Below are 72089 nucleotides of genomic sequence, written 5' to 3'. Positions count from 1 at the left end.
AATTCACAACCACTAGGTCGACGAAGCCCAAGTTATAGTACCCATTCTTCCGGCACCTTTGAATCTCCATTCTACATGATACAAAAGAAACAAGGAATAGATTGAGGTCGTGTAATAAGATTCATTAATTATGCTATTGAAAATTAAAGAACACCATTTACAGCTGTCAGGTATTGACGAAAGAGATGCCGAGGGTGTCTTGATGGTATAGTTGGTACAATTCGTCGAATCTCAACCATATCACATCCTCTCCATGAAAGTAATCTTGTTTTGTAATCTTTGCACCCTCCATGATCTGCTCTTTGTTGGTCGACGCATCCAAGTACCATTCTTGTAGCCTGCGCATTTGCTTTGGAAGCATCTTCAAGTACTCGGGGGGGGGGGGGGGGGGGGAGCAAGGCTTCAGCCCATTACAATTGGCCAGGCAGCAACTACGGGAGCCATTGGTACTTCCTTATACCCTGCAACCTTAGCCGCCAAGAGACGAGTTTCTTTCATAAATGTAATCAGCTCTTGTTGTTTTGTTGATAGCACTACAAGCAGTTCAATTGATTGCTTCTTTTGGGCTCCGAGCTGTGGAACATTAGATGACGACCCCGCAGATTTCTTTTTCTCATATGACTTGGTAATCGAGCAGTCGTAGTCTGAAGGAATTTCTTCCTATTTGCTTCAGACATTCCAATAAAAAAGGCCAAATCCTTTGGATCCATGGGTTGCTTCTTCTCTAGCTCTTTCGGTTCGAAGTGCTATTTAACCTCAACCTAACTTTGCTTCTTGCATTCATCATAAGAAAGGTTCCATGGTTTCATAGGAGCTTCCTTAGCTTTCTTCTTTGGCTGCTGCTTCTTCGGTGGCTCTTTAGATGATGGTTCCTTCTTCGCGGTTGCTTTTGCTTCTTGGCCAGCGGTGGATGAGGTGAGGCTCCCTAGGAGCGGTGGATGATGTGGCGCTTCTCCCACAGGATCCAACCATGAATGGCCTCTGCTAATGTCGCCTCCACGTCACCTCTAGGAATGTTGAGCTCGAGCATCTCATAAGCCTAGCACAGCTCCTCCATACCTACTCTAGCGTATCCAGCCAGAATCGGTTGTCTATGGTAGACCTCACCTGGTTGGGTTGGCATAACGCTAGCGTAGGCAACCGTGTTGATTAAGTTCTTATATTGAATTTGCAGCTCACAAGGTGTCCGTTGAGTGATATCATCCACAGGATAGCACTGTTGGCCAGTTTCAACTGCGGGAATTGTGTTGTTGACAGGGAGATCCATGGAAGCGCAGCTGCTTCTTCGCTGAGACACATTAGCTTCATTGACATTAGGCACTAGAGCCGGTTGTGATTGCTGCTGCCGGCTCATTGCTATGGCAACTTTTCATTTCACTTCATCCATCATTCTTGCATTGTTAGATAACAACTGTTCATCAAGCCTTCTCAAGTGCGCTTGCTCCTCGTTCTTCCTTCTTTTTCGACTTCTGTAAGAGTCGATATACTCCCTGAACCCATATTTCCACAGAATCAAGCCTTTGCCTCATGTTCGACCTGGATGTTCAAGATTATGAAGGGCATAAGTCAACTCATCTTTTTCTCTATCAGGCAAGAATATTCTATGGGCCTCGTTTGCCTCTTTTAGGCTTCTCCAAGCCGATGGCTACAAACAAAATACATATTATGCATGCTCAATAATATATTGTTTGATATATATACATATAGAAGAATGAAATGTTAGATATATACATTCTCAGTTTATTGATCAGCACCATCCTCGGATTGCTCAATTTCATCACCGGATATATTAAGGTATATGTCGGTATTCCTGGCATCATCACCAGCTTCTTCTTCTTCGACATGATGAGCACATCCACCGGCTTCTTCTTCATCGACACGATGAGCATCACCACCGGCAACCATGTCCATTAGGAACTAATTAGCATCTTCATCACCTCTCAGATCCATCTTAACTAGTAATATAATACAAATAAAAAATCAAGAATTGAAATAAATTTTAAATACAAATTATGTTAAATAACACTAAGTATTTATTTAAAATAACGCTAAGTAGTTGTAGCCCTATACAATTTTTAAGGACTTATACATAATTAACTATAGACTTCAGGGTTAGTTATGTAACATAACGCTAAGTATTAGCCCTATACAAGTTCTAAGGACTTATACGTAATTAACAATAGACTTTAGGGTTAGTTATGTAAAATAACGCTAAGGATCAGCCATATACAATTTCTAAGGACTTAGAGGTAATTAACAATAGACTTTAAGGTTAGTTATGTAAAATAAAGCTAAGAATTAGCCCTATAAAATTTCTAAGGACTTATACATGAAATTTCTAGAAATATGCACTAAAGTAAATATACATGAAATTTTCAATAATTTAATCTAGTCATTAAAGTCACTAGCAATTCTACAAATTAATCTAGTCATAATAGCCACTATACAAATTTTCTAGAAATTTTTCTAGTCATTAAAGTAAATATACAACTTTCTAGAATTTTTTCTAGTCACTAAAGTTACAATGCAATATACATTAAATATTCAAAAGCTATGTCTAGTCACTAAAGTCATTAAATTTTTAATATAAAAATATCTAGAAATTTTCCATAAATGTACATTTTCTTAGACGTCAGCGTGCGAGGCCGAGCAAGGGGGGCCAAAGTGGCGGTGCCGGTCGGACGTCGGCGCACGAGGCCAAGGATGGGGGCGAAGGCAACGGTGCCGGTGAGGATCGGACGTCTGCGTGCGAGAGACTACATAAATGAAAATTTACTAGTAAGTTAAATTATCATACACAAACATACACATAGACACATACATACACACACATACACACACGTGCGCATACCACACATGCATACACAGACCTCAATTTAAAACACACACATACACACAAACACACATCACACTGCACACACGGGCCCACCACTCACGCACACACTACACGGGCCCACTCACACACCCACTGCACACACGGGCCACTCACATAAATGGCCCACACGGGCCCACCCACGGCCACGCACACTCGCACGCGCCACGCCGGCGCGGCGGCCGGTGATGATGGCCGGTGCTTGCGCGCGGCACGTACGGCGACAACAGTGGCGCGGCAGGGAGGTGTGCGATGAGGAGTTGGCCGGGGCGCACGAGGACAAGGAGGCAGCGGCGGGGGAGGATACGCGAGAGCTCGAGGGCACCGGGCGCGAGGTCAAGGCCCGAATAGGGACGGCAGTGGCTGGCGTGAGGTTGTGTCTTGACGGGGACGGCAGTGGCCGGCGCGATGTCGAGGTGCGAGATGTCGAGGTGCGACTAGGCGGGTTGGCGCATGGGGGATAGCGACGGCACGGCGCATAGGGACAACGATCCAGGGGATGACGGCATAGGTGGACGCACAGCGAGACGACAACGGCGGAGAGGCGGTGGCAGCGGAGATCAGGAAATGCTAACTATTGGAGGAGAAGAGAAGAGGAGAGGATGGCCGGGATATATAGGTGGGAGGCCTTTGGTCCCGGGTGGTGGCTTCACCCAGGACTAAGGGGGAGCCTTTAGCCCTGGGTGGTGACTTCACCTAGGACTAAGGGGGAGCCTTTCGTCCGGGGTGATGGCTTCACCGGGGACTAAAACGGGTGGCTTCACCCGGGACTAAAGGCTCCCCAACCGGGACCCGGGTGGTGCCTTCACCAGGGACCAAAGGCCTTCTGAGGCGAGCTGTGGTGAAAATGTGGCCCACCTTTAATCCCGGGTGGTGGTACGGGTGGTGGAACCACCGGGATAAATAGGGCTCCCTCCCGCCAAACATTTGGCGATTTCCATTTTTTTTTCTTTTATAAATGAGCTTGTTTGATTTATTTCTTTTAGAAATGAGCTGGCACTTGTTAAATGCGTAAAAAAATTATGAGTCCAAAAAATACCAAACAAAGTATTTAGCTTTGTTTAGATTTGATATACACAAGAAAAAACTTTAATTTATATTCATATGTTTTGATCCATGACATACATAACTTGATACACATTATATTTTTTATTTTGACCATGCAAATATGTATTAGCTAAATAAAATTTTTGAAATATTGCTTTTCGACAGGAAATGAGTTTTCTTACCATATTAACGTTAAAAATGAGTCTTGCTATAACCTTATTGCCAATAATAAGCTTTCTTATGGAATCCATGAGTTTTTGCGTTGTTTTAATCAGTATAATAAATAATAAATATATGTTTGATGAAATAAATCTAAACAATTGAGTGCTAACCATATAAAATTATCTAAAAATTATATATAACACAACGAATAATAATGAAGTGTGTGTGTTAGTGAGTGTGTGTGTGTGTGTTAGAGTGTGAGTGGGAGTGTGAGTGTGAGTGTGTGTATGTAGTGAGTGTGTGTGGTAATATATGTTTGATGAAATAAATCTAGATAATTGAATATTAATTCAAAAAATTATCTAAAAATTATATTTCAACATGAAAATTAAGTAGCAAACTAAAAAATTACAAACACGAAGTACATATAATCAAAATATACAAATTGTCATCATATATTTATAAAATAATATATAATGATTCTAATACATTAAAGATCATCATCTACTGGTACGATAATAGACTTACTATTTATATATTTATATATGTCCCTTGATTATGGTCGCGTCGTAAGTATCGAGCATCCCTATTAGTTAACTGGATGCATGGACCAGCATTCACCGCAAAAGACGGAATCTGAGCAAATTTATTATAATCCTCTGACACGTTTATCTTACTCGAAATGATATATTTTGATATATTTCCACGTGCATGCGGTCGTAATATTGTTGCCGTACTAAAAGAGACCTCTAACTGCAATATAATAATCGCATTATTGTAGCACGATGGAGACCGGTTCAGAAAAGTAGCGACGACAGATTAACACTGAATCTCATAGATATGCACCCCGAACTATACGTACAGGACATTGGGCAAGCAATTAATGACGATTATTAGCCCTAGCTGTGGAATTAATAGTCGACCTTTTCATCATCATCATCCCAAGGCACATCTAAATGGTTTTTTGATCAAATGCACGTTGTCCAGCTTTATTGCAATTAAACCTTAACGTATAGCAGTTGTTACAATTGGTCGATGCATGCCTTGCTGGGACGCCAGGTGTCCATTACAGCTAGGTTCAAATAAAATGCACATGCGACACTAAAAACATCCAGGAAAACAACTCAGTTCTACTCATCAACTAACTCTCATCTACTTATCTCCAGGTTCATGGCTGCAAGCTATCACGGTGGGGCAACGGCGGAACCAGGGGGCTAGCAAGGGCCACGGCACCCCCCAACATCGCAAAAAAATTTTAATCCCTCTCTTCTTTGCAGCAGATAACTTAGACAAGTAGCGCTACAATAAGCCTAATATCCAGCAGCTCACGTTGCATCCCTAGTTAAAGCCAAGCAGATAGTCGCAGCGTTCTGAATCGTTTCTCCGATGGTATAGAAAGCAGACTCGCCGACGCCGCAGCGGACTGCAGACGTGCAGACGTCGCAGCGGCGCAGCCGGCCGCCGCCATGGCCCCCTTCAAATATTTTCTGGTTCCGCCGTTGCGGTGGAGTAGCTGAGGCCGGTTTCGCCACATTGAAAAAAAAGATAGCTCCAGGTTCACACCCTCGGAGTCCAAATTGTTATCATGATACACTTATCGTCTTATACGATGGCCTATTTTTTACCAACGTGCGCCCAACATTCCACCGATTAAGCAAATAATAATAGCCACGTAGTTATACGAAAAATCTATAGATTACATTCACTGAATCCAGGGCTCATCAGTTGCCTCAGTCGCGGATGGAGAAGCGACGAAAATAAAGAATTTGGAGGGGAATTAATAAGCATAAGGGCCGATAGATTAACCACGCAATCCGTAAAGAATCTGGTCGCTAAATAGCCAATTGCTTCGGTAGCTTAAGGGTTTGTTTGGTTAGAATATGGATATAGAAAAACAGATGTGAGTCGTGAAAAATCTGTTGTGAGCTGTGACAAAGCGGAAAGCTGTTTGACTGAAACGGCGGCGAAATTGTAGATTTGGTATGAAATATTTGTAATACCTATGAAAACCTATAGCATCATTTATATGCAAATTGATCGTAAAAGTTTGTGTTGTTCACTGATTCATATATAAATGATCATATTTTGAAGGAAAAATTAATTATTTTAAGTTTTGCATCCACCATTAACATATGGTCTATAAGTACAAATAGTAGAAGAAAAGGCATATAATTCATATAGGATCCTTCTAGTGCGATTGTTATTCATGATAGAGAAAATTCCATATGACACTATGAAAGTTGCTTATTCCTTTCTTAGCCCTCAAAACTTTTTTCTTCCCTATTTGACCTCAAATCAAAATTTAATTTCCTATATGGCACTACCGTGTGTTTTTGCAGCTAAAGGTGTTAAATCGGGCGTGAAAAGACCATATTGCTCTTTTGAAGTGTATAGCACAGATCCTTATTGCCCTTTTGAAGTGTGTAGCCTAGACCATTATTGCTCTTTTCAAATGTGTAGCGTAGACCCTTATTACTCTTTTCAAGTGTGTAGCACAGATCCTTATTGTCCTTTTAAAATGCGTAGCACAGATCCTTCTCACTTCTCACCCATATGTCCGTCTCCTCCCGCGATTCCCCGTCGAAACCTTAGATCGATTCGGGGGCTACGCGGCACGGCACCCCTGCTGGGAGTTTTTTTTAAAAAAGAGCTTAAAAAATAAAATTCGAAAAAAGGGTGCCGGTTGGGAAAAATTGAAAAAATGGGTACCTCCCGCCCGTTGATCGGGCGGGAGGCGTGGGGCCGGGGACCTCCCGCCCATCCAGCGGGCAGGAGGTTCCAAAAATTTTTCCAAGCCCCTCCCGAGGGTCTCTTCACGAATAATAAAAGTTTTTTATTCGTGAAGAGGTCCCTGAGGCAGGCATCCCGCCCGGCCAGTGGGCGGGAGGCATCCAGCCCGGCCAGTGGGCGGGAGGTACCCCTGCTTATCTTTTTTGTTATTTTTTGTTGGAATTTATGTTTTACAAACTATTTGAAATTCAGAATTTTTTCAAATACAATATTTATTCGCCATACTTTTCTGTATACGTATAAAATTTTAATTCAATTTTATGAAGAAGATTACTGTATGTATCTAAAACTCATATGAAGATGGTTAAACGATAACATTTTGCAACGTAGAATCCAAATATTACGATAGTACGATACATCAACCAATTAAAAAGAAAATAGTAGCATACAAAAACAATTTAAATATAAAAAGTCCACCGAATCAGCAGTATCAACCCCACTTGTCCCGAACCTCGCGCTCTCTTCGTCCTCCCCCCTAGTCCTAGCCCGTCGGCGTATGTGGTCCTCCGAGTACGTAAATGCATCTGGAGCATGGTGAAGACGAGGCGGAGGAGGTGCAGGCGTGAACAAGTCATCCTGGGACTGTGCACCTGGAGCGTCATACGTCTGGGAGGGACTAATGATGTCAGGCCCGGCACCGCCGCCCACCAACTCCGACAAAGTGGCGGAGCCGCCCTCCCAGTCGTCCCAGTCCGGCACACCGAATGGACCACCGTGTGCAGAAGCTCCCATTGACCATGCGTGCTGAGTATAGCCCTGAGAGTACGGAGCAGCTGGCGTCGAACCCGACGGGAGAGATGTTCCTGGAGTATAGGCGCCAAACGTCTGAGGCTCCATTCTTGCAAGAGGAGGTCCCATTGGCGTCGAGTGCATGACTATAAAAAAAACAAAATTAGTCGTGTAAATCAAAGTTGATCGAAATAGCAATTATAAAGGAATTACAGCTGGAACTAGCGGCAGTACCGCTGGACGCTGCGTGCGGTGCTGCAGAGGTCGACGGGCCAGCTGTGTACACGTGGGCGGACGCATGAGATGAACTGGAGGTTCCCACATCGTCTCTGCCGCGATACGTTAGTGCACGTAACGCTCGCGTCAAGTTGTCTTGAATCTTACGAAAGCTGTCTTTGTACTGTGCGTCCGGTACACGTACTCCACAATCAAGCAACGTGATCTGAGATGTAGCTTCGACCTCCACGCAGTTGATCAGATCGATCTGCATACGTAATGGGAAGCAGAGTAATATTGTTATCGATGTTTTATAAAAAAAAATTTAATAATTCAAGTTGCGAAAGACGTACCGCGCCACGCTGCGCCTGATCACGGTATGAGGGATACGTGTCCGAGATGGTCGGCTGGTGCTGATGCTCCGCGTCATCAATATGTGAAAGAGTGACGTACGGACGCGTGCGAGGGAGGTACCAGCGGAGGTATGCGCCGTAAGACGCCTCCGTGTGTGGCTGTGGCTCGTCCCACACATCGTCACGTGCGTCTAGCCACCCTCCTACGTACTCCTGCAGCTTGACCACCCAGTTGACCTCGTTGGCATGATATCCCCTGCGCGAATATCTGTTGCAAACATTTGAAAGACAGCATTATTTTATGATAACGATTATATAATTAATACAAAGCGAGTTATCACAAACTTACTCGTGTACGTTGCACGGCACGGCCTGGAACGCTCGAGGTAAGAGAGGAAAGTGCTGTCATCGTTCGAACTGCCTCATCACTCGCTCGACGCAGTACGGCTCGATGATAATATCGAACACTAGGTTCCCCTTTATGAGCCAGTACGCCTCATCACGCGTGCAGAGGGAGGACAACCCGTGCGGCGCACGTGTCTGGATAGCCGCAGCGGTGTACGGGGTCCAGATGACATCCTGTGGCCGCATCCGATCAAATTCGGACACGAACTGCGGGTATGCTTTTCGGACCTGCCGATGTGCCTAGCTCATCTGCAAAATTACACAACTGCATCGGTACTTTGCATATACAGAAACGTACAACATTAAATTAAAGAGCTTACCCGTGATGGGTCCAAAGCGAGCCCATCGTGGGGCTATCCTCGTGCCACATCCCATACATCTCGGGCCGATAAGGCTCCTCGCTGATTAGGGGGCGTGCAATGGCAAATCACTCGTACGACCATAGCTGCAGCAGAAGTGGACAGCTTATGATGATGGCAGTCCTCTCCATCTTCAAACAGGCCTGGCAAAGGCCTCGGTACGTGGCAGCAAGCACTGCCGATCCCCAGCTCCACCCAGGTACCTGGCCCGGCTCCGCATCCGCAATCGCGCGCGTACTGCATAAGAACCTTGTCCACATAATTGCCGCTAGAGTTGCAGAAAAGAGTCCAGCCGAACAACCACAAAAGATATGCCTTCAGACATCGCGACACCTCGTACTGCCCAGCCAGATGGTGGAGATCCTGAGCCTGAAATATATTTGTTCAATGCTTAGAGGTAGTCACATATGATTCAATTAAATTAATTAAAAAATAATTGTACGTACCCTAAATTGTATTACCTAACTCTTGGCGGGGCCGGGCACGTCAGGTACATTCATAAAAAGTGGCGGGTTCACTGGAGCAAACCGCTCCTGAAGCTCCGCCCTCCAGGTAGGTGGTACGGCAACCGGGCCAACAGCTTCACCCGTAATGGGAAGCCCGAGCAGGTACGACACGTCCTGCAACGTGGGGGCCATCTCCCCACACGGCAAGTGGAACGTGTGCGTCTCCGGACGCCACCTGTCCGCCAACGCCGCAAGTAGAGAGCGGTCCAGCTGCATCCACTTCTTGGTGCCACCGTCTTGGCCGTCACCGGCCTGAAGCATACGTGCGAGTGGCAGCAAACCAGCCTCACGTAACCTGTATATTTTGCATTGTGGTTACAATTGTCGTACAAGCCATACATTAGTTCCGTAAAAAAATACAAAGTATCACCTGTCAAGCCAGCGGTCGTCCAGGTGCAACAACTTCTTTGCTACACGAGGGCGCAACTCGTGAAGCTGCTGCCCCTCCACCGCTGCTAGGTACGACCTGTGCCGTTCGTCGGTGTTCGCGTCAAGGAGCTCCGGTGTCTGCGGCATATCTGCATGAAAAATATAAATACCGTAAGACATATTCCTACAAATAATTAAAAATACTAAAAACTATTCAAAATATAACTACCCAAAGAAATATTTCTAACAACTATTGAAAATACTAAAAACTCCTTAAAATATAACTACCCTAAGAAATATTCCTAAAAACTATTGAAAATACTAAAAACTATTCAAAATATAACTACCCTAAGAAATATATCTAAAAACTATTGAATTACTAAAAACTATTCAAAATATAACTACCCTAAGGAATATTACTAAAAACTATTGAAAATACTAAAAACTATTCAAAATATAACTACCCTAAGAACTATATCTAAAAACTATTTAAAATACTAAAAACTATTTATAATAGAACTATCCTAATAAATATTTCTAAAAGCTATTGAAAATACTGAAAACTATTCAAAATATAACTACCCTAAGAAATATATCTAAAAACTATTGAAATTGTAAAAACTATTCAAAATATAACTACCCTAAGAAATATATCTAAAAACAATTGAAAATACTAAAAACTATTTAAAATAGAACTACCCTAACAAATATTTCTAAAATCTATTGAAAATACTGAAAACTATTCTATGTATAACTACCCTAACAAATATTCATAAAAACAATTAATAATTATACGATTATAACGAGAATATACCTCCAAACCGACGTGTGGACAGGGCTTCGCCGCTTCCTCTCCTCTCCTCTCTTCCTCTCCTCCGTTTTTTTTGTTGATTTTTGCTTAATATTATGAGAATTAGGGGTGTGTGGGGGGCTTAAATAGTGGGGGTGACGTCCCGCCCGTTGGGAGGCCAGGATGCCCCTCGGGAGAACCTCCCGCCCGTTGGGAGGGCGGGATGCCCCTCCGGAGACCTCCCGCCCGTTGGACGGGCGGGATGCCACGTCAGAGGCCTCTTCGTGAATAAGAAAAGTTTTATTTCGCGAAGAGGCGCCTTCCGGGGCCTGAGAAAAATTTTTCGACCCCCGCCGTTGGATGGACGGAATGTCGCCTCCCGCCCGTTGAATTGTTCCAAACCGGCACTTTTTTCGAATTTAAATTTTTTTAATCCTTTTTTAAAAAAAATCCCCTGCTGGCCCCCGCGCGACCTGGGCGGCACACACGCGACACCCCCGCGCGGCAGCCGGCGGCGCAAGTGCGGCTCCCCCCGGCACGGGCCAAGCGGCGCAGCAGCCCTGCACGGCCCACGCGGCACGGGCTGGACCTGCGGACAGGCAGCCAAAAAACAAGAGCCCAAAACATGATTATACGTAAACCAACCACCTGATTTTTTCTTTAAATTTATTGGATGAAAAAAATCTTCTACACACGTCAGGAGCAAAATGATCTTTTCATGCCCAATTTAACACCATAAAACATGAACCGTTAAAACAGACGGTGGTGCCAGATAGGAAATCAAATTTGAATTTGGAATCAAATACGGAAGAAATAAGTTTTGAGGGCTTTCCTAGTGTCATATAAGAAATTTTCTCTTTATGATATGCTGTTCTCACCATTTGGATTCTCGTCTTCATCTTCTTGTGTTACCGCACATGCATCTCCCTCTCCCACGCACTTAATTGAGACCTCAGTTGACCTTGCGGATGTATCCCCAAATCAATTCCTCTAAATTATCGATTGAGACCTCAGTTGCCAAATTAAATAGGATTCAGAAGAAGCCAAAAGGGAGGTGGACAGAACAGATCGATGGATTGGTAAAAAAAAACAGATCGATGCAGGCCCTGGTTCGATGGGATTGTTAATTCGATTCCAGGAAAGTTGGTTTGGATTAGCATCATGGGAAACTCGATTTGAGAACCTGCGACGCCATTGGAGGTGCCGTCCACCCCACGGAGCTTGACCTCCACTTGTGTGCGAGCTCCGCACAGGCCGCGTGCGTGCGGAGCTCCGCCGCTGCGCGCGCAAGAGCTCCGCTGTCGCCGCGTGGGGAGCGCTGCCGACCGCGCGCTTGGGAGCTCCAGGCCAGCCGGGGAGCGGGCGGAGAGGCAGCTGCGCCCCTGCCGCCGCCGGAGGAAGCCTACGCCCCGAGCGGTGAGGAATCGAGCGGGCGGAGGAGATCGAGCGAGGAAGAGAGCGGCGAAAAAAAAATAGGAAAACAACTGGTACGCAAGTATAACCAGTGCCTGGTCGGTAATTAACCAGAGACGAAGTTGCTATGAAATTTGTACCAGCTAAAAGCATCTCCAAGAATGTCTAAAATTTAGAATCCTAAAATTCTAATTTTGGGATTTTACCAAAAAACTATTGGAAGGAAAAAAAATAACTCATTCACAGACAGTTCCCAAAAATTAGTTCCCAAAAAGATTTGGTTGCTGCCACATCGTCCATCCATAGGTCCATCATTTTATATTTTTGTTATAATTGCCCCTCGCCTTTCCCCCTCTCCGTTCCAGCAGGCCACCTCTACTCTTCTATCTTTCTTTGTTGTTTGTTTTTCATCAAGCAAATCAGCAACGGCTCGATCTTCCTGTCCTCCGAGCTTGGCCAAATATCACCATACTTCTTTCTTTCAACCGAAACACCCAATCGGCAGCTAGCAGCTCTCCTCTTCCTCTCTAATCCGAGGTCCACAGCTACAAGAGCCCAGCATGCCTGCTCCTTATCGATCTCAGTTCCTTTTTGCACTACTTCCAAATCAAAGCAGCTAGCCAAGCACTAAAACCACCCACACCATCTTCCTCGTCTGGATTACTTCCAACCAAAGCAGCTCGCGCTTCTCTCTCCCTCTATTCTTCTATACACCGAAGCAATCAGTGGTTTTAGATCGGAAGTCAAACCGCATCTTTCAGACCGAGCACCCTACGCCACATCTTTTATCCCTTCTCTCTGCATAAGCAAAACAGACAGCCAGCCGCAGAGCAAGTCAAGGCGATCTCTCTTCCGCACCAGTCATCCTCCACCTGCAAGCCATGGCGGCCTCAGCAACGCGACGCCAGCATTGCCCGTAGAGGACGGATGGCCCTTTTGCCGGCGTCGCCCCTAGAGCCTTGCGTGCCTGCAGGAGGAGGACGGAAGGGGAGAAGGGAAAATGGCGCGTAGGGAAGACATCACGCAGAGTCACAGACGGGAGAAAAACTGATGGAATCGGCCGATTGGGAGAACAAACTAGCGGCGTAAAAATAGCTCGGTTGGCCGCTACTATTGTGCGCGCAAGAATATTGGACACCATTTTTAGCACCTATTGGAGCTAATATTTTTGTGTTTGTTTCCAAAATTGATTTTTAGTAATGCATTTTGGGCAATGTTGGAGATGCTCTAACAGGTGCTTTTAGCTGTGGCTTGGATGGGACCCAACCGAGGGTTGGTTGACTTTTGACTTTTGATAAGCCAAAGCAGGTTGTAAGTCCAACCAAACAAACTCCACGGGTAGAAAAATAAGCATTCGTCACGCACGTTAGTACCGGTACTAAAGTGGCCACTGAGCCATTTTAGTACCGGGTCTAAATTAAAAAGCTCCCGGAGCCATTTTAGTATCGGACCAAAACATCATCAGGTCACTCTTTAGTACCGGGTGGTGTTTTGGTCTGGTAGTGGTCATTTAGTAGCGGTTAATAACACCACCCTGTACTAAAGGGTGACTACCGGGTGGTGTTTTAGTCCAGTACTAAATGGTTCTTTATGGGTTATTTTAAAAGGAAAGCATCTCCCACCTAGTTACGTGTGATATATAGGTGGGATGGAAAAGAAGCTACGCATGAGGCCCGAGGTTGTGGGTTGAAATCCTCACAGCCGCGCACGCGCATTTACACGTGAAAAATTCGCTTCGTTTTTTCTAGGTGGCGCGTTTAGTACCGGTTAGATATTAAAAAAAAGTGATAACCAAGAAAGAAATCACTCAAATTTTGAGATCCCATCCGGTTGGATGTTATAGAACGTTTCTTCTCACGTGACCCAGCCTTGACCTCAACCAAAAAAAATTTCTGAATGATTAGGTCCTTGCGCAGATAGCGGTGGTACCGCTGAAGTTGGAGTCGGGTGGATCTAGAGACTTTTATCAGGGTGAACTGACCCTGATAAAATCCTGGAATTTCTTACCTAAGCATTGTTTATTTATAATTTTAATATCTTTTTATCTATTTTTAAAGCATATAATATTTCCATCAGAAATTTTAATTTGATCCAACGTGTATTATCGATGGACAGATCCGAAGTGTATATAATAAAAAATAAACAACAACACTAAATTATAACCTAGATGGATTCTAATACAATAAAAATGTGAAAATTTGTATCGAAAAAACCCATCGCAGAAAAAGAATCAACCGCGACTTTAGGAGCTTTCGACGGTGGCAACGTACAACATATTTTCTTATAAATTTGACACCATCGCTCTATTAGAGCTGACCCCGGCGCCGTTCCCAGCTGGCTTCGCCCCCCTTGCAGTCCAAGTAAGCTTGGAGCTTGAACTCCGTGTCTATGGACTAAAACTATTTGGCAAGGGCGTCCCGCCACTCCGATCCGTCTGGCAGCTGCACCGGTGACGACGGTGACGAGCGGCCGCCGCTGCCAACGACAACAACGTGCTGCTGAAGCGCGTTCGTGATCGCAGGAGCGCGCTTAGGAAGAGCACGTTCTAGTGCTGACATTCATGAAGGGGAGGTGCTCCCTCAACATCTTGCCGACAAGCTGCCCAATCCAGCCATAGCCGTCAAAGAAACCACATGTCGCTGAAGAAGAAAAGGTAAAAAGAACATCAGAATTATATAGAATGATGCTGTTCAGATTTATTTGGCATCGCCAACAATTATAGTATACTCCTGCCCTAAAAAGACTGTTGTTTTAGCCTTTAAAATTTTATCCTATAAAGAGTGTTAGTTTAGATTGCAGTAAGATCCATCTAATTAAAGCAATGCTAAGAAAAATTTTAGAAAAACGAATAGAGCCCGTCAAATGCTCAGTAGATTCTACTTTTCAAGTTCCAATGCATATATATTTATTGAGAATCTAGGAAACCAAATAAACAACATAGTTTGCGATCATAATTGCTATAGTAATTAGACGGAACAAGGTCATTTCTTAGGATAAGTAATGTGTCTAAATTTTTTTAAAAACAATCTTTTTGGAACGGAAAGGGATTAAGAGATTATCAGTGCATGAAAAAAAGATAAGAAAAAGTTTATAAGATTAAGGGGCAAAATGGAATCAAGCATCATTCTGAGTTTGCGACTCTTATGTGATGTAATAAACCATAAACTCTAACACATCAAAAACCGTCGGGAACCCAAAATGACCAGGAACGATCCCCACCGAAAGGAACATCGAAACACACGGACGGACGGCCCGACGGCCTATTTAAACAGAACATAACATCTCACACAACCCAATGCACAGATCTTAGCTAAATCACAGCCAAAGAAATCTGAGTGAAAAAGAAACAAGAAAATACCCAAGAGATGCTGTTTTTTTTACAACAATTGTGAAGCTAACACTATATATAGCTTGCGCTCATGCGGTACATAAATGAAACCGGATCCTTTTTAAGACCGGATATTATACAATTTTTATAATTGGTACTTTTCTAAAATGGTTTCTTACAATGAACCCTTAAAAAAATAATTTCAAAAAATAAATCCTTGAACACAAGAATTTGGAGCTCTCTACACAATGTAGGATCTTCTATGTTGAAACGATCATGGTAGGCTGCAAGAGAGGTGCCAAATGCCATGGGCGTGCAAGAGATTCTAGATTCGATAAAATTGTCTCTAGTGGTCCTTTGCCAAAAATGGGCACTTTCACGATGATCAATGTGACATGATCCGCGTGATGGTGGCCTGTCTTGTTGAATTACCAATGCAAACTACCCTCGAGTGAGGGCTTCCCTGCTGCTCCCTTGTATATATAAATATATGGCACCCAACAATAGGTAGCCCCCGATCAATGAGCTCTGAATTCTTGTGCGCCTCTGCAGCTGTCAGAGGTTGCAGGCCATGGCGGCCATCGTCCGCGAGGAGGCTCCTCCATTGACGCACGCGGAGAACGAAGAGTTCCTTCGCGTGCTTAGGGACGTCAGGCAATGGTACTGTGGTGGCCACGCATCTTTCTGAACGGAGTTATGAGCTAGTTACAGAGCTCTCCCACGGCCATGGGCGTGCAGGGTGGGGCGAGGACCTCCGGAGAAGGTGGAGGTCGTGTTCGACGGGTGAGCATCGAAGCCGAGGAGCGCGTCGGCCGGAGGGCGCTGCCAACGCTGCCGAACGCCGTCTTCAACGGCGTCAAGGTATGTGAGACGACACTCCGTCATAGAGTATGCACGCACTTGCCAACGACACAGAGAGCGTCCATTTCAAAAACAAAACATAATCCATTTGTAGGTGTACGTCATCCTGCAAAAATTCTCCCAAAAAAACCGTCCAGATTATTCAGACTTGGCCGAATTTTAAGAGACAGACAAACTCGATCAACTAACAAAAGCTTTAGTTGAAATTAGCAAACAAAATTAGGATAAAATATATCAATGGGCTAAGGCATCGGAACATCCTTTTACTGCTGTTACAAGAATCCAGAACAACATCTGCAACAAATTTGATTGGAAAACCAAAGATTCTGCAGAAGGAGCGGAAAAACCTTCGGCTATTTTCTATGTTCATAATTTACCACCGTGATGTGATTATGTGAACAAGAAGCGGGATAGCCGGGAACGAAAACGAGCGCATATGGTTATAGGAAATAAACAGCAAATACGGATAGAAATGCGATGGAAACGGACTGCCAATGGTAAGAGCAGAGTTGTTGGGGAAGCAGGAGCAAGCTGGATCGACAGCAAGAGCAGAGAAGAAGGTTTGGAGGAAGGCAGAGGAAGTGGTCGGATGTGGAAAGCACCATTCACTTGGACAAAGGAAAATTTTCATGTCAGGCCGGAGCGTCCAATTCCCTATTTTATTTGGTCCGGACGTATGAGGAAAATTTTCACGTCAGACCGGAGCTATCAGAATTTTGAATGCTTGCATCAGTTTGAGACTCCGAGTACATGAAAGAATCGAACGGCAGTATATGGAAGGTTAAAAGTTGCAGCTGTTTGTAACGGTAGCTGTTCTAAATTTGGATACCTCTTAGGATTAGTGAAAAAAAGGCAGATAAAATAAATTGAAAAAAATAGATTTTTGTGATCTTGCCCCCATTTTGAAGTGCAATTGTGGTTTTGCCCTTATTTTTTAACTTCATGATTTTGCCTTTTATTATTCACAGTCAACGTGATTTAGCTCTTGGTCTGCAGATTTGCCCACATTTTGACTGTTGAATACGGATAAAATAGCGTTGATGACTTGTGAATAGTAAGAGTAAAATCACAAAGTTAAAAAAATGAGAGCAAAATCATAATAACATTTTAAAGTATAGGAAAAATCACAAATATCTCAAAATAATAATGAAGACAAGAGCTATTTACTCACAACAAAGCTTTATGTATGCATGACAGTTCAATAGAAATGCATTCGCATCTTTAATTAGTTTAGAAGTTCAAATAACTAATTAATCACCAGGGCATTTAGAAACATATGTATTTGTGGAAAACTAAGGGCCTGTTTAGATTCCAAATTTGTATTAACTTTTGGCACTTTTTGCTACTGTAACGATTTCGTTTGTATTTGACAAATTTTATCTAATCATGGACTAACTAGGCTTAAAAGATTCGTCTCGTGATGTACAATTAAACTGTGCAGTTAGTTATTTTTTTTACATACATTTACTGCTCCATGCATATGTTCCAAAATTGATGTGATGGAGAGAGAGTGTAAAAAATTAGAATTTTGAAGGGATCTAAACAAAGCCTAAAAGCTATTTTCTTGTGCAGGCTATAGTAGATTCTGTGAACACGTGTGCAGGGCAAAAAAGGACATTCAAGATAAGAAATAAAGTGAGTGGAACAATAAGACCATCCAGGTACATTTACATGACCCACTATCAAAATTTATTTTCAAATATAATATACGCTGTGTTTAAACATTAAAATGGCATATAGCAGGAAATATTTCTGCACAGGCAAGCATAGATGTGGGTTTTATCGAAATTGATAGCAGTGAGTTCTTTCTCCTGTTCTGACCAGAATGACACTTGTTCTTGCAGCACCTGGATCTGGAAAGACGACCTTCTTAAGGGCACTGGCAGGAAAATTAGACTCTTCTTTGAAGGTAAATCGAATTTTGCGCAGCAACTCCAGTCCTGAAAATCAGTGTAAATAGCAGAGCAAGTAACAGATGGTGACACGTATATATAACATTAACAATGAAAACCATGTGTGCATATCATTGGTATGGTGTTATATCTTGCTTACAGTTGCAGGGAAAGTTATTCTACAATGGGAAATCAAGCCCTTCTACACCACACTACCTTTGTTCTTATGTCAGTCAACATGATCTCCATCACGCTGAGATGACAGTGAGAGAGATAATTAATTTCTCTTCCGACCTGCTTGGATCAAACAATGAGTTTGGTATGATATTATGCTTCTTGTATTTTTTTGGTAAGATAAAATGCGTACTTCCTATTTTCTAAAGTGGATGGCATTACTGCCTTCTGAAGAAGTTTAAAGTATAAAAGGGACACATAGGCCCAAACCTCAGTATTCATCCTCAAACAATTGATGAATCCATGTGTACTAACGCAATCTTATTTTTTGATGCGTAGAGATGCTGGGAGATGCAACAAAAATAAATACAGAAACTAGTGAAGTGTATCAGAAACTATTTTCCAAGGTGCTACTTAGTCATATAAACTTAAGCTTGTTTAGGTTTAACGATGTCTAAGATGCCTTTCTTGTGGGCACCTTACGTCTTTGGTGGAATGGAATCCCCACCGAATCCTAATCCTCATCCTCATACCTTCAACTATACCTTCCCTCGACCGCGAGCCCTTATACGCTAGAGAAATGCTATTCCTAGACCTATCGCTATCCCCTTTAGGAGGGCTATCCCTTTTACGAGCGATAAGGATAGAGGGAAGGGGCGAGACCTTGATTTTAACCTATTGAGACGAGGTAGCCCATTATGATATATAAGGTGAGTCATTGATTTAGTTACACACCCTCTTCTCTGACAAGAGAGAGTCTTCGCTTCGGCAGCAGCAGTACTTTAGTACGATCGAACAACGGGGAGATTTCTCTCTTGCTTGGGTTCCGTACGGTCTAACGAAGCAAGCGTGATGCTTATCTGATGTCGACAGATCTTTCGACTCTTCAATTGCAGCGACAATATACTCGTACTTCTCGGGCAAACGTTTTCTAATTTTATCACTTTCTTCTCATCAAAAAGCCACGTCAGAAGGGACTCTTCAAAAAGGATTAAAAAAGAGAGTAAATGCTCGTCAATTACCAACTCAATAAGTGGTTCTTTTTCAAAGAGCAGTTGGGTTAGTCGAGTTACATTTCAGGATTTCGGGCAAGTGGTGGAATTGAGAGATCGATTTTTCAATGATCAGCAAAGAGGAAAATCGAACTTTTCAGGAATTAGCTCAAATGATTTATTATGTGTGGAAAACTATTCCTTTCAAGACCTTATTGATTCAGGGAAAATTGAGACAATGGAAGCAACCTAAAAACTAATTATATTATCAAGGTATCATATAAAAAATAATTCGACATAATTGTTCATTATTGCATAAATATTTCCATGATCCTTAAAGATTAGTTGACTCGATACAGATTCTTGGCTTGTCTGACTGAGCTGACCCTATAGTACGGGCCAAAAAAAGAGAACAACAATCGGTAAGTAACTTCCTTTCAGGAAAAAGAAGTACTAATATTTCACCTACCCAATTAATGTCACTTTATTATCAAATATTTAAATGAGTTTATTAAGGCTGGGATTAATTTTCTTATACACATGTAGTACAAAAGTGCACTGATTGAAGAATTCATTTATTTCTGTGTTCCCAATACTTACTTTCTGCTCCATTGTTCAAAAAATTCAGGGGAGATGCTAGTTGGTCGTGCAAAATGTTTCTTTATGGATGATGTATCAACAGGCCTGGGCAGCTCTACAACATTTGAGATTATCACATTTCTCCGACAAATGACGAGATTATCACATTTCTCCGACAAATGACCTATCTTATGGATCTTACAATGGTTATTTCATTGCTCCAACCAGCTCCAGAAACGTTTGAATTATTTGATGACATTATTCTTCTATGTGAGGGTTGGATTATTTATTACGGTCCTCGGGACAATGCTGTTAGTTTCTTGAACACCATTAGCTTTACATGTCCTAGCAGGAAAAATGTAGCTGACTTCCTCCAAGAGGTGAGCCATTTAAACTTAAATTAGATATCATATAAATCAATACTCTTTAAATCTCACATTTTCAGAATTATTCTAATTTCTGGAAGCAATTCATGAAATTTACTGAGTAGAACACTGAAATGTTGAGAAATATGAAAAGGCAACTCATTTTTGGAATATTGATCTCTATATTGTTAAGATTTGAAGTAAACCATGTCAATATAACTGCAAGACATTTGCAAGTAGGCCAACACTCATGTAGTGTAGTGGTAAGCTACTCATGTAGTGTAGTGATAAAGCTTCCCAGTTAAAGAAGACACCAACTAGGTTCAAATCCTGGTGGCAGAAAAAAATCCCTCGCTGGCAATCCAAAAAATAGTCGTTGAGATTTCTTCTCAGTGCAATGCCATGGAGGCGGTCTTTCCCCATCAGTCGAGTTTTTTCTTTTTTTGACATTTGCAAATAGATCCTTGTTGTAAAGTTTAGTTAAAAAAGAGACTTCATCCATTCACTAAGAAATTGAAGTGTCTTAAAAGGGTAGAATACATATTATAAGACTCACTTGACTTAAATCTTGAATCAAAGTGAGATCTTATAGCATGGATCCCAATTTGCCGATATATTAGGAGAAGTTGCCTTGCTTCCTTCTTGAGGTATCTTCTCCACAAGCATTAACATCCTCATGATCCTCGTGGACTTGATTTTGAACTCCTAATGCACTGTAGAGACTTTGGGAAATATCTGGAAGTCTGAACTTTATTGCTCACCATAGGTTATACATATACACAACACATGGGGCTGGGCCTAGTGATATATGTAAACATAGCCCAAGCCCAACACTCCCCCTCAAGATGGATGATAGATATCTATCATTCCCATCTTGCTACATGCTATATTACACTCTTTTACACCTAAGCCTTTAGTTAAACAATCTGCTATTTGACCTCCTGAGTTTACATGACTCAACTGCAAGGTACCATTATCTACCTTCTCTTTAATAAAGAAGCGATCTATCTCCACATGTTTCGTTCGGTTATGCTGAACTGGATTATTAGCTATGTTAATAGCTGACTTGTTATCACACCAAAGCTTTAGAGGGCCTTTTCTCAACACATTTAACTCTGACAGGAGGCTTCTTACCCACAACATCTCACTCACAGCAAGTGACAAAGCTCTGTGCTCTGCTTCAGTGGTTGAACGAGATATAACTTACTGTTTTTTGCTCCTCCATGATATCAAGTTTCCTCCGACAAAAACACAATAGCCTGACATCGATCTCCTATCGTCAATACAGCTTGCCCAATCAGCATCACAGTAACCTTTCACATTTAGATGGCCGAAGCTCTTAAACATAAGTCCCTTTCCAGGACTGCTCTTCAAATATCGTAGTATTCGGTAAACTGCATCTAAATATCCACTCCTAGGATCATGCATATATCTGCTTACAACGCTCACTGCATAAGAAATATCAGGTCTCGTACGACATAAGTATATGAGTCTTCCCACAAGTCTCTGGTATCTCTCTTTATTCACTGGATCACCAGATTCAGCACATACTTGTGATTTGTATCAATAGGGGTTGATGCTGGCCGACATCCAAGCATGCCAGTCTCGTTGAGCAAATCTAATACATACTTTCTTTGCGTGAGAAGTATACCTTTTTGAGATTGAGCAACCTCAGTGCCAAGGAAATATCTAAGTTGACCAAGGTCCTTCACCTCAAACTCCTTGCTCAGATTTTCTTTTAGACGTTTAACTTCTACTTCATCGTCACCTGTGATGATGATATCCACATAAACAACCAAGACAACGATTTGCCTCCCTGAGTGTTGATAGAATACTGTGTGTCCATTGCACTGCTTATAACCCATACCACATAATGCACGTCTAAATCTATCAAACCATGCTCGTGGAGACTGCTTGAGGCCATACAAAGATTTTTTCAACCTACACACCTTTTCTGCAACACCATCTTTAGAAAAACCAGGTGGAATCTTCATGTACACCTCCTCTTGGAGATCACCATGCAAAATGCATTTTTGACATCCAATTGATGCAAGGGCCAACCAAAGTTTGCTACACAAGAGATTAATGTTCTTACTGTACCCATATTTGCCAGGTGCAAACGTTTCGTCATAGTCAATGCCATATGTTTGACTATACCCCCGTGCAACAAGTCTGGTTTTATACCTTTCCACCTTACTTCAGGATTTTGCTTATTGGTAAAAACCCATTTGCAACTAATGGTCTTCTTTCCCACAGGTAGTTTCACAAGTTCCCAAGTCTTATTCTCCTCGAGAGCTCTTAGCTCTTCCACCATGGCCTCGTGCCATTTGGGATCCTGCTTTGCTTGTTTCCAATCTCTAGGGATTGTCACATATTGTAGTGATGCAACAAATGCTCTATATGCATGAGACAAGGAAGCATAAGATACATAGTTGCTAATATCATGCTCAAATCCGTACCTTGTTGGAGGCACACCAGCATTTTCTCGGGCTCCCTTTCGTAATGCAATAGGCATATCATTTTGAGCAGAGTCATCATTCTCAATCTCAGAAGTAGAGGACACATCAACAATATCTAAAGGAGTAGGTAAAGAATTTTTAGTTGTTGTTGTTGAAGCCTCTTCCTGAGATCTAGGCTTCCTTCTCACGTATACTTTCAAGGGGCCCTTATAGCGTGGATCAACTACATGACTGTCCCCGTGACCAGGATTTGGATTCAAGTCATTAGTTACTGCCTCCACTCTTGCTGGAGGATTAGAGCCACTAATCATTGCTTCCATTCTCCTTTAGATTTTGCTCAACTGGATCACTTGCCGCAACATTGTTCTCCCCCTCTCGACTAACCTCATTTGATTCGGTCGGGCCAAATTCAAACATAAAATTCAAATCAGTCTTGTTTCCATAGAAGGGCACAGATTCCCTGAATGTTACATCCATGCTTACAAATAAACACCTTTCACTTAGACTCCAACACTTATAGCCCTTCTGTGCCGAAGAATACCCCACAAAAATGCATTTGATAGCACGTGGATCTAGCTTTCCCACCAAGGGCCTATGATCCCTCACAAAGCATGTGCACCCAAAAACTTTAGGTGGAACCACAAACTTATTTTCACCTAGCAACACCTCACAAGTTGTTCTCATCCCAAGAACTCTTGATGGAGAACGATTGATGAGATATGTGGCAGTCAACACAGCTTCACTTCATAGAAACTTGGGTACATTCATAGTAAACATTAATGAGCGAGCGACTTCCAAAATATGACGATCTTTCCTTTCAGCCACACCATTTTGTGGAGGTGTATCTGGGCATGTAGTCTGATGCAATGTACCATTTGTCAATACAAAAGTACTGAATTCCTTGTTCACATACTCAGTCCCATTATCCGTTCTTAACATTTTAACCAAAGTATGGAATTGAGTCTTCACAAGAGCACAAAAATCTTGAAAGCATTTCAACACCTCATCCTTGTGCTTCATAAGATATACTCATGTCATCCGAGAAAAGCAATAAAAAAAAGTAACAAAATATTTCATCCCACTAATGGAAACCACAGGACATGTCCAAACATCTGAATGAACTAGCACAAAAGGGGACACACTCTTCATGCCCTTACTGACATAAGATGTCCTTGTGTGTTTTGCAAACTCACATGCATCACAAAATAATTTTTCCTTATCCACCCCACACGTTACATCAGGAAAGACTTTGAACATTTTATTAAAAGAACGATGCCCCATTCTACAATGCAAAAGCATCACCATAGATTCTTTCTCTCCCACTGTCGCTGCTAGGACAGTACATGGAGCATCATTTGTTTCTTCGCGATCCATGTACCACAACCCACTACGCCTGGTTGCACTCCCAAGATGCCTCCCTGTTCGTCTTTCCTGAATTAAACAATTTTCCCGGTCAAGGATAACTCGACAATCCAATTGATCAACTAAAGCACTCAATGATACAAGGTTAACAGGAAGGCTGGCACATGCAGAACTGATGGCAGTTTAATTGAGGGAGTGCATTGTACTATGCCAACACCTCGAATAGATTGTGATGTACCATCGGCAGTTTGTATGGTCTCTTTACGTGTGGGGGGATATTGTATATATCAGACAAACTCACTTGATGTGCCTGTGACATGCTTTGATGCCCCTGAGTCTAGGATCCAGTTCAGTTTTGATATTTTTGTTGGTATGGATGCATGGGCATAATTACCTTCATCTGTGTAGGCAAAGTTGATAAAATCACCACTACATGCCTCTCTATCTTGATCTTCAGAGCTTTCCCATTTCCCTTTCATATGCCTTGGTTCTTCAAGTTCCACTAATGAAGCATCATTTGCTTTAGAATATTCATCTTGTGTTCCTACTACATTAGCCCTGTAGCCACCTCTACCTCCATGGCCTCTGCCACCCCTTAGAGCACCTCTATTACTTCCTCTTCCTCTGTTGGGTCTGAATGGCATAGAACAAATCACGAATCAAGTGCCCAGTATCACCACAATTGAAACACTCCCTGTCATCTTTAACTCTTGTTATTGCAAAAATAGGACGAGATGGAGACAAATCAATTCCTCCCCTCATCACCTTTAATCTGGACTCCTCTTGTGATATGGCAGCTATGGCCTCCTCTAGGCTAGGGAGAGTGGACTGATGAAAAATAGCAGAACGTCTTGTTTCAAATTCTGGGTTTAAGCCCCTTAAAAATTGAATCACTCTTTTTTCTTCCATCCACTTCTTCACCCAAGCTACACACTCTGACTGTGGCAACTCAATAGGTTTATAGTGATCTGCATCAGCCCACAAACTCTTTAGCTCAGCAGCATAGTCCATCACAGACCGCTCCCCCTGTTTTAGGTCATGGAGACAGTCTTCTACTTCAACCATCAACATCACATTTCCAGCCCCTGAATACTTCTTTTCCAGTGCCTTCCATATATCAGCTGCACTTACAAGTGTGTCAACAGTGCTAGCAATTGCTGGAGTCACAGAACTCAACAACCATGCAGCTACCAAATTGTTTGTAGCATCCCATGTACTCCATTCAGGACTTGACTTGTCCACCGGCTCTGATGACTCCCCATTGATAAATCCTTCAAGCTTCTTTGCCTTCAGCAACCGAAGAGCCCTTCTAGACCAAGCCAAATAATTCTTTATACCCTCCAATTTGACATCATTTGGCATCAATTCAATCTTCTAGACTGGTTCAGTGTGAACCACAATTTCCCTGCTTGAAGATGCAGCCTCATCCTTCTTTGCAGTAAGTAGCTCCACTAATTTTCCAAGAACCTGCTCTATCCTTTGTCTTTCCCCAATCTTCCAGTGCAAATGATCAGCATACAAACAACAGAGACCTCTATTCCTTCACGTCCCCTTGCAAACTTGCAGCTACCTCCAAAACCACTATCCCCACTCCAAGTACCCTTCAACTAATAGCAGAGAAAACAGTAGCTAGTACCTTCACCAGGAGAACAGCCTCTGAACCTTTCGATTAAAGGGATTAAAGGCTCACTCACTGTAGCAGCAACCTGCCCAACACCAGAAATCACCTCCAGGTGCCGCTCCTTCTCATGTATGTCCACCACACGCAGCTCCACGCCTTGCTATGCTGGATCCGCCTGAAGATCTCCTTCCCTTCCACTTCTGGCAGCTGCTGTCTTCTCTGCACTGCAGCCCTACAGCACCACCACGCCAAGGCTCAACTCGAGCTCCAGCTCCACGACGGCCGGCGGCCCGGCACAACCTTGCTGCTCCGATTTCACCCGAGAAATCGACTTCACCACTATCAGGCAACCTCACTGCAGATCGCCTCCCTCATCGCTTCCGGCCTCTGACACCATGTAGAGATTTTGGGAAATATCTGAAAGTCCGAACTCTATTGCTCACCATAGGTTATACATATACTCAACACATGGGCTGGGCCTAGTGATATATATAAACATGGCCCAACATGCATACACTCTAATAAGGATTTTTTTTAAAAAGATAAAAAAATTAAATTTGAAAAAGGGTACCGTTTTGAAAATTTTCGAAAAATAGGTGCCTCCCGCCCGATCAACAGGCGGGAGGTCCGAGAATTCTTCCCAGGCCCCTCCCGAGGGCCTCCCGAGAGTCTCTTCGCAAATAAGAAAAGTTTCTTATTCGCGAAAAGTCCCTGAGGCATCCTGCCCGCCCGTCGGGCGGGACGCATCTCTCCCGCCCAATGGGAAGTTGTCATTTTTTGAATTTCTTATTTTCTGTTCGAATTCTTGTTTTACGTACTATTTTGAATTCATGCTTTTTTCAAATACAATATTTATTCACCATACTCTTTTGTATGCATATAAAATTTGAATTCAATTTTACGAAGAAGATTACTGTATCTAAAACTCGTATGAAGATGGTTAAACGATAACGTTTTGCAACGTAGAATCCAAATATTACGACAGTACGATACATCAACCCATTAAAAATAAAATAGTATCATACAAAAATAGTTTAAATATAAAAAGTCTACCGAATCAGGAGTATCTACTCCGCCTGTCCTGGACCTCGCGCTCTCTTCGTCCTCCCCCCTAGTCCTAGGCTGTTAGCGTATGTGGTCCTCCGAGTACGTGAATGCATCTGGAGCATGGTGAGGACGAGGCGGAGGAGGTGCTGGCGTGAACGGGTCATCCTGGGACTGTGCACCTGGAGCGTCATACGTCTGGGAGGAACCAATGATGCCAGGCCCGGCGCCGCCGCCCACCAACTCCAACCAAGTGACGGAGCCGCTCTCCCAGTCGTCCCAATCCGGTACACCGAATAGACCACCGTGTGCAGAAGCTCCCATCGACCATGCATGCTAAGTATAGCCCTGAGAGTACGGAGCAGCTGGCGTCGAACCCGACTGGAGCATAGGCGCCAAACGTATGAGGCTCCATTCTTGCAGGAGGAGGTCCCATTGCCGTCGAGTGCATGACTATAAAAACAAAAGAAATTAGTCATGTAAATCAAAGTTGATTGAAATGGCCATTATAAAGGACTTACAGCTGGAACTAGCGGCAGTACCGCTGGACGCTGTGTGCGGTGCTGCAGAGGTCGACGGGCCAACTGTGTACATATGGGCGGACGCATGAGATGAACTGGAGGCCCCACGTCGTCTCTGCTGCGACACGTCAGTGCACGTAATGCTCGCGTCAAGTTGTCTTGAATCTTACGAAAGCTGTCTTTGTACTGTACGTCCGGTACACGTACTCCACGTTCAAGCAAGGTGATTTGAGATGTAGCTTCGACCTCCGCGCAGTTGATCAGATCGATCTGCATACATAATGGGAAGCAGAGTAATATTGTTATTAATTTTTTATAAAAAAGATTTAATAATTGAAGTTGCGAAAGACGTACGGCGCCACGCTGCGCCTGATCACGGTAGAAGGGATACGTGTCCAAGATGGTCGGCTGGTGCTGATGCTCCGCGTTATCAATACGTGAAAGAGTGACGTACGGACGCGTGCGAGTGTGGTACCAGCGGAGTTATGCGCCGTAAGACGCCTCCGTGTGTGGGTGCGGCTCGTCCCACACATCGTCAGGTGCGTCTAGCCACCCTCCTACGTACTCCTGCAGCTTGACAACCCAGTTGACCTCGTTGGCATGATATCCCCTGCGTGAATATCTATTGCAAACATTTAAAAGACAACATTATTTCATGATAACGATTATATAATTAATACAAAATGAGTTATCACAAACTTACTCGTGTCGCGCAGCGACACGGCCTGGAACGCTCGAGGTAGGAGAGGAAAGTGCTGCCGTCGCCCGAACTGCCTCATCACTCGCTTGATGCAGTACGGGGCTCGACGATAATATCAAACACTAGGTTTGCCTTTGTGAGCCAGTACACCTCGTCACGCGTGCAGAGGGAGGACACCCGTGTGGCGCACATGTCTGGACAGCCGTAGCGGTGTACAGGGTCCAGATGACATCCTGTGGCCGCATCCGATCAAATTCGGACACGAACTGCGGGTATGCTTTTCGGACCTGCCGATGTGCCCAGCTCATCTGCAAAATTACACAACTGCGTGGGTACTTTGCATATACAGAAACGTACAACAGTAAATTAAAGAGCTTACCCGTCGATCGGTCCAAAGCGAACCCATCGTGGGGCTATCCTCGTGCCACATCCCATACATCTAGGGCGGATAAGGCTCCTCGCTGATTAGGGGGCGTGCTATGGCGAATCGCTCGTACGACCATAGCTGCAGCAGAAGTGGATAGCCTGATGACGGCGATCCTCTTCGTCTTGAAACATGCCTGGCAAAGGCCTCGGTATGTGGCAGCAAGCACTGCCGATCCCCAGCTCCACCCAGGTACCTGGCCCGGCTCTACATCCGCAATCGCGTGCGCGTACTGGATGAGAACCTTGTCCACATAATTACCGCTAGAGTTGCAGAAAAAAGTCCAGCCGAACAACCACAACAGATATGCCTTCAGGCAGCGCGACACCTCGTACTGCCCAGCCAGAGGGTGTAGATCAAATATATTTGTTCAATGCTTAGAGGTAGTCACGTATGATTCAATTAAATTAATTAAAAAATAATTGTACGTACCCTAAATTGTATTACTCAACTCTTGGCGGGGCCGAGCGCGTCAGGTACGTTCACAAAAAGTGGCGGGTTCACTGGAGCAAACCGCTCCTGAAGCTCCGCCCTCCAGGTAGGTGCCACGGCAACCGGGCCAACAGCTTCACCCGTAATGGGAAGCCCGAGCAGGTACGTCACGTCCTGCAACGTGGGGGCCATCTCCCCGCATGGCAAGTGGAATGTGTGCGTCTCCGGACGCCACCTGTCCGCCAACGCCGCAAGTAGAGAGCGGTCCAGCTGCATCCGCTTCTTGGCGCCACCATCTTGGCCGTCGCCGGCCTGAAGCATACGTGCGAGTGGCAGCAAACCAGCCTCACGTAACCTGTATATTTTGCATTGTGGTTACAATTATCTTACAAGCTATACATTAGTTCTCCGTAAAAAAATACAAAGTATCACCTGTCAAGCCAGCGGTCGTCCAGGTGCAACAACTTCTTTGCTACACGAGGGCGCAACTCGTGAAGCTGCTGCCCCTCCACCGCTGCCAGGTACGACCTGTGCCGTTCGTCGGTGTTTGTATTAAGGAGCTCCGGTGTCTGCGCCATATCTGCATGAAAAATATAAGTACCCTAAGACGTATTCCTACAAACAATTGAAAATACTAAAAACTATTCAAAATATAACTACCCAAAGAAATATTTCTAACACCTATTAAAAATACTAAAAACTCCTCAAAATATAACTATCCAAAGAAATATTCCTAAAAACTATTCAAAATATAACTACCCTAAGAAATATATCTAAAAACTATTTAAAATACTAAAAACACATCAAAATATAACTTCCCTAATAAATATTCCTAAAAACTATTGAAAATACTAAAAACTCCTCAAAATATAACTACCCTAGAAATATTCCTAAAAACTATTGAAAATACTAAAAACTATTCAAAATATAACTACCCTAAGAAATATATCTAAAAACTATTGAAATTACTAAAAACTATTCAAAATATAACTACCCTAAGAAATATCCTAAAAACTATTGAAAATACTAAAAACTATTCAAAATATAACTACCCTAAGAAATATATCTAAAAACTATTGAAAATACTAAAAAACTATTTAAAATAGAACTACCCTAACAAATATTTCTAAAAGCTATTGAAAATACTGAAAACTATTCAAAATATAACTACCCTAACAAATATTTCTAAAAATAATTGATAATTATACGGCTAGAACGAGAATATACCTCCAAACCGACGTGTGAACAGGGCTTCGCCGCTTCCTCTCCTCTCTTCCTCTCCTCCCTTTCTTTTTTTGTTGATTTTTGCTGAATAATATGAGAATTAGGGGTGGGTGGGGGGCTTAAATAGTGGGGGGGGGGGACATCCCGCCCGTTGGGAGGGCGGGATGCCCCTCCGGGGAACCTCCCGCCCGTTGGACGGGCGGGATGCCGCGTCAGGGGCCTCTTCGCGAATAAGAAAAGTTTTCTTTCGCGAAGAGGCTCCTGGGCAATGTTTTCCTAGACGGAAAACGGTAGACGAACGGCGAGGGGCCGTTTAGGGTTTAGACGGGTTTAGATGTGTTTAAACGGGAATGAAACGGCCTAAACGGTGTGCTACTGTAGCACCATTTTCAGCAAGATTAAAGAGGACTTTACTAACCTTTTGTGAAGTAAACTTGAAGATTTTGATTTTGATATCCTCCCAAGTTGAGATATGTGCCTGAAAAAGAAGGAGCAGCTATTAGAGTATGGTGTAGAACTGTAGAAGTGTAGATAATAGTGCATTACAGGCAGCATATGAACAAGAACAAGATTAAATAGTAGAATACATTAAACATGCTCAATTCAGCTCAAAATCAGCAAATGACAGAAAATAATATAGCACCGCAAATAAGTGATAAGCACAAACATAGATAGTTTTTACAAACCAAGCACCACAAATAGGTTCTTACAAACAAAGCAGTAGGTAGAGATTAATAGATAGTGGTAATATGGAATTATCAATTATGGATGATGGTCAAAGCCTCTAGCTTAATCCATCATCCGTCATTGTCTTCCTCCCCCTCTAGCTCATAACCAGTTGTGATCACAACATCTTGGTCTGACTCAAAGTCAATATCTTCCTCATTTATTGGCTCTCCATCAGTTTCAGACAAGGGCTCTTCTTCAATCTCTCTTTCCATAGCTAATCTTGCACTCCTACGAAGTTTTGTGACCTCATCAGGACCACATGTCTCAGCAATTAATCTCCATGTGAGACCTGTTACAGGGTCAACATCAGACCCCTCTTCATCTGCACCTTGGGCCATCCATCCTTGAGCAAAGGTTGCTTCGGTTGCTACAAGCGGGTCTGCCCTTTTATTGTTTTGAGCTTTATTTTTCCTCTTTGCATGAAGATGATTGAATCTAACATAGACAAGTTGTTCAACCCTCTCACATGTGAGCCTATTCCTTTTCTTTTTATGGATCTACAATATATCAAATTCATTGAGCTGCAATTAGTGTTGCTGAAAAAATATGACACATGCTGAAATGATCAACTAAATTTTTGTAGACTTACTCCTTCAAAACAGCTCCAATTCCTTTCACAACCCAAGGCACTTGATGTTAAAGAGAGTATTCTAATTGCAAACTTTTGCAGTGTTGGAACTTGTGTTCCATAATTTGCCCACCACTTAGCGGCACAAGAAAAATACTTAAGATTTATACAACAAGGCTGAGCAGCCAACTACCAAATTTGATGCAAATAACTTAAATACCTGGACTGAAATTATAATCCTTGCAGCCCAACTGAGCTACATTTTTACCAAAATGTCCAGCTTTATCTTTGAACTTGTGGAAGTCTTCATTGAGCACTTGATTTTGCTTGTCATAGTCACCATGGTAGAATGTTTCAACAGCAGCAAAAAACCCATCTATGACATCCTCATTGTGAAAGATAGAGGGTTTGCTGTAGCTATAATAAAGGTTTAAGCAATATGCAGCCATGTGAATAGGACAGTCCAACCGTTTCTTCATTTTTTCATCCACAATTTCTATTATGCGCTTGTACAAACCAGTCCCATTCTTGTCCAGATTTTCAACAGCTATTCTAATTTCTTCCTTAGCTTTAAGAATTTCACCATAAAGCCAAGGCATTGATGGTTTAGTATCTCCACCAACCATGCGAAGAATGTTAACTAACGGCTCAAATACTCTCAAGCAAAGAGAAACACAATTCCAAAAACTAGGCTTCACTAATGTGGCTGTAGCTTGTACACCTTTGGCACTTTTCTTGACATGGCTAATTTTCTCCCATTCCTCGCTTTGGGACATCATCCTTAGCTGATCTTTCTTCTCATACAAGCTTTGCAAAGTGAGAAAAGTGGAAGCAAATCTGGTCACACCGGGCCTAACAATGTCTCTTTTCTTTGTGAATTTCCTCATTAGAGACAATGTCTTGTGGTGGGCATAAATAAAGATGGTTAGACTTTTTGCTGAATCAAGTGTGTTCTTGAACTTTCTCATCTTCCCAATTCCTTCAAGCACTAGGTTTATAGTGTGGGTTGCACATGAAGTCCAAAATAGATTGGGTCTCTTGACATAAAGCATATCCTTTGCTGCCATATTGTTTGCAGCATTGTCCGTGACCACTTGCACAATGTGCTTCTTGCCATCCCCAAACTTCTCAATAAAGTTGTCCATGAACTCAAAAATGAATTCCCCTGTGTGTGACTCAGCTGAGACTTCCTTTGACTGAACAAAAGATGTTCCAATGCAACAATTAATACACAAGTTCATTATACTCCTCCTCTTTTGATCAGTCCAAGCATCAGTCATAAGAGAGCACCCAGTTCTTTTCTATTCTTCTGCTTGATCTTTAACTATCTTTTTTGTATCCTCTACTTCCTCATGTAGTAGCTTCTCCCGCAGCTCATGTTGATAAGGCTTCTTTGAACCTGGACCAAAGCGGCCAGCAGCTTCCAACACTTGATCAAACTCATTATAATTTATTGTGTTGAAAGGTATTCCTGAAATTAAAGTACAAGGGTATTTCTTTCAAAATGCAGCAAACAAGATACTTAAATAGTTAAATATAACAACATCCAGCAAATATTTATCCATTTACCTTGCACATAAATCCACCTTGCAATATATCTCTTCAACTTGTGCAGCCTTTCTTTCATTATATGTTCTGAAATTTTTTGCTGTTGAAGGTTTCTTTGATTGGAACCCAAAGAACTAGAGTCAAGAGAGTTTGTGAATTTATCCATAGGACCCACTGCCCGTGGTTGAGAGCTACCAAGATCATCAAGGCCCGTGCCATCATCTGTGTCCATCTCATTCGCAACAGCATCTATGACCTCTTGTTTTTCTGATAGCCTAGCAATTTTAGCTTTCCTTGAGTCTCCAATAGCTTTCTTGCACTTCTCTCGATCCTCCAGAGTTGCATTGGGGCATGACCGGACTTGGCCTTTTATGCCAGCAATATGTAGCTTGAGCCTATAAATCCCTGCCTTCACAACCATAGGACATAGCTTGCACTTTATCACATTCAAATCAGCTGGATTAACAAGGGTTCCATACTCCCACCCTATGTCTTCGGAATTCCTTTTAACTGGCTTGTCCACTGGATTAGGGCTACGTGGATTCGAGGCAGCAGATGACATCCTGCAGGTTGCATGCAAGCAATAGGAGCAAGAACATCAAGACATGCTATGAGCTAGTATGCAATTATACAAATATAGGGTTCTTATTAGTTATTACAAATATAGGTCATAATTTTTTAAAGGACTTCTGGTACAACCATCTAAGTCGCCTCTGTTTTCCAGTTACGTCTACTCCAAAAAAAAAGGAAGAATTTTCAGAGTTGACTGTAGGATCCTGAGAAATATTTACCATGGTTTGCTGTTGATATTACAATTGCAAAATGGAAAAGTAATGCTTAGACTTAAGGCTGTACTGAGCAGGTGAAAACTTAACAAATTTAGTTCAGAATTTTCAAATTCGACTTAGTCGAACCTTCATTTTCTAACTATGAGATGACATATAATTTGTGAGTACAGCACCAATGCTTGAATATATGCTAGAGTCTCTCTTTTTCTAAGAGAACAAAACATGAATTGTTTGATCACTAGTTCCATCAAGAACATGAATTGTTTGATCACTCTGTAACTATCACCAACCTACATTGCATTGCATTGCAAGGAGGAGCCGTACCTGGCAATGGAGGATCCCTGCCTCCTCTGGGCGGGTCTGCCTCTGGCGCCTCCTGCCGGCGAGCCCCTGCCTCCTCCGCGTCGAGCCCCTGCCTCCAACACGGCGAGCCCCTACCTCCTCCGCGCCGAGCCCCTTCCTCCGCGGCGAGCCCCTGCCTCCTCCGCGCGGAGCCCCTTCCTCCTCCGCGCGGAGCCCCTTCCTCCTCCGCGCCGAGCCCCTGCCTCCTGCGGGGCGAGCCTCTGCCGCCTCCTGCCAGGCGAGCCCCTGCCTCCTCTGGCGGGCGAGCCCCTGCCTCTGGCCGGCGAGCTGGGCGACCGAGAAAGGAGGGAGAAGGGAGCAGCGGCGAGCTGGGCGACTGAGAAAGGAGGGAGAAGGGAGCGGCGGCTGGGAGAAGGGAGAAGGGAGCGGCGGCTGGGAGAAGGGAGAAGGGAGAAGGGAGCGGCGGCTGGGCCTGGGAGAAGGGAGAAGGGAGGGCGTCGTGCACTCGTGCTAGCTTTTGGGCCAGCCCGTGAAAGATCTTGCCAACTGTGACTTTCCCGCGCTCGGTCCAACTCCAAAACAGGACCCGAAACGGCCCAAACGCCGTTTAAAAACGAATAGCAACCGTTCCGTTTCAGCCGTTTAAACCCCCGTTGACCGTTTAAACAGGTCAACCATTTTTTTTCCGCCCAGGCCCTAAACAGAACGGTGAGGTCGCGTTTACCGTTTAAACCCGTCTAAACGGCCCTTTAATTCCGTTTAGGATAACAAAGCTCCCGGGAGGGGCCTGGGAAATATTTTTTGACCTCCTGCCCGTTGGATGGGCCGGAGGTCTCCGGCCCCACGCCTCCCGCCCGTTGATCGAGCGGGAGGCACCCATTTTTCGAATTTTTCTAAACCGGCACCCCTTTTTTGAATTTAATTTTTTAACCCTTTTTTAAAAATAACTCCTCTGATAAGTACACTGACCATCTAATTCGAATAATCAAATCACTGGTCAACGGGGTACCCCATGTTTCCAACATAACCTTGTTTACTTTACTTGTATTAGTTCCTGTATGCAAAAAGACCTTATTACCGATCAAATCGCATTTTCATTCTAGTCTATTCCACCTTCCTTTTTATTAACTTGGCATAACGCATGAATAGTACGAGAACAAAAGGCTACTCACTGCATGGACTAGCCAATTGAAAAATGATAAAAGTAGAACATGTATATCTTTTTCTAAGGACATATTGATCCTTTGGCATCGAGCTCAAGTAATAAATAAAAGAAACACAAGGATACCTCGAGGTGCTTATAACTCTTCTTATGATGTCTATCTTTTCAAAGAACTACAACTTTCTCAAAAGACTACAACTATGTCCACAATACCAAGTGTCAAAATATCAAGTATGAAATTATTTGTAGTTCTATGTGTCAAAATGATTGTTGTGTAACGAAATTTTCTCAAAATGTTGACCAAGTAGTTAATAGCGCATTAAGTTATCAAAAGTGTTCTGTATTGGATCATTCAGTGTCCATTAATGCAGCAATGCGACCATCAAAAAAAATAACTGAATGAAACTTCTGGAATCATCAATATGAAAGATCGATTCTTCACATTGGATAGGTAACCTCAAAAATGGATCAGCAGCAGTATTGGGCAGGTGTTGAAAGGGAGTATCAATATCACTCCATTGAAACTTTTGAAAAGTGCTTCAGAGCCTAAAATCTCCCTCAACTTCTGGAAGACAAACAGTGCCACACAGATAACAAACAAGACAGCAAGGCATCTGAAGCAGCTGACAACATTATCATTACAAAATGGAACATTTTTAAAGCTTGTTTCTCGAGAGAAGTACTCCTAGTAAAAAGAAATTTTACTGTTCATATTTTCAAGGCCGTACAGATCATTTTTCTCTCTTTTGTGCTTGCAAAGATTTTCTTTGGAACAGAGATGAACCATAATACAGTGTATGATGGGAATAAGTTTATGGGATCCCTCTTTATTGGTATTGCTGTGGTAAACTTCAATGGCATGACAGAACTTGCAATGAACATAAAGAGGCTCCCAACATTCTATAAGCAAAGGGAACTGCTAGGATTACAAGGCTGGGTTATCCTATGCTCAATTTTTCTAGTCAACATACCCGTGTCACTGATGGAGAGAGGCCTTTGGACCTGCTCGACTTATTACTCCATTGGCTATGCCCCTTCAACTATTAGGTATCATTGATTTTTTTAAAAAATAGTGCCATTATACTGAAGTGCTCAGAAATTGAAAAATGCTAATCAAGAAAAGCCCTGATACTTGATGTAGGTTTTTCCAGCAGTTCCTGGTCCTATTCGCGATGCATCAAATGTCAATGAGTCTTTATCGCTTGATAGCATCCATTGGAAGAACACAGGCAATGACAAACATGCTAGGAATTCAAGCTCTTATAGCAATTTTAATACTTGGAGGCTTCATCATATCCAAAGGTAAGATTACTGCCATCAAATTGCTCAACAACATAACGAAGGAGATTTTTTTTTTCGTTCTTGAATATGCGGGGGAGCTGAGTATCATTGCATCAAGAAGAGGCATCGACATTATGATTACGTTAAAGTCATGAATGCAATAACACCTGCTTTCCATTTCAATATTGACTATCAGATGACCTCCAATCATGGCTGCACTGGGGTTATTGGGCCTCCCCATTCACCTATTCTCTTAATGCTGTCGCTCTGAATGAATTTTTTGATAAGAGATGGGCTACGGTAACTTCCCATCTCCTCGACATTATCGTATTGACATTATACATTTAAGTTCTGCACATTATAAGCTATAGTCAATTGCATGACAGGTTTTTCATTTCGGAAATGTTAATGCCACCGGAGAGGCTGCCCTGAAGGTCAGGGGATTAATAAATGAGTGGCACTGGTATTGGGTTTGTGTTGGTGTTTTATTTGGCTTCTCCTTGATCTTCAACCTCCTCAGCATATTTGCTTTGGAATTCCTGAACTGTATGTGCATCTAACAAGCTCGATCCTATTCATTTTCATAAACGTGAGCGAGACAACTGTCCTGACTGACTCCCAATCATTTGTAGCTCCAAAAGAACATCATCTAAAGGTCAAACCACGAAAGGTTCAGGATATAGAGTACAAAGATCAATTTTTTGGAGGTTGGAGGGACCCAATTGATCGAGGCAATCTTCCATTCCAACCCTTATCACTTGTGTTCAGTCAAATCAGCTATTTCGTTGACATGCCAAGAGTAAGCTCTCTGTATTATTACTTCTTTCAAAAATACAATTTTCATTTCTTTTCTATCACTTGGTCTAACAAATGCAAAAATGATGATAGGAATTGAGAAAGCATGGAGCAACCGAAGACAGACTTCAGCTATTACGTGTTGTTAGTGGTGCATTCAGGCCAGGCGTGCTAACAGCACTGATGGGGATCACTGGTGCTGGGAAAACAACATTGCTTGATGTTTCGGCAGGACGGAAAACTGGAGGATACATTGAAGGAACTATATTCGTAGACGGCTAGCCGAAGAGGCAAGAGACATTCTCAAGGATCTCAGGTTACTGCGAGCAGACGGACATTCACTCTCCTTACCTCACAGACTATGAGTCCCTGCAATTTTCTGCATACCTTCGCTTGCCTTCAGAAGTTAATTCACAGAAAAGAGATGTATGCATAATAGTTAAACTATTTTTTTTAAGAAGTAACAGGACCCAGCTCATGGTGGCTCACAATATTTCCTGCCCTGTTTCAGATGTTTGTAGAAGAAGTTATGGGACTAATAGAGCTAACTGACTTGAGGAATGCTATGGTGGGCATTCCTGGAGTAACTGGACTATCAGCTGAGCAACGAAAAAGGCTTACTATAGCGGTGGAACTAGTTGCTAGCCCTTCCATAATTTTCATGGATGAACCAACAACTGGTTTGGACGCCCGTGCTGCCGCAATTGTCATGCGCACAGTAAGAAAGACAGTGAACACAGGGCGCACAGTGGTTTGCACAATTCATCAGCCAAGCATTGAGATTTTTGAATCTTTCGATGAGGTATGACGTTTGTATTAAGTATATGGTCCTGCAAGAGCAGAATTTTAAATGTTAAAAAAGGAATCTCGATTTCTAGTCACAAGTTTCTAGTATGCATGTACTCAATTCATTTATACTAAGTTTCTCAGCAAAAATCTGAATCCATGTTCTGCAAAAAAAAAACAAACTCATGCATTATTACCCTTGACTGGTAACAGTCGAGTTAATTTCCTTTTATCAATTGTAGCTGCTACTTATGAAGAGAGGGGGTCAGCTCATTTATAGTGGGCACCTAGGCCCACTATCTAGCAGTATGATTAACTACTTTGAGGTAAGACATTCTTGGGGTCACTTTCAATCTTAACATGGGGACAGAAACTCATTACTTTCTTATTATATTAGGCCATTCCAGGAGTGCCCAGCATTAAGGAAGGTCAGAACCCAGCAGCATGGGCAGTAGACATCAGTTCACATGCCATGGAATATGCAATTGGAGTGGACTATTCTGAAATTTACCGAAACTCATCACTGCACGGGTAAACCAGACGCAGCCATGATGTTATCAGAAAAACAATGTATAATTAATCATGTCGCTTGATTAAATTGGTATTTGCAGGCAGAACATGGATGTAGTTGCAGAATTAAGCAAGCCACGAGCAGGCACGAAATATTTGCATTTTCCACCCAGATATTGGCCGAATTTTAAGGCGCAGTGCATAGCACGTCTATGGAAGCAAAATTGCTCTTTCTGGAAAAACCCTGAACTAAATGTCACCCGCTTTGTTTGCCTGTTTGGTGTCTCGATCACATCTGGCATGGCCTTCTGGCAAGTTGGTTCAACAATGTAAGTATGGATGAGTCCTCAGCACTCAGCAGCGTCAATTTCATAAATGTACTTTACCATTTTTGGTAAGAAAAACTCAGCTCTTCCTTTTTGGCACAAAAAGCAAGGACGAACAGGATGTGCTCAACATACTGGGAACTGCATACACATCGGCGCTGTTCCTAGGCTACATGAACTGTGCCACTTTGCAGCCTACTATAGCAATGGAGAGAGTCATATTCTACCGTGAAAATTTTTCTGGAATGTACTCCTCCATGGCATATGTCATTGCTCAGGTAAAAAGAATCAATTACGTAATGAGACTTGGAAAGGAAAAATAACATCGGTCCATGTTGGAATTGTTTGTGCAGATAGCAGTTGAGATCCCTTATATGTTTATCCAAGTGTTCGTTTTCTCAGCGATTGTGTACCCAATGGTTGGATTCGAACTGACTGTCACAAAGTTCTTTTGCTTCGTTCTATATATGACGCTGAGCTTCATAGACTTTACACTCTTTGGGATGATGGTGGTTGCCCTTACACCCAACGACGAGATGGCTGCTGTCCTGTCCTTCTTCATCTTCATGATATGGAATACTTTCGCTGGCTTCATCGTCCAAAGAAAGGTAACTCATTTTTTTACATCTCCAATCTCCTCATTAGTATGGATCATTGGCCTGGGCTCCATACATTTGGGGACTTTGGGCAGCAGCACATGAATGTTTTTTTATGAATGCAATAGAAATTCTAAATCTAGTATGATCCACTACTATCTACTTGCAGATGATACCGGTTTGGTGGAGGTGGATGTACTGGGCAGACCCAGCGGCATGGACTATCTATGGGCTCATGTCATCTCAACTTGGCGACCGCGTGGAGCTCATCCGTGTTCCAGGGCAACCAGACCAGCCAGTGAGTGAGTTCTTGAAGGAATACCTAGGCCTGCAAGACCACTACCTCGCCTTAGTTACAACTCTACATATCGCAATGAGTACACTTTTCGGTGTTGTGTTTTGTCTTGGCATCAAGTACCTTAAGTTCCAAAGAAGGTAGATTATCAACAGAGTTGAAGATGGAGCAGAGTATGTGGAGCTTCAGTGCTATTGTATGTAAGAAGAGATAAGAGGGAATAAAGGGCTTTTGTCACAAGTGTATATACATTGCATACATCAGTGCCCCACAAGCAATTGTACAAACTCAATGTTTCAATCAGCCATAGGTAGAAAATAAAGAATTGTACAAACTTCTTTTGGAAAGTTGGATTTCATGCAAGTTTCTGCATCTAAGGGACTGTTTGATCTTAAAAGCCAGATTGAATCCCTAAGTTATGACATGGTTGTATCGCAAATCTCGTGTGATTCTACAACCTTGGATTCATGGGTTATAAAAAGCTTGATCGCAATATTAGATATTTTGGATCACAAGTTGGATTTCACAATTTGTATGATCTAGGCCTAGTCTTTGTGTGATTGTGTCACTTTTGACAATGTACGGGAACCATTCTGTCACCTGTGTTGCTGAAAAGAAAAAGTACTGCACGTGTAGGATATAAGTGGTCCATCTAAAATCCACTAACTCTCTAAAAAGTAAAATTCCATTCCATTATCTATGTGCTCCATCCGTCCTAAAAAAGGTCATTTTGGTTACCTCATTTGGTATGTGCATAACTGCATATACATGTAATAGTCAATTAGTACTGAATATATGGCTGATGACTTGTCTCTGGGATGGAGAGAATAGCTATTAGCTGTGCACACACGCGAGATTACGGTCCACCCATGACCAACATGTTGAGCCTGTAAATTTAACAAGTAAAAAATTGCCAATCAATTTGTCCGGTATCTCTGAATCTGAATGGAGTATCAAGTTCAGTTTCGTAAGACGAGCTACCAGAGCAAGTCGATAGTCAAGTTACCGTTTCGCCGGTTTCAGTGTTAAGCCGTCCATTGCATATCTAACGGTCATCGTCAAACATGGAGAAGCTCAGCGCCTTAAACTAGTTTACTTGCATTTTCAAACGTTAAACAGTATTACTTCTTAAGATAATTCATTCCCTAATGTAATCGCCAAGCTAGTTGTGTTTAAGGCTACGGCTCAGGCTTGGGAAGGCATCGAAGAACCCAAATCTAGTATCCTAGAGTAGCCATAGCAGTAGGATGGCCTCCATAGCGGATCTGTATCTGAACTGATCTTGTGGATCTGGTGAATTATTGCTGCTGTTGCTCTTGAACTTGGGGCGTGTTTGGATCCTACCGCAGAAGGGTAAAAGGGAAAAAAGTTACTTTTTTTTCCATTAGGACCAAACACTCCCTGTCAAAAAGGAAAGAGCGAGAGCAGGTAGCAAAATAGCAAAACAAACAGCAAGCGCCCGATCCCGCATCCCGACCCCGCGCCTCGGCCTCCGCCCCCGCCGCCCGACCCCGCGCCTCCGCCCCCGCCGCTCATCGTCTCGCTCTCGCTCTCGCTCGTCTGTGTCTCTCTGTCTCTCTCGCGCGTACTGAGCAGTTGCCATCCCCCGCAGGCCGCAGTACTCCCTGTCCCCATCCCTCCCTCCCCCCCCCCCCCCAGGGTCCCCTAGCCTCCTAGTCCGAGGCGGCGCAAGGTGGCGGAGGAGCAGCCGAGCAGTCGTGGTGCTCGTCCGCCGCACCACCGCGAGGCTCTCCGCCAGCCCGGGCGCGCGACGCGGCGACCGCACGCGCACCCGCGGCGGCAGCATCCGCCCGGAGATGGACGACGACGACGACCTCCGCCCGCCGCTCACGCTGAGGCGCCGGCTGCTGCTACGGCGCCGCCGGCGTCGCCTCGCCCGCGCCGGCGCCCCCGCGGCGTCCGTCGCGTCTGAAGGCGCCGCGGCAGACGCGGCGCGCGCGGGGGAGCCGGCGAGGGAGAAGGGGATCAGGCGGCCCAGCGGCGGGAGCTCGCGGTCCCCGCCGAGAGAGCAGTGCCTGCGGAGGTGCTGGCACTGCTGGCGCGCGGCCGCGTCGTCGGCATTGTCGTTCCCGACCGACAGCCGCGGCGGCACGACGTCGGGCGGGGAGCGGCGCGGCGGCGGGCTGTAGGGCCGGCCCGGCGCGGCCATCGCCGGGCTCTGGCTGGTGCGCTTGGGGAGGCACGACGGGAACGGGGGAGCCCCGGCCGCGGCCGCGCCGTTCTTGCACGCAGACGACGCGGACGCGAAAGGCTTCTCCTTCCCCGTGACCTTGGCGAGCCACGAGAGAGGGGAGAAGGAGAAGGCCCTGCCCTTGCCCTGCTTGCTCCCTCGCTCGCCTTCATCCCCCTGCACGCCTTGCGCAGCCGACGCCGCGTGCTGCTTCCGGATCCCCCATCTCATGGCTGCAAAGCTAGTAGTTCTTGCTACTGAGCTCGGTGGAGGCGCAGGGAGAGATTGGAAGAGAGGGGGTGGGGGAGGCGGCGGCGGTGGGACGCTGGATCCAGCGCCATTGCTGTTTGGATCCAACCAGCAAAAAGCAAAAGGATAAAATTTTTGCTATTCGGATCCAAACACTTCTAATGGCAAAACTTTTACCACTTTTGGCAAATGGTAAAAATTTTGCCCTTTTGTTGGTTGGATCCAAACAGCAGCTTGCTCATTTTGTCAGTCTTTCCTTCTCGATTCCTCCTTCAGTTCGCCTGATCCTCGCACAATTAGACAGAGATCACTCAAAAAAGAATTTACGCACAACGTTCTCGCAAACATTGTTGAGAGTCTTGCGATATTATGCAACACAGATTCGCAAGCTCGTTGAATGCCTGGCACGAGCCGTAGGGCAGCACGTAAAAACGCCACGAGCCAATAACAAGCACCGAGCATAAACTAGTGATATATACAAATAAAGCCTGTGCAGGCCTTCTGAAGTTTTGCCTGCACTTCAGTCGTTCGTTCTGTGCAGATGGCACCACGCATTACATATCATAGATTCACATTTTTGGACCCAACTGGCTGATGCTGTCAATATAGACCAAGAAGCATTTACAACAGGCATTCCACGTCCCCCAAGAACACTATTATAATGTGAAACAGACTGCTAAAAAAGATTTCTAATCGTGAGTGATTAAACAAGGCGGTAGTTTGCACCTTCTGTACAATCAGTATTACCATGCCTTGAATGAAAAGGACTGCCAAAAGGCATGTCAGCAGATCGTTAAAGGCTGCATATCCTTCATTACCTCAAACTCTAGTTATTAGTTCTGCGGCCAGCCACCACCATAAGAGCCAGGTCGTCCGAATGGGTACTGCTGAGGCAAGGAGCTCTCCGGTCTTGTGTTGTTTCTTCCGTCTAGGGAGGGAGCATATTTATCCATAACGGAACGCTGTGGCCCACTTGGACCTGAGAGCCCGTGCGCATACTTGTCCATTACCGAGTCTCGTTGTAAGCCTGCACCCGAGAGACCGAAAGAGGGAGTCGATGAAGCAGGCTGGCTAAATCTAGCACCAAAGGATCCATGGGAGTATGTTGCCGACAGGCAATCAGCACCAGTTCCATCATGCATACTTAGATAACTTCGTGAGCCTGTGGTTGGCGGTATCCTACTAGCCTGGCGACTGTCACCAATCTGGCCATCATATCTCATGCCCTGTCCTTGCGTAGTCACATCAGCAACTAGGCTCCTCCCAGCCACATCAGCAACTAGGCTCCTCCCAGAAGTAGTAGTATTCAAATATTCTGAGCTCGGACGCCTGTACAAGCTGCCATCATCTCTAGACTGCATGCTGTACAGTCTGGCTGGCGCAGGAAAATAGGGCCTGGTTACTTCGTCAATGCTGGAGCCCCTCATCCTTGAGCTATTGTCAATGTCGGCAAACTTGAGTGCATCAAAGTATTCATCATTGTTTGCTGAATAACTTTCCTTATAAGTAGGCCTATTTAGCATAGGGTCATCTTTCGAGGGACAGTAACTATCTGGGTGGACTATCCTATGAGAAGGGTGTTCAGTTGGTAAAGCAGGGGAATAGCTCCTGGATTTACTTCGAGCATTATTGCTGTCAGGGGATGAGATACTCATGTCAGAATCCCCTCCATCCATGGACTTGATGTTCAGCATCCCTGCTGCTGTTTGCTCATAGTTGTGCCGAGCACTCTTGATTTCCTCTCCACGAGAATTTCTTCTATTTCCATAGCAAGCACCTCTGTGTTCATTCTGAATACTATCTTTCCTAGGAATAGCAACTTTTGTTTCCTCATATGCACCTTCCACTTGCTTTTCAGGAGGGAGGCTCTCTACATAATCAGGTGGCCACTTCCTTCTGTTATCAGGTCTGCTTTCATAACTACCATTCTCTCTGTCTTTTCCTGGGATAACTTTGCTGGTAGGTTCAGTTTGTTTCTTAACTGGAAGGTTATCTGACATATTGGCCTCTTTCACATTGACTGCAATCTTCCCTAGAGGTCGTCTCTTCTCTTCAGATCTATCTTGCTTCTTACCAGTATGGTCATCAGGTAGATTGGCCTCTCTGTCATGGCATGCAGTCTTGTCTGTCTCTCTCTCTTTCCCTGACCTAGACTCCCGTTTGTTGGTAGCCTCAGCTTGTTTCCTCACCACCAAATCTTCCGATAGATTATCCTCTTTGGTATAGCAAGATTCCTTTCCTGTAATATCTTTTCCTTTCCCTGATCTAGCTTTTATTATGTCAGAAGATTCGGCTTCTTCCCTTGCACGGTCATCTGATGGATAGTCAGCATGGCAAGCTATTTTCCCCTTGCTGGTGTGACTATGCTCTTTAGCTATTTTCATGTGCTTCTTTGTCCAATCAGGACGACTCCACAAGTAGAGGGGTGGTGCAGATGCATTCCACCCTTCAACTGTTTTATCATTATGATCCACAGAACCAGGCAAATAGAATGCCTGCCAATTACAAGAAAGATGTTAGGCCAAAACAACTAGAGAACGAAAAGGCTATCGAGTTTCAATAAAATGCATCAAATTTTGTTACCTTCCCAGCAAGACATTCACTGTCCTCCCAAATTAAATCATAAGGGATCCTCTTTTGATCTAACCTGGATACCCAGACAATGAAAGCACAAAGGAAACACAAATTTCCCAAAAGGAAATGTGAGACGGAGATGTCAACAAAATATTCTGCAGACAGGAATATGGTGCATACCTTTTAGTTTCTTTAGGGACAATTAGTACAACGAGCTTAGGCTTGAAAGACAATGCTTTGTCGATAAATTTGTTTGCAAGACTTGCTTTGACCCCAAATGGAGGATTAAGCCCCATAATCTAATGAAGAAACAATGAAAAGTTTAACTACTTAAGATACTCTAAATTGTGTTTAATAAAGTCCAATTAGAACATACTAGTTGAGATCCACAGGGCAGCTCGTTCGGCTTGACAGTCATCCAATCTCTCTTTTCAAAGCCGAAGTGATTCTGCAATGTAGAAAGCACATACAAGTTACATGAAGCCTGAAACTTTAAAGAACTAAGCATGATCAACAGTTAAGCCTGAAACCTTTTAAACTGCGACTTTGAATGGATAGTCAGTAAAGGTTGGTCATGAAATAATAACAAAGATGACCAATGGCAGTGCATCAATTTTAAAGTTCCATTTGATTAAAAAAAAAGTAATGACATCTGATTGGATCACTGAAACAATGATTTAAAAGGAAAATCAAACAAAGAAGAAAGGATTCAAATGTCTTAAGTTTCACCTTTGGTTGGATAAGATCATAGTTCTTAAAATGGCACATCTTCAGAACTTCGTCAAGTTTTTCTTTCATCAGCTGGCAGAAATCGTTTGCACCACAGCAGAAATCCACTATCTGCAAGATCATTGGAGTTTAAGATGATCATAACCTTGTGCAACAAACAACGTTGGAACCAGTTTTACTGGCATTCATAAAGGAAACCCCCATACTACAAAATATTTATACAAAGCAACTTCAGGCAATAACTTCGTCAAGAACCTTCAGTTTCACTCCTGGCTTTCTTATAAAAATGTTCAATATTATTTGTAGCAACTGATAAGCATAAGAACAATAGTTGTAATATAATTGACCTCTATAATGATATGTCAAATGTATAATCCATGTTAACATGCATTGATACCTCAGCTCCACTACAATCATTCATAGGCATAGGATATACAAAATAACGGGTCAAGAACATGGGGCATACCAGTACCGCTATTTTTTTTTTGTTACATTAAAGGTCCTTTTTCTCTATCGAGGATTTGTTTAGAGTTTTTGAAACAGCTAATAAGTACTTCAAAGGATGACAATACTAAATCGAAAAGTTTACTTCCGCGATCAGTAGCGCTCCACAATCAACACGTGACCACACGATAATGACTCAGGGAAGAGTGATTCGCCTAGATTATTTTGTGCACAACTAGGCTGAATGGTGGGCTATGTGAGCACATGAGGGGGGTATTTTGGCACCGAAGCGAGCAGAATTGAATAGGTACATTCCATTTGCACTACTGAATAATATCATGAGCGCTAAAAAAAATCAGTTCCATATTAGAATGTTTTAGATACACATGATAGGCACTTGCTAGTTACACATGATAGTATTAGCATCTTATGTACGATTACCAATGAATTACCCACACGAGTTGCCACAAATATAATTTTAACTAACATGGTTACCCTAGTTGATGTGTTTCTACAGAATCTCCACATAAGTTACTACAGTGTATTCAAGTTGCTACCACACTGTAACTTGCTATAAACATGCACCAAAATTGTTACTGTACACTTACTATACATTGTTATCCGCATCAATTACCAATGAAAAAAACATTAAAGTTGTTACATGATACTCCATGTAACCTGATACCAAACCGTCACTAAAGCTGGCACATGGCCCTCACGCAAAAATGCTACAGCAAGTTAGAATTTGAATTTGGAACATAACACAAGCTCTATATAATTTGTTATAAACAATGTTCAAAAAGGCGCTAGGCGGTTTCTAGGCGGTGACCCATCGCCTAGAGCCTAGGCGAGCCAGTGTTCCAAGGCGGTTTGCTAGGCGGTGCTGTACGTTGCAATACACATCAATTATATCTCTAAAAGAAAAGGAAAACTGGAGACCAGTGGGCCTAAAGTTGAATAGAGAGCCCATCAAACCAGCCCAACCCGGATCTCAACCCCCACCTAGACCTAGCTCCCACCTTATCCATTCGATTCCTCCCCACCTCTGCGTCCACTCGCCGCCTCCTCTGCCCAGGCCGCCCACCTGCCCACCCGCGCCGCTGCCTCCACTGCGCAGGCCACCGTTCCTCCTCCGTGCCTGCCCCTGCCTCCTCCACCGCGCACCCACCCCTACCTCCTCCTCCTCCGCCGCCACCACCCGTACCCTGCTTCCTCCTCCTCCGCCGGCGCCCGTCCCCTACCTCCTCCTCCACCGGCGCCCGTCCCCTGCCTCCTCCTCCGCCACGCCCATCCCTACCTCAGCCTCCGCCACAGGCCGCCTAGGGGACCGCCTACCCCCTAGGCCAGACGGAAACCCCTCGCCTAGCGCTTCACCGCGCCTAGAACCGCCTTTTTGAACATTGGTTATAAAAAATATTAGCTGAAGTTGCTACCAAGTCATAGTAAATTCTAAAGCTTAGTAAAATCTGTACTTCAAAATCATAGTAAAGTTTAAGCTATTATACAGTCTATACATAATTTGGTGCCTGATATTCATTTAAGTTGATACACAATTCTTACGTAAGTTGTTATCAAATAATAAAATGAATAATAGAAGTGTTCTTGTTGATACTGGGGAAGGCAATGGGAGCCTGTTTTATGGACAAGTTATATGGTGGAAGACTATCGGAAAAAGACATGTTTATAAAACCATGGTGTTGTCGAACAGGAAGGCAGGAGTCAGGGCAATAAATCTATGGAGTTCAATAAATTAGGGAAGCCATCGGCCCATCACCCATCATATCTGTTATAGGCGGGGCAGAAAAGGAATAAGAAATGAGGAAATAAAAGGAGATCACGGGAAAGAAAAAAAAAGAGAGGGAAGTTATGACTCAACAAAAGAGGGAAGGAAGAGGAAGGAAATTGCGATTTGACCAAAAAGGCTGGCCGGGAAGGCAGGACGGTGTGTGTGTGTGTGGGTGGGGGGGGGGGCGGAGGGGTGAGCTAGCTCCCAGCGCAACTTGTCACCCATTGTCGATGTCTATACTAGATAATGATACATGATACACAATGTGCTGCTCATACTAAGAAAAGAAACATACCGTGTCACCAGGTTCTACATACCAGTGAAGTTTATCAACAATCTGTAAGAAGAACCAAGCAAGTTAATGATGAAGATGGAATAATATAATAAATATTCAAGGGGGTGACTATGGTACACACACCATATTATAGATAATAAAAATCCATAACTTCCCCCTCCTCCCATCTCACACCTCCATCATCTATCATTGGCATAATCCCACCCATTTCTCCTCTCCAATACAGCTCCACGTCCCTCTAACATTGCCATAATCCCACCCATTTCTCCTCTCATCACTATATTCTGCAGGTGCATTTTAGAACAAGTTTTTTCCTGCTACTTTTCTTTTTGAAGTATGTTTTCCTTTCGACCTCCACATTTTTCTGTGATTGAACTTTATGCACTAGTTTTTTTAATGGGTTGCATTCTTGAGATGTTTCAAAAACTTGCTTAAGTGATTAAGTTAGATATGAACATAACTTGGGCAGTCGAATTATTCAGTCAGCAGAAATAACAGATAACAGTTCATAGAGGTTATGAATGGGAGCAATTAAATACAAAGACAATTTAGCCTCTTCTTCCATAGTTTTCTCTCATTTCAATTTTTTCACATCTGCCCACTCCTTACTTTACTTGTATAATGAACAGTGGAAATGTGTACAAAGTGCATAGACAAACACAAGTACCACATTCATATTCTTATTCCAAGGTCTGCAGATTATGTTTTCTACAATGATAGCACTTCTCATAAAGTGCACATGATCCAAATTCAAGAGAGGCAGAAAGCAAACCCAAACTGTTAAATACATTAAGGTATGTGTTTCAAGGATCCGTCACAATCAAGAATTATAACAGTGATTTGTTTTGAAAGGTTCAAAAAAATCTCAAGCTTGTCGCTCAAGTAAATTTCAATATCTCACAAGATGTATAAAATTTTACAGTTTAAAAAGTGATATAATCAACTTTTTCATATTCAACCACATAACTATACATGCTATCTCAACATAATATGTGGATTTCAATATACCTCAACAAGCTTTTCCACCTTCGTAAAATGTCGACCAAAAGAACTGTATCGTGTGCCATGAATGAAAGGTGATATATATACTCTGAACTTACTCTGGCAAGAGAAGAAAAAATATAAGTTAGTGAATTGATTGGCTACTAACTTAGTCAGAGAATATGTTGCTGCAAACTACGCAAAGAGAATGCTACAATGAAGAGGAGAAATTTTTGATCGCAACATAAGTCCATTTATTACAACCATTACTGAAATCTGTTCAACCATGTCTCCAATGAGAAAGAACAGGTTCATAAGGTTTCTTCCATTTCCGTTAAAATAGAAAAGGACAAACTTACAACTTGCCATCCACATACCACGTACTAACATTGGGAAGACAACATTTAGCTAAAATAGATATATTAATGATGACGACGACTGTAATAATGAAATAACAAGCCAAGAACTGATTGAAACATAAGGACAATACCTATTAACATGGAAAAATGAACAATTTCAGCGCATTTCTTGCAAATTTACTTCAAGTACACAGAAAGAGTACGGAAAAAAATTCAAAGTAGGAACGGCAGTACTGCAGTACATGTCACAAAAAAAACAGAACCAAAAGGTGGATAAATATATATTACTCCCTATATTCTCAAATATATGACGTTTAGAGCAAATATATGATGTGTACAACAAATATATGATGTTTAGGACAAGCAAATTAGTTCATCTGAACTAATTTGCTCGTCCTAAACTTCATATATTTAAGGACGGAGATAGTAGCATTTACTTACATGCCATTTTGCAAGCTGTCTCAAAACATCAGGTTCACATACAGCTTTAGCATCATTGATATTACCTCCATTTTCCAGTTTTTTTAAAGCTGCTCCAACAGCCTAAAAACCATCCTCAAGATGTCAATAAAAAGAATGGCCAGCACAAAATTATAATTTGCAATTATTTTATGATGAAAATATAAAGCACCTGAACAGAACGCTCGATCTTGCCCTGCGCAATTTTGTCTACCTGTCTGCCAGAGTATACATGAGTTGATGGCACACTGCACTTTCTTGTAACATCTTTCAGTGTCAATTTAGAGGCTTCATTTCCCAGTATGGCAATGACTCTGCAAGTGAAAGGTCTCATTTAACATTGCGTGGAGTTCAGACATTGTTTCATCATCTAATATAAATGCACATACATGAAACTAAGATAAGAAAATAATAAAAAACATTTAATCATTGTACACTAATCCTAAAACAGGAGAGCAATCTGTGACAAGATAAACAAACAAAATTTCAAGGCCCTGACCAGGTCTGGCAGTCTTGTAGGGAACTAATGCAGGCTCATAAATTTTGGACACATAGTCGTATAACATGTGAACTAGAGACTTCATTCCCCAAGTATATAACCAAGTGACTCACCTCTTTTCAGCTTCACTATCCACTATAGGAAATGAACTCAGCGGAATCTTCCTTGTAGCAGATGAAGGCGAAACTACCAACTCTTGTTCTTGCTCTTTTACAGGTTTTGGACTGCTTACAGAAGGATCCTTGGCCACACGTGGTTCTGGCTGTATTTTCTCTTTCAACAACTTTGCTTTTTTCTTTTCAGGTTTGGAAACAAGGTCCTTGGCATAACTCTTCATAGAAACTTCTCTTCTGCTTTGTTCGGTTAGTTCGCTTTTTTGAACATGGACCATGCATTTCATTTTCCCAGTATCTTCCGAAGGTTGATCAAGAACTGCCTCATTGAAAGTCCTCTTTTTCTTCTTAACTAGCAACTTATCTCCCTTGTTAAAAAACTGAGCTGGTTTTTCAACTTTTGGAAACTTTATATGATCCCTGACTGGTGTATCAATTTCACTATCAATCTCATGGTCCCTGTAAAAGTTTATGAGAACCTGAGAAGTTAATGGTCTGAGCAATGTATACATCGAATTTAACAACTGATAAGGTTACATACAGGCAGTATATCAAAATTCTTTTTGATAACTCCCAAGCCCGTGTGATGATATCCTCCTCTTCAATATCTTGAAAGGAAATTTCTCTGCAAAATAATTCCATGTATGAGAAATAAGAGAATATATACTCCACTCCGAAATGTAAGAGGTTTACTTAGGAAAAAACTAAAATCTCTTACATTTTGGAATGGAGTAAGTAATAAAATTAAAATAAGATAGAGTGCAAGTCCAGTAATACCACCTTGGCAAACACTTTCGATGATATGACTTCGGACAGCGTCGGCAAACAGCAAATTGCAAAGGCTCTTGTGTTCTATCCTCCAAACCTTTACAACGAAAGCACCAGTGAATGGGGCATGTAAATGAAAATCCTTCCGATATCTTGTTCTCCAATTCTGTGGCTTCATTTCTGTTGTTAGGGTGAAGTCGCTTCGCAACACATTTGGGGTGGTAAAAGTGTCCGCATGTAGCATTGTTACATAGAAATACCTGAATGGTGAAACAATTAGAAAATCACAGGAGCAGAACACGCATTGAAATTTGAAGAGCAATGAGTGATCTGCAGTGGTGGTTCATGAGATGCAGTGATGCACTTCCTAACTGCTAGAATAATAACATTACTCGATTTGGAATGTTCACCAGGAAAAAGAAATTAATTTCTTATTGCTTAATGTCCAAACTCACTGCTGTAGTGCCGTCAGCTTATCAAAGGTCAGCATAAGGACCAATATGCCATTCAATAAAATCAGCAATGAACACATTTATTTTAAAAATGCTACAACATGTTCTGCCCAATTTAAAAAAGATTTTTTCTTCCAACAGCTCAATTTTGCAAAGCATTTGGATTTGATTTTTGTTCCATAAGACATGGCTTTAGTTTCACTAACAAAACCCCATCCAGAACTCTTAGAAGCTCCTGAAATTTTCAAATAAACCAACTGTTGTGTGTCTGGATTTAGATTAAGGATTTTAGGTGACCTGGGGGGAAACAGGTGATAGTTGGTGGCTAGCATTGGAGTCAGCTGCGCGAGGAAGTGGCGGTGGTGAGAGGCAGAATGTGGCAGAGGGAAGGAGGGAAAGAAGGCTTGACAGCTACAATGGCTGTTCCTTTAATTCCTTTAATGGTAACACGAACTACGGACTTATAGTTGTTGCTGGGCTCCCTAACATGAGGGTTCTAGACTTCCCTAACCCTAGAGATAGAGTTCGTATTTAGAGCTAACCTTCCTGACTGACTCTTCCAACATGGCGACTAAGTAACTTCTGAAGCCAGGCTTTTTGAGATGCAGTTGCCCTAATGAGCTCTTGGCTGGGCTGACCAATCCCAGCCCCTAACACAGACAAAGAAAATAGTAGCTGGTGTATGCCTTGTTGCTTAAAAGGTTTCAGAGCAACGAATGCTGGAGCTTGACGCGGGTGCTGAGATTGAAGGAGACGATGTCGAGCCTGCACAATGGAGCTTGATCCCAACTGAAATGTTGTGCCGGTTCCTCTGACAGATATTGTTGTAGATCAGCACCTCTAGTTGCTGTAAGGCAAGGGCTGGAACCAGGGCTTCTAAGTTCAAACAGTGGTGATGTTTTATCCTGGTCCTGCTAAGCTGCAGTATTGTGTGGATTTTTATAGCCCCAAGGATGCAGAGTTGGAAGCTGGTATAGTCTGAATTTGGCCCCATCTCAGCTAAATGAGCAAGATGAGCACAAGAGCCTATGTTCATGCCACCCACAAGGGAAACTTTGTAACTGTAAATATGCCCGCAGGCACTTAAAATAGGGACATGCCAGCTACATCACAATATTGACCCATGATTGATAAGATAAATGAGAAAATTGCCAGCATCAGCATTGGTGTCAAATGGCCCAACTACAGAGTAGCCATAGCTCGACTTTTTGCAATTCTCCATATCATTTCAGAAAATCAATTAGAAAACATTGCTAGCCTTATAGTGTAGTCCTAGGTGAAAAGAGTTAGTTTTATAGCAACTCAGCCTAAAACTGTAACTCAGTAACTGTACAAGAATCTTTACAGCTTCATTGTGTTGTAATATGATAAAATCAGGATGTGTCAGCAAGGAGAAGCACACAACTGTGAAACGAAAACTAGAGAAGCTGCTGTAGTGGAGCTGGCTAGTCTCCTTGGGAAAGAGCTAGCGGACCAGGGCTCGAATCCTGGTTCCTCACATTTGCTCATGTGGGCATTTATTACCTTTCGGTAGCCTAGACGGAAGCTAATGAAAACCATTACAATTAAAAGATTAGCGCCCTAAAGTCATAACAATCATTTTTGTAGGGATTCTGAATAGACCTGGCATAAATTAGGGTGCTTGTGAGAAGAACTAAAACAGATGTTGCATCGAGGCAACGCCCACGATTTTGATGTAGTGAAAAGAAAGGCAGGCCAGGCATACCCATTTCCCCATCTTATGTGGTGTACATGGCATTCCAGCACAATGGAGAATTGAGAGTTATTGTAAAAAAAAGGCAAAATCATACCCAGTGATCCACTTATTAGTCCAAGTTTTGTTGCATAATCCCTCAATCCCTACATGCAAGACTCGAGGAAACACCTGACATCCCTTCACATCCCATCCCTTGGATATAGACTATTACCACAGATCCTTGCAGGTCTAAAACTGGTGAAAAAATTTGTGGGTGCTTCAACTAAGACCCCGGCTTGTGAAAATGTTTATGCATAGATCCCTTTCTTTTTTGCAATGCCAACATACCTTAATTGCATCTCCATCTGAAGGCTCCAACACTCCACATATAAAACATTGGTGCTGCTTATACTCACAGTTCTTGCACAGGAATATTTTCATCGCCTACAAAATAGAAAGACATTTCAATATAGAAAATTATAACAAGAAATTCAAGCCCTTAATCTTATCATCACTCAGAGGTTTAGCAGACACCTCAACTTGTGCCTCGGTGTATCCAAGGGTATCACAATAGGAGTCTTCACCACTTCCTTTTTTTGCATGAAAGGAGCGCATACATGGGCCATCACAGCTAATGGAAAAATGAAACAAGTAGACCAAAGAAAGAAAAATATTAGAATATTGACAATAGATGGCTAGAAGATTGATAAGCATAAGTTGAAAACAGCTAAAGTAGATTAAGAAGAACTTAGACAACAGGAAAAAACATCATAATATTGACCCTGTATATAAGAACAAACACTAATTGCAGGGAACATATAAAACCAGATTTCGCAAAGTGGTTTCATGCAATTTAATAACAATAAGAGAGACTACAAATTTATAACACAATCACATAAGAAATTTCATTTATTCAAAAGGCTTTTTCAAGGGAAAAAAACACAAGCAATAAAATAACCATCATTACATTCCATGAATGTTGTGACCAAGCTTCCAGTGGGTGCATGTGTCACCAGCTGACCAGCAGTAGTCAAACAGGGGCTTAGAGCTAGAGAAACCTAGATTGAATTTAGATAGCAACTTTGATGGGAGAACTTGTTTGATTAACCAAAGCTGCACGGCATCTAATTTATAAATAGAAGCTAGATGCCTGTACCTTTGACATCTACTTTCATGGACCTTCTTCATGAACAACTTCTACGGGCTTATAAACCAGGTCTAATAGATCTGAATATAGTAATATCGTGTGTGTGACTGTTGAATCGAAGACATGAACAACTAAGAGCTAACTGAACATCAAACTTCCAAGATTCTCAAGGAAACAGAAGATTTTCATGTAGCTACTCAATCTTATCAAGGATTGCACCCACCATAATATGTCCCCTCCATTGTCACAAATGGCACATATCGAATCAAACAAATCTTCATCCTCTTCATCAGATTCATTATTAGCATCCTCAGTGACTATCTCATCTATGTCGTCATCATCAGCAATGAACGGCTGCTTAATCTCAATATTAACGGCACCAACCTAGTTGAAATTATATTAAGAGAAGCAATTAATTTGTGATTAATGTCTCTTTAAAAACTTTCAAGAAAATGTAAAACCAGCATACCTCACTGATATTTTGCCTAGATCGTCCTTCAACAAATACTCGCAAAATCTGCCAATCATCACAGAAAAACCTTTCTAATAATCATCATAACATTACCTTACAAATAACATCAATCAAACACAATAAAAAGCTGTAACAATCACTTAGATTAATTAGAGAGTTAGAGGAAAAGAAAGGCCCCATGGTTGGGATGATGTTCAACTCAATCCATTTACAGGTCATTATCATCTAAGATTATAAGCATGACAAAGCAACATCAAACAATGGCAATCCACAGACACTACCATTCTAATTGTACAAGAACGACAGCTAAAAGATCTCAGACATTCCAAGAAAGTTATAATCTTAGATATGTTGTTTATTGCAAAACTAAGTAGAATAGTAACATAATGCAGGTCATGGCAAGTCTGAGTATCCAGTTAAACCCTCATAAGCGTGATTATGCAGCTAACCCCTCATCAGTGAGAATTGCTGACAACAAGGACAAGAGAAATACCTCTGATTTTGCTAAGACAGGATCTTTCTCTGCAAAATGCTTCATCAGTGAGCGGTGGTTCCTGAAGTCAACCACTGAGGGTCTAACATGAAACTTGCTGCAGAAGAACAAGTCAGCTCTGTAAGCCTCAAAGAGTTCACCGCCTAACAAAAGGACTAACACAACATAGAGCATGCAAGGAAAGTACTCGAAAACTTTTCGAAGGTGACTCCACAAGTTCTTTTCTGGCTCATCAGGCTTCCTCCTGAGGAAATGCAGCATCTGTGCCGTGATCAGCACATTCCTGATCGTCTCCTCGTAGCTGTTCTTGGGCTTCACCAGGCGTATCCACCCATTACGATCTACGGCAAGCACCGCAATCTCAGGCTGCCTACCCTCAAGAACCAGCCTCCAGGCCACCACCTCCCTGTATACTATGACGCCCGGGTCTGATGTCCCCCACAGCACCAGCCTCTTCTTGCATTCAGGAACATCTTTGGTTTCGTCGTGCCCGAGCGGCAGGGTGGAGAAGCAGGCAGGGTGATTCTGGGAGTCAACAAGGTGGTAGTTCTCCACCGCGCTAACCTGCGGCTCAGCGTCGTCGTCGTCGGACATCAACATGGCGGCCGCTGCTGCCATGTTCTGTGCGGCCTCAGGTCAGCGTCCCCAAATTTCTTGGAGAATCAACTGCCGCACCATGCGGAGATTAGCGGAGAAATCGGCAACCGACTAGTGGGTCGGTAGAGAAAGAGGGAAGATGAGAATTTGTTTCGTTGGGGGTACAAACCCCAGATTCTTAAAGAGAGCTAGGGTTCTTCCTCCTTACCGATAAGAGGGATTGATCCCGGGACCGGACGAACCTCCACCACACGGTGATCAGGGAGTCAGGTGGAGGGCGAAGGCGAGGAGGTCCGCGGCGACGGCGCGCACTAGCTAGGAGGCTCCTCCGGGGTAGCGTGCAGGCGTGCGGTCGTTGGTGGCTGGGGGTCGGGTTTCGCCGGCACGGGCGCGGCGCTGCTGAGAAGCGGTGAAAGAAGGGTTGGAGCTTGGATGGAGGTCTTGCTGCCGGGCCGGTTCTGGGCCGGATCGGGGCTTAAGGGTGCGTTTGGTTCGGCTGTGAGCTGTGAAAAAGCTGCTGTGGAAAAGCTGCTGTGAAAAAGCTGCTGTGAGAAAGCTGCTGTGAAAAAGCTGAACGCCGTTTGGTTCAATCTGCTGTGAAACTGTGAATTGCTGTAAAATGTCCGTAATGCCCCTGAGATCCTGATATGTTGTATATATATGTAAAAAGAGCGTAATGATGTAAATTTTGCATTGGCGACATATTTTTCACGAAATTATATTACATATATAAATAAGTGCATTGTTAATTTCAAAAGAGTTGTGAGCTACATAGCAATCTCATATTCCCCTTGCATTTTCTATTGAAGCAGCTATCCTATCACGAATTGTGTTCATAGTAACTTCATTATCTCTCTCTATCTCACGACCATCATCTTGAGTTTGTTCCTCAACATTTGATGCTCGTGGCATATACTCCTCATCTGCGTCACACCTCTCAAACTCCTTATCACGCAACTGACTATCACGAATGAAATTGTGTAGCGCAAAACACACTATAATGATCTCTTTCTGCCGGTCAGCTGAGAAACTCGGCATAGCTTTCAATATGCGCCATTTTTGCTTGAGAACTCCAAATGCTCGCTCAATGACATTGCGGAGAGAGGAGTGCAAAAAGTTGAATAACTCATGCTTTCCTTGCGGTGGACGTCCACGACGATGACGAAATTCTGGTATATGGTACGTAGTCCCCTTAAAAGGTGCAAGATATCCAGTTCGATTTGGATAACCAGAGTCAACAAGATAGTATTTATCTGAAAATAAAAAAATAAGTTAGCATTGTACAAAATGATGATGAAAGTGTATAAGAGACAATTTACCTTTAGGAGGTACAGGAAATGAAGGAAAGTTTGCCAATGCATGGTTAAGGATCCGTGTATCATGGGCAGAACCCGCCCATCCAGCAACCACAAATGTGAATCTCATATCAAAGTCGCATATGGCAAGTACATTTTGTGATGTATATCCATGACGACAAGTGTAGTTAATTACCTCATCAACCGGAACAATAACCGGAATATGTGATCCATCTATTGCACCAATAGCATCCTTGAAATGAGGCCAGAAACGAGGTTCTTTTAACTTATCATGTTCATTGCTAAATGTTGGATCCTTCGGTGCGATGTTGTGTTTTGCTAGTTTAAGTAAACACTTCAATACCTCCTTAAATTTCATATGAACTGTCCATGTTGACCGGACAAAACGGTTTTCAGCTTGGGAAAATGACTGAGGCCCTCCAATAATCCATAAGAACATTGCTAATGATTCCATTGATGTAACATTTCTAGAGGATTTCAAACCATATGAAGACACCAATAAATCATGAAGAGCCATAAAAACCTCTGTACTCATCCGAAACATCTTGTAAAAGTATCTTGGACGGTTGAAGCACTTCATGACCCAATCATAACCAGATTCCGAATCTTCCATTGCTCTATATTCAGCTTTATTAGCATACCGGTCATTGTAAAGATCAGCCAGATTTCCAAGAATCGCAGCATGTTGAGATAAATCATTTAGTGAAAGAAGAGACTGCTGCCCTTTTCTAGCCAGCTCTTCCATATTCGCATCCATCTACATAAAGAAAGTAAATTGTTCAAAAAATGCAAGAAAATTTTATTAAACATACACGGGAAAAAATAGTTCCACCATACACTACAAATCTGGTTCCAACATACATAACAGAACTGGTTCCAACTTAAAAAAAACACTGGTTCCAACATACAAGACAATTGTTCGAACATACGAGAACGTAAGCAAATAAAAGGTTCAAACACAAGAGAAATTGATCTATGTGCCCTTCTTGAACTCGTGCTCCCTCTCAATCAAATCAAGCCTTCCTTCGTTTGTTTCAAGCGCACCAAAAAACTCTCTAAACTCAGGCTTCATGAGGCATAAATGAACAGTGTGCATCAAAGCAGTTTTTTCCTGAATCCCACAATCCTTCACCATTCTCATGCATTCTGCAATAGTTGGAAGCTGCTGCGTTTGGAAACGCTACACACGTTATCGGAAGCTGCTGCGTTTGGAAACGCTGAGGTGCGTTTGCGGTCGTTTGGTTCGGATTGTGCGTTGAAAACGCAAACGCAGGCCCCAAACGCCCAACCAAACGCAGTCTTAGATGAGATGAAGTGAGAGTGAGAGAGGGCTTGAACAGTTGAATTGCAGTACGAGAACAACGAGAGGTCAGGGTGCATTTTCTAGCTAGACTCAGGGATGAAGTACGTGCTGCGGTCAGCCCGAGGTAAAGATGAGTGATGGTGGATGTCACACCCGATTTATAAGAACATAAATCGAGCAATCATATATGCGCCAGGATCAAGTCACGCATATATATAACAGATTATCAAGATATCACAACACATGTCACGAATAAAAGCGTATAAATTATAAAATGAATATCTTTATTACAACTGAATCAAGAATCAGTTCAAGAAATACGGAAGCGTAAAATGAATACATAAAGAACTGGGCACCACAGGGACGTCGACTGCGAGACAAACGCCTAGAAGTCGTCGAAGCCGCTGATGTAGTCCTCCACGTTGCCGGGCACTGAGCAGCAGTCGAAGATATCCGAAATAGAACAGAAGAGTAGAGAGGCAAGTGTGAGTACAAACTAGTACTCAACAAGTATAACACAAACTATGAGGCTCTAGGCTAGCTGACTCAACTGCATTAGCTTTTAGTCTTGGCAAATTTTATTAAAGCTAATTACTACAAGTAGATGAATTACCATAAACCCAATTGCATAATAAATTAATCAATATTAATTAAGAACTACCGAGAACCCACCAAACCACAACCACCCGGGGAATCTCCCTAATCAAAGGTTGATAACCCCACTAATCAAAAGGATGATCTGGGCCGCTCATGACTGTGAGCACAGCTGATATATCAGTTTTACACTCTCGAGAGGTTGCACAACTTTACCCACAAGTCGTGAGCTACGCTAGTTGTTCATCACACTTCCTTAGGTGAGATGGCTAGCAAGCACACTACGAGACCGTTACAAAGGATCACATTGGTAAGGTGTAACCGCTAAGGATTCTGGATCAGCAACGATGGGGCCCACCTCCGGGGGTACAAGACACACAACACAGACCAAGCCGAAGGAGCAGGGACCATTGAAGCTTACCACCCCTCTCGCCCACGCAGGTAAGTTACTCCCGAACCAACACGACCTAATTAGTAAGTCAAGACCGTCCCATTCCAGTCTTGTGGTTGCGCGGTTGTCCCAGGTTGTCGCTCTATGAACCGGTCCTTATGGAGAGTGGCCAACCAAGCACTAAGCACCGTGCTGGCCCCCTAAACCATGCTTCTATCAAAAACATATTTTTAAGGATGCACAAACCACTCAAGCACACAGCACAGAGGGTCGGCTCCAGAATTAAGTTGCATAAGATCATTAACAAATTAATTAAAAAGGACCAAGTGTGTTATAGCGCAGCAACCTAGCACAACTAACCAAAATGCAACCCAAAGGATATATATAAAGGATATAAAGAGGCTAGGAAAGTCCTTATAGGCATACAGTATTAAAATGCAGAATGAAATTGTATTTAAAAGTGATAGGATGTTCATGTTATACTTGCCTTCCTCGTACTCTCCCGGCTGCTGCTCGAACTGCTCGGAAGACGGCTGCTCCTGGTACTGCTCCGGTGGCTCGACGTCTATTCACGATCGTAACAGCAATACATGGGCCACACATGCACACACATGCAAACAATAGCAAAATATAAGAAATAGTACACCAATACAATAGAACAGCACATAAAACTGGCCTAGAACTATTCTACGCGTTACAACGATCGCGTGGATATAAAGAACACCTAAAACGGAGCTAAAACGCGAAAACTACGCTTAAAACAAGATCTAGGGACCTATTTGCGAGAAAAACAGGAAAACCAGGGGCTTCTGGACAAAAACTGAAGACTTAAACGTAATTAAAGGATAGACACGGGGCTAGCGCGTGAAAACACTGGATATGGACTGCGGGTTCAAAAATACAGGAAGCTCAGGGGTCTAAACGAGAAGAAAAGGACCTAACCGTAATTATTTTTGAACTACGGGTGGACTGCGGGTTGATTCCAAGGAAACTCAGGGGCTCTTTAACAAAACTGCCACGGCTGAAGGGGTACGCGGCTTCTAATAAGGGCGGTTGGATCTAAATCGAACGGTTCGGACGCATTCCGGTTCGGACGGTCCGATCTGAACAGAGGGGTCCGGACGGTCCGATCTGGATCGGACTGGTCCGATCTGATGGGCTCGCGGGGACGGCGGTTATGCACGGCGGCTCGGGCAAAGGGCAACGCCGGCGAGCGGTGTTCTGGCGCTACGGTTAGCTAATGCCTACGACTTCTGGTGCAAAAGGACCAGGGGTAGGAGGCGAGGCTCACCGAGGGCTGTGGAGGCCGGAGACGCGACGGAGTGAGGAAGACGACGACGTCCGGCGGCGGAGAGGATCGAGCTTCCGCGGGGAGGGGTGATGCCGAGGTGACCGGGGTCCTTGGCTGGCGTAGATCGGCTCCGGGGACTCCTGTGGAGGTGGTCAGAGGGTCAAAATGGGTCGGGATGCAACGACTGCGAGGAATTCCGATGGCGGAGCAGCTCACCGGAGAAGGTTTCCTCGGAAAATTCGGTCGATGCCGAGGCGTAGGGCTTCGATGCTGGCCTCTTGGAGCTTCGGGATGGCGAGGGGAAGCTTTTGCGAGTGATGTGGTGGTCCGGGGTGCAACGGAATGGCCGGTCGACGGTGAGGCCGAGGCGTCTGCGCGGCGGAGGAAAAAAAGGCGGCAGCGCTGGGGTCTCCAGGGTTGCAGGGCTGGGGTTAGGGTTCTGGGTACCAGGGCGCAGGGGGTTCCCTTTTGTAGGGCGGCGGCGCTGCCCTGGGCGTGCGGGCCCGGATAAGGAAGCTCGCCGGAGATCTCGGGGGAAGTTGAGCGCCGGGGAAGAAGGAGGAGAGGGGGAAGGGGCCGACAGGTGGGGTCAGGCTGAGGGAATGACTGAGAAAGGAAAGGAACGACTGAGAAAGGAAAGGAATGACTGAGAAAGGAAAGGAATTACTGAGAAAGGAAGGAATGACAGAGAAAGGAAAGGAATTACTGAGAAAGGAAGGAATGACTGAGAAAGGAAAGGAATTACTGAGAAAGGAAGGAATGACTGACCTACTTTCCTGCTTCTTCCCTTTTCTTTATCAACCCAACTCAATTCTATTTGAATTCAACTCAAATTTGAATTCAACTCATATGCACTCAACCAAAAACAACTTATGCACCAGCATGAATGCACAAACATGTTGAACCTAAAATAAATTTTAATTCTTTGTGTTATAAAATTACTTTAAATGCGAGATAAATTAAGGAAAACTCCGGAAATTTTATTTGAGCCCAAAATAAACTCATTAAATTTAAAGAAATTACCTCAGGGTGTTACAAACCTACCCCCCTTACAGGAATCTCGTCCCGAGATTCGGATAGGCTAGCTAGCGAAGAGATCGGGATATGTCTTTCTCTGCTCATCTTCTCGCTCCCAAATAACCTCATCCTCCGTGTGATGACTCCACTGAACACGGCACATCTTGATCTTCTTGTTTCTGGTAACTCTCTCAGACGTCTCCAGAATTTTCACCGGATGCTCGATATAGGTCAGATCCTCCTGCACATCTAACCCTTCTATCGGTGCTTGCTCTTCTGGCACCCTCAAGCACTTCTTCAGCTGAGACACGTGGAACACATCGTGCACTCCTGAGAGATTGAGAGGCAACTCCAAACGATATGCCACCTCACCTTTCCGTTCCAACACCTTGAACGGGCCAATGTATCGAGGGGCTAGCTTCCCTCGTACATTAAACCTGCGGATTCCCCTCATCGGCGAGACCTTCAGGTATACATGGTCACCCACTGCGAAGGTCAAATCTCGGCGACGCACATCCGCGTAGCTCTTCTGACGAGTCTGAGCGACCCTCAGATTCTCTCTCACCTGCTGCACCAGCTGTTCGGCCTCCTCAACAATATCCGGACCGAATACCTGCCTCTCACCAATCTGATCCCAATACAGCGGAGTTCTGCACTTCCGACCATACAGGGCCTCGAAAGGAGACTTCTTCAGACTGGCCTGATAACTGTTGTTATACGAAAACTCTGCATACGGCAGGCATTTATCCCAGCTGGTACCATACTGAATAGCACAGGCTCGAAGCATATCCTCCAGCACTTGGTTGGTCCTTTCCGTCTGCCCATCTGTCTGAGGATGATAAGCGGTACTGAAGCGCAGCTTCGTATCCAACGAATCATGCAACTGCTCCCAGAACCGCGAAGTGAACTGAGATCCTCGATCAGATATAATCTTCTTAGGAACACCATGCAGACAGACAATCCTGGAGATGTACAACTCTGCGAGTCTAGCACCGGAGTAAGTGGTGTTCACCGGAATGAAATGAGCAACCTTCATCAACCGATCCACTACTACCCATATAGAGTTGTACCCTTTCTGAGTACGAGGCAATCCAACAATGAAGTCCATAGTGATTTCCTCCCATTTCCACTCTGGAATCTTCAATGGCTGCAATAACCCTGCTGGCCTCTAATGCTCTGCCTTGACACGCTGGCAAGTGTCACAGATAGACACGTACTCCGCAACGGAACGCTTCATTCCATACCACCAGAATCGTTCCTTCAGGTCATAATACATCTTCGTGCTGCCTGGATGAATAGAATATGCTGTATCATGAGCCTCACTCAGAATCAACTTTCTGAGGCCATTCACGTCCGGCACACATATACGACCCTTGTACCACAAGGTACCCTGATCATCCTCTCTGAAATGCGGCGCCTTGCCAATCTTGAGCAATTCACGAATCTCCTACAGCTTTTGATCTTCCTTCTGATGCTGCCTGATCTCCGCCTCTAGAGTGGGTTCTGCCTCGAATGATGTACCCGAGGTGTGATGCAAGAAACCCAGACTCAACTGCTCAAACTCCTCGCATAACTCCTGAGGCATCTGAAAAGCCACGGCCATGTTAATATAGCTCTTCCTACTCAGAGCATCTGCTACAACATTGGCCTTGCCCGGATGATAGTGAATCTCCAGGTCGTAATACTTGACCAATTCTAGCCATCTTCGCTGCCGCATGTTCAGCTCACTCTGAGTGAAAATATACTTGAGGCTCTTGTGATCGGTGTAAATGTCACACCTCTGCCCAAACAAGTAATGCCTCCATATCTTCAGAGCATGCACAACTGCGGCTAACTCCAGATCATGAGTGGGATAATTCAGCTCGTGCCGGCGCAACTGCCGCGAAGCATAAGCTATCACTCTGCCTTCCTGCATCAGGACGCAACCAAGACCATCCCTCGAAGCATCACAATATACTGTGAACCTCTTGCTCTGGTCTGGCAGAGTAAGGACTGGCACCGTAGTCAGCCTCTTCTTCAGCTCTTCGAAGGCTTTCTGACGCTCATCAGTCCAACAGAAATCCACACCCTTCTCTAACAAGGAAGTCAAAGGCTTCGCAATCTTAGAGAAATTCTAACAAGGAAGTCAAAGGCTTCGCAATCTTGGAGAAATTCTCAATGAACCTCCGATAATATCCTGCTAAGCCCAGAAAAGAGCGGACCTCCTTCACTGTCTGCGGTACAACCCAGTCAAGCACATCCTTCACCTTCCCGGGGTCCATAGCAATACCTCCCTTGGAGATAACATGACCGAGGAATGGAACCTCGTCAATCCAGAACTCGCACTTGCTGAGCTTGGCATACAACTTGTGCTCTCTGAGCCTCTGCAACACAAGCCTCAGATGCTTTCCATGCTCTGCTTCTGACTTGGAATATATCAGGATATCATCAATGAATATCACCACAAAGGTGTCTAGATAATCCATGAAAACCTTGTTCATCAGATGCATGAAGAAAGCCGGAGCATTGGTCAAGCCAAAGGACATGACCGTATACTCGTATAGCCCATACTTGCAAGTGAATGCCGTCTTCGGAATATCCTCAGGACGAATCTTCAGCTGATGATAACCCGAACGCAGATCAATCTTCGAGAATACACAAGCACCCTGAAGCTGATCAAAAAGATCCTCAATACGGAGCAACGGATGCTTGTTCTTGATAGTGACTGCATTCAGATCCCGATAATCGACGCACATTCTCTTCGCGCCATCCTTCTTCTCTACGAGCAATACAGGAAAAGCCCAAGGAGAGAAACTGCGACGGATATAACCCTTAGCTAGCAACTCGTCGACAGTCTTCTTAACCTCCTCATGCTCGACAGGTGCCATACGATAGGGCCGCTTAGCAATAGGAGCTGTGCCAGGCAAGAGATGAATAGAAAACTCAATGTCGCGATCAGGCGGCATACCTGGCAAATCATCCGGAAAGACATCCGGGAATTCAGACACCACGCGAATACCATCCGTGGGTCTAGCCTCCATCTGATGAAGAAATTCAGAAGGCTCTGTAGCTCCAACAGTGACCTCCTGACCATCCGGTGCTGACAGAAGAACAGTCCTCTGAGCACAATCTATCCGGACTCCCCACTTAGCAAGAGTCTCCATCCCGAGGATCACATCAATTGTAACACCCTAAAGTAATTTCCTCAAATTTTAATTAATTTATTTGGGCTCGAATAAATTTTCCAGGGTTTTCTCTAATTTATCTCGCATTTAAAGTAATTTTACAACGCAAGTAATTAAAATATATCATAGGATTAAATTGTTTGTGCATTCATGCTGCAGCATTGTTTTATTGGTGTTGAATTTATAAGGTTTGAATTCAAACTTGTTTGAATTCAAATAGTGTTGTTTGAATGTTTGAGTGTAGAAAAGGAAAGAAGGAAGAAAAGGAAAAGAAAGGGACAGCCCACTTCCTCTCCTAGCCCAGCCCAACAGCTCCTCTCTCCCCTTTCCATCCCGGGCCCCCTCTTCCTTTCCCGCATGGGCCACTCGAGGCCCAGCGCCCTTTCCTCTCTCCCCTCCCCGCACGGCCCAGCAGCCGGCCCGTCTCCTTCCTTTTCCCAGCCCGAGCGCCCCTTCCCTCCTCTCTCTGTCTGATTACCCGGGCCCGCGTGTCGGCGCCGCTTCCTCATCCCGCTCGCGCGCCCTCCCCTCTCTCCCACTGACCGCTGGTCCCGGCGTGTCAGCGCTCTGTTTCCCCCTCTCCTCTTCCTTCCCCGGCGTAACGGCCACGCAACGGCACGGCCGAGATCCCCGGCCCTCCCCGCTGTAACCCTACCCCGGGACCTCTGGCCTGCTCCTCTTATTCCCCCGCGACCTCCTTTGAACCTATCCCCACCAGCGCCGCCTCTAACCCTAGCGCCCCGCTCGTCCCGAGCCTCTGCGCCGCCGCGTTCCTCCACCTCTGCTCCGCCGCAAATCCACAGCTCCGGTGGCTCCCAGCCCAAGCCGAGAGCTGCGGTAGCTCCACCTCATCATCAGGTAGCTGTTCGGGGCCCTGCGTCAACCCCCGAGCCCCGGCACCACCTCCCTCCGCGAGAGTCGAGCCTTCTCGCCGCCGGTCGCCGTCGTTCTCCTCCGCCCACTGCAGTTCCGGCCTCTTCAACCCTCTGGTGAGCCTCCCCTCCTTCCCCAGGTGCTTGTGCGCCGGATCCCTTAGTCCTTAGCAGCCTGTGGCACCCGGAACGCGCGCACGCCGGCGTGACCGCCGCCCCGAGCCGCCCTTGCCGCGGGAATCCTCTACCCGAGCCCTATCTCACCTTCTGGAGCGCCTAGATGGGTTTCCCGCGTTGTGCTCTACCCCCTAGGCTTGATCTCGTCGTGAAATGCCCCCGGGAACGCGTGATCGCGTGTCTCCGGCGAGGCGCCGCCGCGGAGACCGCTCTCCGGCGAGCAGCGCCACCGGCCGCGTCCCCTTCTGTTTCCAGCCGTCCGATCCGCGATCAACGGGTCAGATCAGAACCCGCGTACCGTTTCGCTCGCGCCGTCAGATCCAAATCCAAGCGTCCAGATCCACGGATACCCCTTCGGTTAATAGATCTAATCTCAGCCGTCCAATTCAAATCCGGTGGATCGCGCGAGTTGTAAACCTAGATCCGTTCCCGACCGTCCGATCTCGATCCAAAGGCTGAGATCATCTCGTACCCCTTCGCTTAGTGGATCTAATCCCAGCCGCACGATCACGATCCGAGGGCCCAGAACAGGAGATACCGGTTCGGTCTGCTCTTTTTGCTAAAGAGTCCTCGGGTTTTCCGGGAATCAACCCGCGCTCCGGCGAAGTTCAAAGATAATTACGGATAGGTCCTGTTTTATGCTTTTAGGCCCCTGGCTTCTCTGGAATTTGAACCCGCAGTCCATCTCTTGAGTTTTCTCGTGCTAGCCCCTAGATCTAGACTTTAATTACGTTTTAGTCCCCGAGTTTTGTCCAGAAGCCCCTGGTTTCCCTGTTTTTCTTACAATTAGGTCCCTGGATCCTGTTTTAAGCGTAGTTTTCGCGTTTTAGCTCCGTTTTAAGCGTTCTTTATATCCACGCGATCGTTGTAACGCGTAGATTAGTTCTAGGCTAGTTTCATGTGCTGTTCTGTTGTATTGGTGTACTGTTTTCTTATAGTTTGTTCTTGCTATGCATGTGTGTATGTGTGGGCTATGTTTGATGATCGTGAGTAGACGCGGAGCCTTTGGAGCAGTACCAGGAGCAGCCGTCTTCCGAGCAGTTCGAGCAGCAGCCGGGAGAGTACGAGGAAGGCAAGTATAGCATGAACCTCCTATCACTTTTAAATACAATTTCATACTGCATTTAAATTCTGTATGCCTATAAGGATTTCCTAGCCACTTTATATCCTATATATATATCCTTTGGGTTGCATTGTGGTTAGTTGTGCTAGGTTGCTGCGCTACAACAAACCTGGGTCCTTTTTAATTAATTTGTTAATGGTCTTATGCAACTTAATTCTGGAGCCGACCCTCTGTGCTGTGTGCTTGAGTGGTTTGTGCGTCCATAAAAGATGTTTTGTTAGAAACATGGTTTAGGGGGCCAGCACGGTGCTTAGTGCTTGGTTGGCCACTCTCCATAAGGACCGGTTCATAGAGCGACAACCTGGGACAACCGCGCAACCACAAGACTGGTATGGGACGGTCTTGACTTACTAATTAGGTTGTGTTGGTTTGGGAGTAACTTACCTGCGTGGGCAAGAGGGGTGGTAAGCTTCAATGGTCCCTGCTCCTCCGGCTTGGTCTGTGCTGTGTGTCTTGTACCCCCGGAGGTGGGCCCCATCGTCGCTGATCCAGAATCCTTAGCGGTTACACCTTACCAATGTGATCCTTTGTAACGGTCTCGTAGTGTGCTTGCTAGCCATCTCACCTAAGGAAGTGTGATGAACAACTAGCGTAGCTCACGACTTGTGGGTAAAGTTGTGCAACCTCTCGAGAGTGTAAAACTGATATATCAGCTGTGCTCACAGTCATGAGCGGCCCAGATCCTCCGTCTGATTAGTGGGGTTATCAACCTTTGACGAGGGCGATTCCCCGGGTGGTTTTGGTTTGGATGGTTCTCAGTAGTTCTTAATTAATATTGATTAATTCTTATGCAATCTGGGTTATGGTAAATCATCCACTTGTAGTAATTAGCTTTAATAAAATTTGCCAAGATTAAAAGCTAATGCAGTTGAGTCAGCTAACCTTAGAGCCTCATGCTCATGTTATACTTGTTGAGTACGAGTTTGTACTCACACTTGCCTCTCTACTCTTCTGTTCTATTTCGGATATCTTCGACTGCTGCTCAGTGCCCGGCAACGTGGAGGACTACGTCAGCGGCTTCGACGACTTCTAGGCGTTTGTCTCCCAGTCGACGTCCCTGTGGCGCCCAGCTCTTCATGTATCTCTTTTACGCTTCTGCAACTCTTGAACCGATTCTTGATTCGGTTGTGATAAAATAATTCATTTATGATTCATTTACGATTTATATTAATGTTATTCGTGACATGTGTTATGATATCTTGATGATCTGTTGTATATATGCGTGACTTGATCCTGGCGCATATATGATTGCTCGATTTATGTTCTTATAAATCGGGTGTGACAGATTGGTATCAGAGCCGTGTCGACTGTAGGACGAAGCCTAGGTAGAATTGGTCGAGTTTAGGACTTCTGTTCTCTTGCTTGCCTCCGCAAATCTTCAACCATCATGTTTCTGCTTCTATTCCTTGAGTCTTAAGCCCTAGATTTGCGATTTTTCCCGTCTTTTCTGAGAAATAGCTTGAGTTTTCCGTAGACGTTGGCCTGAGTCGCCTAATCTTATAAGTTGTAAGTTTAAGTTGTCCCGATAAAAATACGCTAGAACGAATGTGTTAGTCGAGTAGTGTGGAAAACTCGACTAAGTTGTGAATGTTGAATGTTTGTTATTGTGCAAATGCTTGATTTGGATTTTTGGTTGATTGCATAGGCTAGTAGTTAAACTTGTTTATGCAAATCGACCTAACCCAACTTGAACTAAATAATAAAATTGAATTAGAACGTTGGGGGTAAAAACCTATATTTCCTTCTTTCTGTCATATCCTTCCGAAGTTTCGCAGCTGCACGATATTCTTTTCTCATAAATTTCGTTGTTGCAATCAGATGGTGAACACCAGGCGCACCGGTTCCGGTTCTGACCAGCAGGAGCAGAACAACCAGAGTACCGGTCAGCCGCTACCGATGCCGCCACCACTGACCCCGGAGCAGTTCTTCCAGCTCCAGATGCAGATGATGGCTACCCTGAACAACACCGTTCAGGCTCTGCAGCAGATCCATGCTCAGCCACCGCCCCCTCTGCCGCCTCAGCCCCGTGACAGACGTGCGGATTTCCTGAGAGGTCACCCGCCGACCTTCTCTCACGCCACGGACCCACTCCAGGCGGACGACTGGCTTCGTTCGGTGGAGCGCCAGTTGGTTGTTGCGCAGTGTGACGACCGAGAGCGAGTCCTTTACGCCGCAGGGCAGCTGCGAGGCTCCGCTCTTGACTGGTGGGAGTCCTACCCAGCTCGGGATCGTGAGGCTCTCACGTGGGACCAGTTCCGTGAGCGTTTCAGGAACCACCATATTCCTGAGGGCATCATGAAGATGAAGCAGAAGGAGTTCCGTGCTCTTAAGCAGGTGAAATTTAAATTCCCTACCAAATTCTTTTGAGCTTGATCTACCCTTGATTTCTTTCGTAGACCTGACCAAATTGAGCGATTTCTATCCTTGTTATCTGTGTTCGTTATGTCAGGGACCGATGACGGTGACGGAGTATCGTGACCGTTTCCTCCAGCTTGCCCGCTACGCCCCTGCTGACGTCGCTCGTGATAGCGATAAGCAGGAGTACTTCAAGGAGGGGTTGGATGATCACATCCAGTATGCGCTGCTGAACCACCGCTTCGACAACTTCAACCAGCTGGTTGATGCGGCCCTCAACACCGAGCGCAAGCGCCGGGAGATTGAGGATAAGAAGAGGAAGATGGCTCCATCCTCTTCGGGCAGCAACACCCGTCCCCGCTACCAGTACCCTCCACAGCAGCAGCAGCAGAGGCCGCCCCAGCAGTACCAGCAGCGGCAGCAGTACCCGCCTCGTCCTCAGCAGCAGCAGGCGGGACAGGGTCAGAGGCTTCCAGCGCCTCCGGCTCCACCAGCTCAGAGGCAGGGAGCGCCCACTCCTCCTCCTGGGCAGCAGGCCGCTGCACTTCCTCGAGTGTGCTTCCACTGCGGCGAGCCAGGGCACTACGCCAACGTCTGCCCTCGGAAGGCGCAGGCAGGGCAGCAGGGGCGTGCAGCTCAGCCCAAGGCCCCAGCTCAGGGCAGGGTGAACCACGTGACGGCCGAGTCAGCGGCCGAGGCTCCCAACGTGGTTATTGGTACGTTCATGGTTAATGCCCATCCTGCTACAGTGCTTTTTGATACTGGTGCTACGCATTCTTTCATCACCCAGTCTTTTGTTGAGCATCATGGTATTCCTACTAGCACATTAAAGAGGTGCATGATAGTATCTTCACCGGGAGGACAGTTGAGGTCTCATGTCTTCTGTCCCAGAGTCAGTGTGGCTATAAGGGGGGTAGATTTCAGTGCAAATCTGATGGTGCTAGACTCCAAGGGCATTGATGTGATCCTCGGAATGGAGACTCTTGCTAAGTGGGGAGTCCAGATAGATTGTGCTCAGAGGACGGTTCTTCTGTCGGCACCGGATGGTCAGGAGGTTACTGTTGGAGCTACAGAGCCTTCTGGATTTCTTCATCAGATGGAGGCTAGACCCACGGATGGTATTCGTGTGGTGTCTGAATTCCCGGATGTCTTTCCGGATGATTTGCCAGGTATGCCGCCTGATCGCGACATCGAGTTTTCTATTGATCTTTTGCCTGGCACAGCTCCTATTGCTAAGAGGCCCTATCGAATGGCTCCTGTCGAGCATGAGGAGGTTAAGAAGACTGTCGACGAGCTGCTAGCTAAGGGTTATATCCGTCGCAGTTTCTCTCCTTGGGCTTTTCCTGTATTGCTTGTAGAGAAGAAGGATGACGCGAAGAGAATGTGCGTCGATTATCGGGATCTGAATGCGGTCACTATCAAGAACAAGCACCCATTGCCCCGTATTGAGGATCTCTTTGATCAGCTTCAGGGTGCTTGTGTATTCTCGAAGATTGATCTGCGTTCGGGTTATCATCAGCTGAAGATTCGTCCTGAGGATATTCAGAAGACGGCATTCACCTGCAAGTATGGGTTATACGAGTATACGGTCATGTCCTTCGGCTTGACTAATGCTCCGGCCTTCTTCATGCATCTGATGAACAAGGTTTTCATGGATTATCTGGACACCTTCGTGGTGATATTTATTGATGATATCCTGATATATTCCAAGTCAGAAGCGGAGCATGAGAAGCATCTGAGGCTTGTGTTGCAGAGGCTCAGAGAGCACAAGCTGTATGCCAAGCTCAGCAAGTGCGAGTTCTGGATTGACGAGGTTCCGTTCCTCGGTCATGTTATCTCCAAGGGAGGTATTGCTGTGGACCCCGGAAAGGTGAAGGATGTGCTTGACTGGGTTGTACCACAGACGGTGAAGGAAGTCCGCTCTTTTCTGGGCTTAGCAGGTTATTATCGGAGATTCATTGAGAATTTCTCCAAGATTGCGAAGCCTTTGACTTCCTTGCTGGAGAAGGGTGTGGATTTCTCTTGGACTGAAGAGCGTCAGAAGGCCTTCGAGGAGCTGAAGAAGAGGTTGACTACGGCGCCGGTCCTTACTCTGCCCGACCAGAGCAAGAGGTTCACAGTGTATTGTGATGCTTCGAGAGATGGTCTTGGTTGCGTCCTGATGCAGGAAGGCAGAGTGATAGCTTATGCCTCGCGGCAGTTACGCCGGCACGAGCTGAATTATCCCACTCATGATCTGGAGTTAGCCGCAGTTGTGCATGCTCTGAAGATATGGAGGCATTACTTGTTTGGGCAGAGGTGTGATATTTACACCGATCACAAGAGCCTCAAGTATATTTTCACTCAGAGTGAGCTGAATATGCGGCAGAGAAGATGGTTGGAGTTGGTCAAGGATTACGACCTGGAGATTCACTATCATCCGGGCAAGGCCAATGTTGTAGCAGATGCTCTGAGCAGGAAGAGCTATGTTAACATGGCCGTGGCTTTTCAAATGCCTCAGGAGTTA

The 72089-nt window shown here is 44.3% G+C and overlaps 1 protein-coding gene, 2 long non-coding RNA genes and 1 pseudogene across 4 annotated transcripts; 1 reads left to right on the top strand and 3 right to left on the bottom strand.

The window, feature by feature from the left end:
• Positions 1 to 8377: 8377 nt before the first annotated feature.
• LOC112883040 lies at positions 8378 to 9571 on the bottom strand. Its single transcript, XR_003226750.1, has 4 exons — positions 9395 to 9571; positions 8895 to 9302; positions 8519 to 8823; positions 8378 to 8437 (listed from the first exon to the last, which is right to left on the bottom strand). It is a non-coding gene; the product is annotated as an uncharacterized LOC112883040 (long non-coding RNA).
• A 6339-nt stretch (positions 9572 to 15910) lies between these two features.
• LOC112880961 lies at positions 15911 to 39977 on the top strand (annotated as a pseudogene).
• On the bottom strand, positions 23711 to 26083 carry LOC112881958. Its single transcript, XR_003226560.1, has 2 exons — positions 24418 to 26083; positions 23711 to 24092 (listed from the first exon to the last, which is right to left on the bottom strand). It is a non-coding gene; the product is annotated as an uncharacterized LOC112881958 (long non-coding RNA).
• A 2578-nt stretch (positions 39978 to 42555) lies between the features above and the next one.
• On the bottom strand, positions 42556 to 56430 carry LOC112883429 (protein ENHANCED DOWNY MILDEW 2-like). 2 transcript variants are annotated; one of them, XM_025948722.1, is made up of 19 exons: positions 56189 to 56430; positions 55571 to 56091; positions 55384 to 55480; positions 54888 to 54935; positions 54642 to 54802; positions 53806 to 53902; positions 53620 to 53715; positions 51136 to 51383; positions 50897 to 50980; positions 50356 to 50814; positions 49916 to 50057; positions 49726 to 49827; positions 48953 to 49045; positions 47945 to 47986; positions 45420 to 45530; positions 45067 to 45138; positions 44871 to 44989; positions 44700 to 44763; positions 42556 to 44611 (listed from the first exon to the last, which is right to left on the bottom strand). In XM_025948722.1, the coding sequence occupies exons 2-19, from the start codon at positions 55999 to 56001 to the stop codon at positions 42950 to 42952; spliced, it is 4128 nt and encodes a 1375-aa protein (XP_025804507.1). In that variant the 5' UTR covers positions 56002 to 56091; positions 56189 to 56430; the 3' UTR covers positions 42556 to 42949. The 2 variants fall into 2 exon arrangements, with proteins under 2 accessions (XP_025804507.1, XP_025804508.1); XM_025948723.1 differs by having other exon boundaries at positions 55571 to 56049.
• Between the last annotated feature and the right edge of the window lie 15659 nt (positions 56431 to 72089).

Source organism: Panicum hallii, chromosome 2 (assembly GCF_002211085.1).
Source record: "Panicum hallii strain FIL2 chromosome 2, PHallii_v3.1, whole genome shotgun sequence".
NCBI classification, from domain to species: domain Eukaryota; kingdom Viridiplantae; phylum Streptophyta; class Magnoliopsida; order Poales; family Poaceae; genus Panicum; species Panicum hallii.
Note: the sequence above shows the minus strand (reverse complement) of the source record. Positions and strands in the feature narration are given on the sequence as shown.

Coding starts and splice junctions, on each gene's coding strand:
- LOC112883429 (XM_025948722.1), bottom strand. CDS start 56,001: ATGGCAGCAGCGGCCGCCATGTTGATGTCCGACGACGACGACGCTGAG. Junction 50,058..50,355: donor GATAGTGAAGCTGAAAAGAG/GTGAGTCACTTG, acceptor TTTCACTTGCAG/AGTCATTGCCATACTGGGAA. Junction 47,987..48,952: donor AGGTGGAAAAGCTTGTTGAG/GTATATTGAAAT, acceptor TTCTTCTTACAG/ATTGTTGATAAACTTCACTG.